Source organism: Monomorium pharaonis, chromosome 1, assembly GCF_013373865.1.
Source record: "Monomorium pharaonis isolate MP-MQ-018 chromosome 1, ASM1337386v2, whole genome shotgun sequence".
Lineage (NCBI taxonomy): Eukaryota > Metazoa > Arthropoda > Insecta > Hymenoptera > Formicidae > Monomorium > Monomorium pharaonis.
In genome coordinates this window covers 12,969,003-13,030,014 of record NC_050467.1, presented here as the reverse complement: position 1 = coordinate 13,030,014, position 61,012 = coordinate 12,969,003, and the positions used below count along the sequence as shown (strand labels likewise).

General features: G+C 35.6%; 1 protein-coding gene and 1 long non-coding RNA gene across 25 annotated transcripts; one reads left to right on the top strand and one right to left on the bottom strand.

Moving 5' to 3' along the window:
- Positions 1–6,917: 6,917 nt before the first annotated feature.
- LOC105834020 lies at positions 6,918–16,780 on the bottom strand. 9 transcript variants are annotated; one of them, XR_004963094.1, is made up of 7 exons: positions 16,639–16,780; positions 15,250–16,549; positions 14,671–14,736; positions 14,480–14,591; positions 11,260–11,496; positions 10,928–11,128; positions 9,694–10,855 (listed from the first exon to the last, which is right to left on the bottom strand). It is a non-coding gene; the product is annotated as an uncharacterized LOC105834020 (long non-coding RNA). The 9 variants fall into 9 exon arrangements; XR_004963080.1 differs by adding an exon at positions 6,918–6,932 and having other exon boundaries at positions 10,529–10,855; positions 14,480–16,549; XR_004963086.1 differs by having other exon boundaries at positions 9,694–10,701; positions 10,770–10,855; positions 14,480–16,549.
- Positions 7,316–27,756, top strand: LOC105834581 (tubulin polymerization-promoting protein homolog). 16 transcript variants are annotated; one of them, XR_004962999.1, is made up of 6 exons: positions 7,767–7,832; positions 9,124–9,214; positions 19,909–20,218; positions 20,320–20,455; positions 20,742–20,905; positions 27,112–27,196. XR_004962999.1 is itself a non-coding variant. In XM_036285768.1 (6 exons), exons 1-6 carry the CDS (start codon positions 7,782–7,784, stop codon positions 27,346–27,348), a joined length of 699 nt encoding a protein of 232 aa, XP_036141661.1. In that variant the 5' UTR covers positions 7,767–7,781; the 3' UTR covers positions 27,349–27,756. The 16 variants fall into 16 exon arrangements, 14 of the variants coding, with proteins under 14 accessions (XP_036141633.1, XP_036141661.1, XP_036141550.1 ...); XR_004963002.1 differs by lacking the exon at positions 27,112–27,196 and adding an exon at positions 26,382–26,552; XM_036285768.1 differs by lacking the exon at positions 20,742–20,905 and adding an exon at positions 27,329–27,756 and having other exon boundaries at positions 27,112–27,202.
- Positions 27,757–61,012: the final 33,256 nt, after the last annotated feature.

Genomic DNA, 61,012 nt, shown 5'->3' with positions numbered 1-61,012 from the left:
GAAGCGGAGTTTCGTGACGCGGTGAGGCGAGCAGTGCGACGGGCGGTAATCGAAGGAGTCTCGAGCTCGGTGGTGCGCGGTACGCGGCGTGAAGCGCGTTGTGCCGCGCGATGATTTCGAATCGCGTGTGGTGATCGAGGAGACGCCGGTCTCGATCTCGAGATCTCTCGAGGGAGACGGAGAACACTCCACCCCCGTTGTGTTTGAGCCGGGTAATCGGACGTTAAGGAAGATCCGTAGCCGAGAACTCTCAACGAAGGCGGAGGACGCTCTACCCTCTGCTACGGATTCGAGACTAGGAGTTTTGGATGCGAGCGGTACCGAGAGCTCTCGGTTAAGGCAGAGAACACTTTACCCTAATTGCCGTGTCGCAGGAAGCTTCTTTTGGTCGTACTCTGGTCGGGATTGGAATACCAGCGTACGGTCGGATCGAGAAGTGTCGCAGCCTCCACCGGAGCGGCTTTTTATACCCGCTCGGGTGGAGGATCGGAGATTCTCGTGGATCCTCGGGTTTCCTCGCGCTCGCCTCCCTCCCGTGGAGGCTGGAAAAGCGCGGGGAAATACGCGGAGCGGAGACGATGATCGTCTCGACGCTTTTTTGAATGCAGCAATTAGGACGGGTCCGTTTTGCGGTCTGGCAGGTGTTCGGCCGGGCCATGCGCGGTCGGTGACGCCGACGGATGGGAGGTTCGTTACAAATTAATTTACGCGATTACTATCAATAATTCGGAACCGAGGCGCCTCAGAGAGAAGCCGGCTAAAGGAAGGATCACTCCCCTTTTGGAAATTTTACGATATCTAATTCGGTTTATTAATAAATGATGTTTTTAATTGACGCATGCGCGCCGCCAGAGCGTGCCGCATGCTTGCAGCGCGTGATACACCGGGCCCGGCACTGAGAGCGCGTGAATCCGTCAACGTTCGGTTACCGTGGCAACGCGGTTTGCGGCACGACGCATCGTTTGTTTGTGACAGACGGCGTAAATTATTTAGCCGGACGTAACAGTATAGGCAATAACAAACCCTGCTAAATACAATTTTCTTTAAAAAACAAAAAAAATTAAAAAATTATACTTTTGTGCAGTCGTCTCGTAACTTTTATCCGCAATACTAAGTTTTAAAGACTCTTTACATACAAAATAACTGTTATGTAGGGTTCCCACTATAGAAAAAAATAATAATGTGTTTTCAAAACAGTTAGAAGCTTTTGGTATAAGAAAAAAATGTCTATGAAAATTTCATGTATGTGTGAGTGCAGATTCGGAAGAAGTCGATAAGTAGAGTAATATGAAAAAATTTTTTTTCGTTCTCGATATAAAATTCAATTCACAGATTGATATTAATATGTGTATTTTAATTCTGGAAAAGAATTTCCAAATTTATAAAAAAAATATATACGAAATCTCATTAATAATGTAACACAAATGATTCTACATTATCGACCGATGGATCAAGTTTGAGAGGCAGTCCAGAATACCCTTAAGTTTGTATACAAGTTCGGTTTTTTTTAATTAGTTAAGTTGTTTTTGCCTCTTTTAATAATTACGTCGAGTTTTTTCGGTATTGTGTATAGGGCATCTAATCCGTTTTTATTTAGTATAAGCCAAACATTTTTACTAAGGCCCTTTATATAGGGGACCGTGACATGCATCCGGGGATCGAAAGATTTCTGTGTCTCCTATTAGAGTTCAAATAATTTTTTAATTCATATTGTGACGTGGCGCGTCCGACCGCGCTCGTCACAAGGGTGCAAGTCCGACCGAGAAGGTCAGTCTGGGGCTCCTCCTCGCCGAGCCGAGGGGGATGCGACTTCGTTTTACTTTTGTTTCTTTTCTTTTCTCGTTTCCGTGTTACCGTATTAGATTAATTAAAGTTAAGGCGCCGAGTGAGGGCTCATTTCTGATTGTACCAAGAACGGAGGAGGAGCAGCCGTCGGGGGAATAGTATCGCGAGCAATCGACAGTGGGCGAGGTGCCCCGCCAGGAGTTTCCCCGCCGAGCCGTGCGTCGGGCCCCGCTGCTTGTTACCGCTCTGAGCCGCAAGGATACCGTCAGCAAGGATACTGCGTGGCGACAAAACGATTCTTGGGAGGAATCATGCCGAGGGCACGCCACCGGGCTGCAGACCGCGGGAGCGACCGTCATCATGTCAACCCGCCACCCAGATCGGTTCGGTCACGGTCTGGCCAGCCGGACCAGCCGAAAACGGCAGAGCCAGAACGATCTCATCGGCGGAAGTCGTCACGCGCGAACCACGAGGCATTTCGAGGGGTGATGCAGCAGTGGATCGAGGCGTGCGGATCGACCGAAAATCGAAGCACGCGTATGCGCGGCGGCTCGAGCCGGCCGGCGCGGGACCGGGGCTCCTCACTGTTCGGCAAGCCGTGTTAGCGTACGCTTCGGAGAGGACGAGCCCCAAGTTACCGCCTCGAGCAGATAGCAACCGACTTCGGGGACCAGGATACCGTTTTTGTAAGGCCATCACTCGGCAGCCATCGATACGTAAGATTCGGATAAAGCGGTCAACCCTCGTGCGGGACCGGATACCGGATACCGGATACCGTTTGTAATTGTGATAGCGGGCATCCGAAATCCGATACCGTTGGTGTTATTGTTTTAGTGTAAAATAACTCGAAGCAAAGAGTAGAGTTTTGTGGCCGCACGAGGGCTCGGACCGACCGGCCCCGAATATTTGACAACGTGAGTACGTCCCTCTCGGACTACGCCGGTGCCGACAGTCATAGTTATATTAGAATCATTGTTATCGCGAATTGTTTCCGCAATTAGTAATTTTGTCTCTGTTCGAGCGGAGAGCCTCGCCGGCCTCCCGTCTCGTATTATCAATTCTATAGTTTCCGCATTTTTGTGTCAATGATTCGTTTCCGTCTCTATCAAAGTTATATCCGTGAATTAATTGTGAAGACTCTTTGAGTAAAGCTAATTGTTGCATTGTTACCGTTCTCACTATCACTACAGAAATACAACATAATTCTTTAATTGTTTAACAAGTTGAGTACCGAATTTTTCTACGACCTGCCTCGATCCGACATCTCCACACTGTCCGTCTCAATAAGAACCACGCCACTCTACCGTCTAGAGTAAAAGAGCTACCGGCACTTGTAACGCTTTTTAGTTGGTTACCGCATTATCGTTAATTATTGTGTGGCGCGAGAAGTCGCGCCTGGCGCCTTAAAATTTAGAGTATTGGGAAGTTTCTGCACGTTACCGCTATCGTGTCGAGAGCAATCTCGCCCGATATTTGGGGGATACCGTATACAAGTTACCGCTATTGTATCGAGAGCAATCTCGGTCGATATTGGGGGATACCGTATGCCAGTTACCGTTATCGCTTTGAGAGCAATCTCAATCGATATTGGGGGATACCGTATGTAAGTTACCGATACCGTATCGAGAGCCTTCTCGAGGAACATTGAAGATACCGTTCTCGTAAACTATCGCACCCAACTAAGAAGGCGTTACCGTCTATACAGAGATTCCCGTTTAATTGGGCGTAGCCTCCTCGGACCTGGCGTTCTCGAGGGAAAGCAACGTCGCACGGTATTAATTTCAATAGAAGTTTGCCTCAACTCGAGACCGCTCACACCATTGTCCAGTGACCCAGCTGATTTGCAACCGTTAACGCCCGGCCATTTCCTGATAGAAGAGGCAATGACTGCAGTACCAGAACAAGTGTTGCACGTCGCCACAAATCGGTTGACGCGTTATAAACTATTAAATCAGCTGAAACAGCATTTCTGGAAACGATGGTCGACGGAATACGTATCTCAACTACAACAGAGGGGCAAATGGAAGCGACTCATCAATGAAGACATAAGTCAAGGAAGCATGGTTATTTTAAAAATTGAGAATACACCTCCTTTGACATGGCCATTAGGGCGAGTGATCGAAGTACATCCCGGAACGGATGGAATTACACGAGTAGTCACAATCAAAACTAGTCGCGGACTATATAAACGCTCAATAACCAAAGTATGTATTTTGCCGATGGAAACACCGGAGTAACCTAAATAAGATATTGTTTTACTTAAAACTTTATTATATCTACATTTCGTTGCTTTAGTTTATAAGAAAATCCAATTACATATTACCTGAACAATTCATAATTCAATGTATTCTGTTACGTTATAATATACATAGTTTTAGTTAAAAGATAGGTATCTTTCAAGGGGAGCAAAATATTGTGTCCACTCTAGATATAAGTCCTAGTCATAGGAGCGTACAGCGCCACCGCGGATTTACCGCTATCTAGAGAGAAAGGGCCTACTGGACCAGTAGTAGTAGTTAGAATATGGTAAGGATAAGAGCTCTGCGTAACTGAGTGATGTACCCCGAAATTAGAAATAATATAATAGTTGATCTCAAACTTTATCAGTATTTTCGTACGCCACTACCTCGAACAAACCTTCTCTCATCCCATACCTGAGCGGAACTATCGAAACCGGAATAAAACACATACTCAAAGTTAAAATACGCGAATAGGCTTGATTTTAAATCAATTTATTCTACCTATTGTTCCGGCAACATAATGACGAAATATACTAAACTCACAATCAAACTACATGTGAGTAATATTGTGCGCATTTAATGTCAATCGTAAGTAATAGTTGCTAATATATACTGTCTCATTATAATCGATCGTTACCTCCGATATAGGATTTGTGCAAAAGAAAAATTGTTAATATCTGCATTTAAAGATGAAAGCATGTGATGGAAGATAATTGTCCTTGCTTATTAACGATGTACAAAAAAGTTCAACTCAGCTCCGATTCTCCTATGTCGCTATAATGGAATATTACATAGGCGCACATCGATCACATAGCGAAGAGTTGCAACATCAATTTCCGTCCAAAATAAGATTAGTATTAAGTTTACTATTGATAAAATTGACATGTCATTCGTGTTTATACCTGATAGTTATGTTCGCGTTAGATTCTTGATACTTCCGTTTTGATATGTTTTTATTACGCTGAGGAAGGACAAGTAAGTCCGAAAGGATTCGTTTATTTATTCTCAATTTTAATTGTGTAAACCGAGAATAAATATATTAATTCATTATATTTTCTAACATTATTTATTGCTCATTTTGACCGTTTTTAATCATCAAGATCTAAAATATTACAATTTTGAGGAATTAATTAACATTGAAAAGAATTAAGGCATTGAAAGCCGTAAACAGTAATATCATAACAACTTTTTCGCAGATTACATACGTTAACGCTTGGTGACAGTAGCTAGAATCCTACGCATCTAATCAGGCATGAAATTATGCCAGAATGTCATGCGTCCAAAAAAACTAATAATGAGAGGAAAAAGTAAAAGAATAAACATACGAGAATTAAAAATAGTTAATGCTCAAGAGTAGCGAAAAACTTACATGCGTGGATGTTTAAATATAATTGTGCGCAACATTTGTGGTCATCTGGGAAAAATGACGGTAAACGTGCACAACGATAACTTCGCAGAAAAGGTGAATAGAATAATGGCACAATAAAAAATATATAAATTCTGTACTTATAATAATAATTAATACAATATTATATAATAATTAGCAACAATATATGTATATTAATATGTATTAATACACAAACTGTACACTTATATTTAATATAAGTGTACAGTTTGTGTATTAATACATATTGATGTACATATATTGTTGCTGTTTAATATAAATTAAAATTTTGACAATAGTTTTCTACATCACTTGTGAGGTACTATTGTTGTGCGTTTTTTTAAAGTGGTTTTCTCAGTAGGCCTAATCCACTGAAATATAATATATAGCTTGGCACGAAAACAAAATTTTATATATTGTAAGACTTACAATATAGTCATTAGAATAATTTTAATGAATTTTGTGGTGCAGGGCACTATTTCTTATACAGAGCTGCTCCTGAGACAAAGCGTCGGCGGCTCGGCCGTCAAGACCGCGCGCGGTAGTGGGGACATAGGAGGTGGCGCGTTCGGGAATCGGCTCGAAAAGGGCAACTAGACTCAAGCATTGATATATAGATTTTGTGTTTGCAATTATAGATATATTAATGGGAGTGGTTCACTTAGACACAGTACAATTGGACACAGTGCAAATGGACACGGTGCAAATGCGCACAAAATAATGTACACGTTTTAAATGGACACGATTCATTTCGACACAGGAATTTTATACACAGAAAAAATAAATTCTAGACAAATTACAATTTGGACACGATAAAAATGTACACCGTGCAACAATTAGATACGTAAAATTTGTACACCGTTCATTTAGACACATAAAAGTTGTACACCGCAAACTTGTACACCGCAAACTTGTACACGGCAAACTTGTACCTACACCGCAAAGTTGTACACTGTGTATATTGTATTGGAAATCTGCAAACACATATAAACTTTACTTTGTTTGCAATGTACAACATGGGTTAGCGAATTCGACAGAGTGGATGCGGGAGGGAGGGCCGAAGGCCCCCCTTGCATCCCCCCGTGTGCGTGTGTGCAAACCATTCTCTGTACCACATGGGTTTGCGACTTTCCACGCAAAGCTTTGCAGTGTACAACTTTGCGGTGTACAACTTTGCGGCGTACAACTTTGCGGTGTACAAGTTTGCAGTGGACAAATTTTACGTGTCAAATTGCACGGCGTACATTTTTATCATGTCTAAATTGTAATTTGTCCAGAATTTATTTTTCCTGTGTACAAAATTACTGTGTCTAAAATTCCTGTATCGAAATGAACCATGTCCATTTGAAACGTGTACATTATTTTGTGTCCATTTGCACTGTGTCCAATTGTACTGTGTCCAAATGAAGGCCACTCATATTAATCACCACACCTGATCATAACTACATTAATTCAAGTTCACACGGTTTTCCCGGCAACAGGCTCTCACCATCTCCCAGGTAAAATACATGTAAGCGTGTTGCCTAAAACCGAAAAAAGAAAGCCTGCGTCAGTCGGGCGACCGAGGCGTCTCGACACACACCGGATAATAAATCCCTTATCCGGACGTGACAATAGATTTGTTTTGTATTCCTGCACTGCTGCAATAGTGCAATAAGTTAGAATGAGAAAAAATATATTTGTCTTATTCTAACTTATTGCACCAGTGCAGCAGTGCAGGAATAAAAAACAAACCTAATATTAATGTTGGTTACACGACATTAGTCCGAAAATCACCAGATGAGGAAAATGTGGGTACCAGCAAAATTCTTTAGGCAATACCATTTCAATTTCCACAGGTTAGTAACACTGTTGAAGTAGTAAATCCGCGAGTGTGCGGAGACATTTTGACATATGCGCGCGTCAAAAATAATAAATATTGTGTAAGTAAATTGTGACATGTAATTGAAATAAATGTTAAAAAATCACAACTGAATATAAAGTACATAGGGATGAACAAGATAAAAAATGTTTTATATGTAAGAGAATAAATTATAATATAACCCAGTGAACACAGTAATATAATAGCAGTGTAACAGTAATGTAACCGAATATAACAGGTTACGTCACTCTGAAATTACACGTAACTTACATGTAAGTTACAATTTTCGACTCAGCAATATAACATGTTATAATTACATGTTATCTAACCGTCACACAACAGTTACAAAGAAAAATAAAATAAAATAAAAATTTCATTTTTTTTAAATTATTATTATTAACAGCACATACTAAATTTAGGATAAATTTTTATTAATTAATTAAATTTAAATTATGTAATTTTTTATTTTATTCTTTCTTGCCGCTGCTAGGTTTGAACCCGGGACCTTAGGATGACGAACCTTGTACTCTACCTGCTACGCCAATTTGACTCATCGATATGGGTACTTGTTATTGTCTACATATACCTATATGTTATAAACTGACGCAACTATATTATTTTTTATAAAAGCAATTAAATTTTGCAAAACATTAAAAATAAATAGCATTAATTTATTTACTTATTAATTTCATTGTTAAATTTATCTTTTTCCATAACCTTAATAATTTGATGGAAATTGCGATCTATTTAGCACTAATCTTTGAAGCGTTCAAATGATTAATTAGATGGTTAACTATATAGATCATAATTCTAAGAAAAATTGAATAGTGTACATTTATTATTCTGTTTTTGTTCAGCACATGATGAATTTAGATTTTGTGCATTTTTTGTGCGCAGTAATTGTAGACAAACCGTTATTTTTGAAAACATTATCTTTATAATAATTTTTTTTATTATCAAATAGATCTGTCATTCAGAATGTTATAATGTTGTCTGATTTCTGAGTCAACTACGACGCGTCGTTCCGTAATAACATTGATACGAACGTGTTATGTTACGATTATACAATTTTTGTTGAATAACTGTAACGCCAAAACGATGTATAACAGCTATATCACTTGCGTATAACAAATATTACGTAACAGGTTATTTCCATGTCATATAGCATCCACATATCACAAGAATAACAATGTTAAATTACATGTAACTTCCATATTATATTGCCGCTATAAAATGTGTTCACTGGGAATATATTAATATTTTAAATTGTACCAAATTATATTTATATTATATTATATTATATTAAAGTAATTTTCAGTTTCTTTAATGTGCCTTGATAGACAAGATTTATAATTGAAATCTCGTTCTTTGCATTGGAATGATTATTAATCAAGAAACGAAATCTTCATAAATAAAAGAGCATGTATCTTATGTGCTTGTTGTAATCATAAATAAACTAATTCTTTTTTTTAATTTATTTTGTTTCAGCCAATCATTTGTAGAATGTTGACAGCCGGAGAAAAATTCCCTGCCGAGTAAAGCTGCAAAATTCTGAGTCTGCTATGTTTCCAAGTGTGCCAAAATTATAAGCAAAAGTTGAAATTACATTATAACATTAGATTTGTCATCAACAGTGCAGCAACGGATTGATACCATGAACTGAGATCAGATTTGTCGAAACTGTTGTTCTACAAAGAACATGTGCTGTTTGTAGCAATGTACTGACATTGTTTACTAGCAGAAATATTGTTGTGCTTATTGTCAATCTATTATCAACGCTTTTGACAGATCTCGTTGTTTATTGTCACTTTGTTATACAGTCTACTGACTGGTATATACTTTTTATGTTACAGCAGACAGAAAATGTGCTACCCACATTGGCATTTGCGAGAATAGGTTTGGGAGTACCAATGGAATGTTTGTCCAAAAATCAAGGATTATTTTGTAAGTAAATTTACACTATTTGGAATAAAATAAATTATTGTAAATGAAAATAGTATTAAGAAAGATAAGAAGAACTTACGAGTCTATGAACAATAATTTAAAAAAGAATAGTAGTTAAATGTTAATTTACTCATGAAGTCTTATTTTCCCATAATTCAGATAATTTACGTAAAATTAATAGAAGATCCAAATCTTTATCATTTTCAATTGTATTCTAGATTTTTATTATTTCATCTTTTTCTTTTAGGCTATTTCGTTTCATTCGTGCCCAAAATTATGGATGCTTCGCGAAACTTCTATTACCGTTTTTGATCTCAGAAAGGCAAACTATAAATGTTTTCGTTCGCGCGTTCAAGTCGTGCACGCGCTTACGTTGAATGCCAGAGCACGAGCCGATTGGCTCGCCAGCACTGTGCAGTGTTATTTCTTCTTGTTGAGAGGCGAAGGAGGATCTCACACAACGAAAAAAAACCACAAGGTTCTCAGATGAACTTGAAATGCAGCAATAAGTTTTATTCTGAACTGAACGCTCGTTTATCGTAACAATCACTCGTGACACTGCGAGATTGCCACTATCGTATTTTGATCGCTCGCGAATGACAATTATCGCTTCTTCCTTCGTCTCTTATGATTCGTATAGACTTCGGCGGAAGAAACTTGCGTCTCGAGCTGGTCGTTTTGTCCTTGGAGAAAACTGCGGTGGAGTGACACTCGCAATCCGAGCTTAGGCACGAAATGTAAAATACCCTAAAGGAGCGGAGCGGAGGGCTCCAAAAGATTGTTGGTTACTTGATTATGGAATCGGCGGAGCGAGACTCGCGAGCCGAATCCAATGAACTGCGGAAACTCGGAGCACGGATATTCGGTGTAGCGCGATTTACCGAACAAGAGAAATCCGCGAGACACGGAGGGATGACTGCTGCGGTTTCCGTTCGAAAACGCTCTGCTGCGGAAAAATGGGTGCGCGGCGGTGTTCGCGATTTAGAAGGATCGTAAGATCCTTCCTGCCCAATTAGGGCTGCGTACGTCACAACATTTTTCGCCGCGTGATGACAATGGGAGGGATCCTTTACTTTGTTTTCCTGGTTTCAGAAAGCAAGCGGTTGCTCGCATTCACGCACGCTACGCGTGGAGCGAATCCCGCGGATCGCGATTGGATGTCGTGATCGATACATGCCGCAGCCTCGCGGCCGCACTCGCGAGGCTCCCTCGCGCATTCCGCAACAGTAAATAATATTTCATTTTAAGAATAATTAATATGGTATGGAAAAGATGGTATGGAAAAAATTTTACGAGATATGGCGTTTAATTTACCTAAAAATTCAGCAATTGTTGTGTGTTTTTTCAGATTTAACTGAAGTTCTCGGTTGTGTCTTTCAGATACGTTATTGGTTCGGTGTATTTGTTCGAAAACCGAAAAATAATCAGGCTTAAAATGTTTATCCACGTATCTTTATAATATTGGAAAAACTGCAAATACGTGCAATCTTGAAAAATAATTCCTAATATTAGATTGAAACCTTCTACTATTAATTTTTCTAGTAAAAAGACTAACGATATCAATAATTTTGTCGCACCCCAACCTACTCCATTTTTATCATTTTTTAATATTCCGTGTTTTTCAGTATTGTGTACTAACGCCTGTAATAGGAAATTAATACGATTAAAATTGATTTACATTTTTGTTAATTAAGTGAAGTTATTTTTTATTACCTGGCTGTAATAAGGAAGTAGCAGCCAATAATTTTAATGTTGGAGAAAACCGTACGTAAGGCTTTTTTTTTGTTCGGCGTTTTCAAAGTCTGACATTGCAATGTCAGGATTTATTTTAAAAATATTTTTTATTTTTTTTAACACGTTGATATAGTTTTGCGTTGTGTGTCCTTCCACAATAATGTACACTATTGGAAATGTCTGAAACATTTAAAAATTATATTATTTATATTATTTAATTTACATTTATATAAATTATACAATTTCTATTGTGATTAAGTAAATCAATTACTTAAATAATAAATTATAAATGGACTAATTATTTTACTTACTTTATTATTATGTCTTATGACAGTTGTCCATAACTGACAATTCGAATTTTTTAGTTGAGGAACTGTAGCGAAAGTTCCATTAACAAAAATTATTAACTTGTCATTTAAATTATTTAATATTAAATTTGATAACGTTTTATCAATAAAAATGAGTGCCTTTGTTGAATTGTTCGTAATAAGATTCTGTGACGAATGAATCTTCTTCCTCTATTTTTAATAATTCTTTCCAATTGTTACCTTTTAAAGAAATATACAACTCGTTTAGATTTTGTGGAATCCGTTGGATATTTTTTTTTATGCCTTTCTATGGATTTTTCTACATTTGCAATATTTGTAAAATTTAACAAATTATCGTATCTAGAAAAAATTTACAATTTACGATTTACTCATATATAATTACTAGTCTTTATCATAATAATTTATTATCTTCTATTTTATCTTTTTTAACTACTTACAAGGGAACGGACAGAACTGTCTCTCACCGATTTTAATGAGCTTTGGATATGTTGTAGAACATGAAAAAATATTAGACCCATATTTTTTTTAGCGGCTTATCTCGATGTTTAGGGGTTGAAACTAACGCATTTTTTCATTTTTGGCGAATATCATTGAAAATATAAGGTTTATGATAAAATGTTTTATACAAAATTTTTATGGCATTTTATATTCTTTACAATAGTATATTTAGATTTTTCAAAAATTTCAAACTTTTTAATTACCTCACCCCGACTCCCTTTTTTTCAACATTTTAAAAATTTTGTAAGGACAAAAATTAAAGAGCATTAAAAGTCGAATCCATCAGAAATATTATCGAAATATTACAGAAATTTTTCAACAAGATTACATTTGAAATGATTACGGACATTGAAACATTGCAGAAATGTTGCCGTATATATATATATATATATATATATATATACACTGGCGCAAAAAAACGAAACAAAATTTTTGACCGATTTTTAGGCAATCTTCAAAGTGATGCAACTTTGCGAAAAATCATCCAAATTACATGTACTTTTTTTTAAATTAAAGGGCAAAGACTGTACTTTGAGAATCCCTACGCGAAAGTTTGATTTGTTAAGTGCGAACTTTTTGTATCGCATGAAAACCAAACATGTGTTTTTTAAATAAAAAAAGTAAAAGTTTGTTATCATTTTGCACAAATGTCTCGTTAAAATCTTGCTAATATTAATTCAGATTCTTAAAGTTCATTCTTTTCTAAGCAATTTAAAAAAAAACATGTCGATACGATGTTTTTTGTTAATTGCACGCGAGTTTGAAATTTGCATTGCATTTTAAGGTATTTTAGCGAATAAATACGGTATTTTTTTAATATCAGAATTTTGAGTATCAATATGATATTGCACATTGATTTTATTCGTGTTGAACTCAATCATACCACTGTCATCAAAGTGACCCGATTCTGCACCATGTGGAGAATGACGATCGGATTTTGTACATCATGTGGCCCTGAAAAGGCTGATTTTTTAATAAAATCAATGTGCAATATCATATTGATACTCAAAATTCATGATATTAAAAAAAACCGTATTTATTCGCTAAAATACCTTAAAATGCAGTGCAAATTTCAAACTCGCGTGCAATCAACAAAAAACATCGTATCAACATGTTTTTTTTTTTAAATTGCTTAGAAAAGAATGAACTTTAAGAATCTGTATTAATATTAGCAAGATTTTAACGAAAAATTTGTGCAAAATGATAACAAACTTTTACTTTTTTTATTTAAAAAACACATGTTTGGTTTTCATGCAATACAAAAGGTTCGCACTTAACAAATCAAACTTTCGCGTAGGGATTCTCAAAGTAGAGTCTTTGCCCTTTAATTTAAAAAAAAAGTACATGTAATTTGGATGATTTTTCGCAAAGTTGCATCACTTTGAAGATTGCCTAAAAATTTGTCAAAAATTTTGTTTCGTTTTTTTTTGCGCCAGTGTATATATATATACATATATCATTTATATATACATTATTTTAATTGAATTTGATGAAAAGTATTATCTTAGATTTATTTGATACGTAAATAAATGTGATATTTTTCACCTACATATCACTTGGATTGATTTTGATGAAAATCATGTACTATTCAGAATTTGTGATTTTTTTCCTTAAAGAAAAACCATACACTCGGCGCCTTTTTTTTTGAAAAGGTAATTTTGTTTAGATAATGTATTTACAGGATGGTTAAGGCCCACGATGCGCGTTTATTCGCACATCATAGGCCTATTTCTATCAACGTAGATTAATTTTAATCTTGGTTTAATGTACTTGTTATCTCATTCTAGTACCAAAAATGAGAAAGGGATAAAGAGTAAGTTAATCCAAGATTAAAATTAATCTATGTTGGTAGAAATAGGCCTTAGCAATTTTTCTCAAAATTTTATGTAGCCAATTCTGATTGTTTCCCGTCCGTTGTACTTTTTTATCGATGCTTTTTATTTTTTTTATAAAATTTGTACGTTTATAGCCAGCCACCCTGTATATATATTTAATAATATATACGTATACATTATGTATATATGTATATAAATAATAAAAAATATATATATATATATTTATGTTTATATATGTAGTCATTTCCGATCATTTTAAAACTAATGTATATCATAGGGAAGTCATAGATTTTTTCTACATAAAATAGTGATAGTAGTCCATCTGAATCCCATAGAACAAAATTCAAAAATATTTTAACAATTTTTTTTACCCGTATGTTTTGAAAAAAAAATTCCGTAATTTTTTTATAACATTATGGAAAACCCATGACATATTTTTTTTATCAAAATCGGTTGTTTTCGAAAAAAAAAAATTTTTTTTTCTTTTCTCTATGAGTAAGTTTTCACCGAGAGTTCAAATCGGGTTAGAGTCGGGCCAATTAGCCAATAGTTATGCTGGTTACAACGGAAGTAACCTAATTTCCGTTGTGACCAGCACAGCCATTAGCTAATTGGCCCGACTCTGACCCGATTTGAACCGTCGGTAGAAACTTACTCCATAACTCTCATAAAAATTATTTTTCAAATATAATACTTAAGGAAATTTAATTTCACATCAATGATGTGACATGACACGTGATTTTGGACACTGACATCAAAAGAATCAAAACAGAGTGACGATACTGTATATTATATTGTGGCGAGAGTCTTAATGAATTTGCAGGGCCATGCAGTTGACGGGTTTAAAAGAACACTGTTGTAGGTACTACCCCAAACCACTGCCACGTGACGTTGCCACGCTAGCCTTTTGTAAGGACGGTATTGAAGAAATGGAGGATGCAAGACACTCGTCGTTCACCAACTTCACGCGCGGGATAATTACTATACAAACAAGAAACGAAAACTAACTTTATGCTAGAATCTTTAATTTATTAATATTAACTCGAATCGAAATTCGCACCTTAAGTTGAGAGTCAGCTCGCACACGATAAAATAATTGCACTCGTCTCGGAATCGCAAGCGGAATCTAATTTACAAAAAAGAACAAAATGAAGATGTATAATAATCTATTAATAATTAATCGGAAGTTTGGTTCACTTAAATGTGGAATCATTCCAAATTCAGTTAACAATCACACGAAGATATTTTAAGTCAGTATGCTGATCACACGAAAATATTCTAAGTTCGAATTACAATCACAAAAATATGCTTCGAAACGCTCACAAAATCTTAACGCTATGAATTGAGAGTAGAAAATCCCTGTGTTTATACTTCCGTTTGGTGACGTTTGGAGGTGAGAAGCTGTGTTAACGATTTAAACATTTATTGTGAAACGCTGTTTTTTTAGTATTTAAATATATTTTTAAAATAAGTTACCTTGTATATATAAATTTTGAAATGTTCTAACAATTTCTCATTCTATAATTTTTGAAGAAGTTATTATTTAAATTAAGACATATATGTACAGGCTCTTATATTAAACAAATATCGAAATAAACGAAACGTGTTTATACATTCAATTATTAAAATGTTTACTTACCAAAAATCCAACTAACTCTATAAGCGTTTATTTTGAAGCAATCATAAATCTGAAAATATAAAAAACTATGAAAAAAATCTATATTTTTTCTAACAGTTTTTATATATGTGAATGCTAATATATTCTATGATTTCTTATTTTATATAATTTTTAAAGAAAAGTTAAAAAGTTTGAAATAATTTTAGCTATTTTTTAAGAAACCTTTATAAATTTAAAATATAAAAAATTTTTGAAGCATTAGGATGTAAGAAATATTCTCTATATCTTTCACATTAAATGCAACTAAAAAGTGGTAATTTGAAAGTATTATATGTACGTAAGTGGGGACTACGATAATCGTTAGGGATAAACGATAATCGCGGAAGCGTTCTGTGATGATTTAGTCTCATTTTCAATCTCATTGTAGTTGGATTTATGGAAATAAGAAAGACTTGTACCTGTTGAAAGTTAATTGTTATCAAACAAGTTTTATTTTCAATAAACAGGTGACAATTTAATAAAAATAAATAATTAATAATTGATATTGAACTGATTATAAATTGATATCGTCGTAGACAATTTTATTTAAAACAGATTAAATTTCTATTAAGTCGCTCTGCTAAATCCCTATAAAACAATCTTATTTTGATCGTTTTATTATACTTGTAAATTTTGATAAAATTTTCATGACATTTCTAAACTGTAATGTCATTGAACACACACACACACCCCCACACACACATATATATACATACATGATAAATTACGTAAATACAAATAAATTCTTGTATTTTATAATAGCAAACATATAAACAGCTAATTGCGAATAACATGTTTCTTAGCGGAAGGCTAAACAGTTGTTAAAACTGTGGACCACAAAAACGGACAATCGTTAAAAAAGAAGCTGGCTTTATATGTTTAAGTATTTACTAAGATCTTTCTAAAAAAAGTTTTTTGTAAATGATAAAGTAAAGCTGTTAGATTTTAAACGTTTTGAATGGTTTCAAAATAAATTGATATTTTTCAAAGTTGGTAGCATGAATGCGTCGATTTTTAAGCAAGAAATAATAAGACATTGTTAATCTTAGCATATAAAGATCTTGTTATGTTTTTGGGAGACTCGTTGATGTATTTACGATATCGCGCAACAGGGATAAAATAGTTTGTCCGTTTATGCGAAACCAAAGATGATGCAATGGCAGCGGCGACAACAGTGCGACTCTTGAGAGATGAGTATTTTTCTTCGTTTTGGCAGAAAAAGTAACCATTTAACGACGAAACACGGTTTCAAAGCTGCGAGAGGGTAACTGCTGCGTACGTCCTGGAACGAGAAGATCGATAGAATACATGCGCGCCTGACCACGTCGCGAGTTGGCGCGCACGAGTTTTCTACGCAATCCATGTGCATACGTCTGCTCTTGGATTTGATGATTTGGCACTTGTGCGTTTTTCCGAGGTGCGACCGCAGGAATTATTGGAATCGCGATACATTTGTACAATCGTTAATGAAACAATACGAAACACGCTAGTTTAAATCTTTTCCTCGAGCTTGGTGCTGTCGTTGTGATCTTGTCCCCGCTGCTGTCGCCGCCGTGACGGAATTAATATCTACGCGCACACTGACCTAGAAACTCTATACTTAACGGAACGTCATCATTGTTTCTCCCCGATAGCTAACAGGTCCGGTGAGTCGATTTTCTCGTCCGGGATGCCGAGAAACAACATACAATTAGATGTGTGCAACGAAATTAATTCAAATATTAGATATAACAATGATGTTAGAGGAATACGATGGAGGACTTGGACATGTCTTGAATTTTAACACCTGATCGTTGATGCGGTATTACTCAATCAGCTCTAGCATGCGTGGCGATGACACTAATTATGTTAACATACAACATTCGTAATTTCTATTTATAACCGTAAAATAACTTTATGCTTGCGGCGTTATCGCGCATTATGTTTTATTATCGTGGCATACATTTATGCACACATCTCGCACATTTTCTATTTCCACACATATTCGGACTCCTCTCCAAAGCGTCTCCATTCAATATTACGGCTATGTAAAGAATTTACTCTTTTAATCCTTTTACTTTTAAAACTATATTTAAAAACTATATTACATAAGTATTTATAGAAATTGAACTTATATTCTCTTTTGCAGCTTAGTGTCAGGATTGTTCTGGTAAACATGTTTTTCATTTTATCAATCAAACATTTTTCTTAAACATTTTTTTATTTAAATTTATGAAGATTTCTGAAAAAAAAAAACTTTAATTTTTCTTTCTTTCAAATTAAATAAGATTTTTTTAAAAATTATAGAATTTTTTTCAGTAATTATTGAATGAGAAATTTTTACAAGTATATATATTAGAATTCACATATATAAAGATTTCTAAAAAGAGAGAGAGAGAGAGAGAGAGAGAGAGAGAGAGAGAGATATTGATATTTTTATATTTTTTATTATGGAAAAAGATATGAAAAAGTATTTTCTGTTGGGATCGAATGAGCAATAATATAGCATTATTAATGGATGCTGTAGCGAAATTCTATTTCTCATAATTAAAAAATCATATTAAATAGAATAAAAAATGCAGCATAATGGCATCTTTCAAGTATATGTGTATATTTCAACGAAATGATAATAAAATAATGTTTTAAAGGGTTTTCAAAATTAAGTTTTGAAATAAAAGTAAATAAAGTGTTTTATACTAATATTAAATACTATTTTAATACCTAAAATATATGTGTCTAGCAGTTTAAATTGCTCTAAATATCCTTATTTGAATATTTTATACATTATATTTAGTTTTTAAAAAATATTTATATCCTTTTTCAAGTTATTTTTGGAAATTATTTTTGGAAAATATTTCAACTTGTTAAAAACATTTCTTAAATTTTCTAAAAATATAAAAATTTAGAGAAAAATTTTTTTTTAAAACGGGTAAGTTAAAAATTTTTTTAACTAAATTGAAGTTAATGTTATTGACTTAAAAATTTATTTTATTATGTTAAAAATTGAAGGAAAAAATAATTTATATTAAAACTTAATTTAAAAAATCATTAGGTATGTATTTTAATTAAAATGCTGTAATTTACACAAATTATTGTAATATTGTAGAATACTATAATAACAAGACAATTACAATGTAGAGCGTGAAATAAATTTAATATTTTTTTTGTAAATTAAGTTCACATGAATTAATAAAGAGGTATTATTTTCTATACGCAAATATATTTTTTATATGAATAAATTTTTACTTTATTTTCGACTAAATTGTTAGATTAAATATTCAATATTTATCATGCATTATTATTTATGTAAACAATAATAAATATATATCACAAAATATTTAAATTTTATCAGAAACAGTGAAAATTATACAACGTTTTTTAATGGTTAATATTACATACTTTTTATTTTATTAATACTAAAATCAAATATTATATAATAATTAACAAATTAAAATTGCCAGTTAGAGCCTACGCTATTGATCATGAGTGGAAATTTATTTCATTAGATTCTACAAATCAGTAAGCAAACTTTTCTATCCTAAATTTAGAGACAAAATAGAAACAGTTTTATTATATAATTTAAACTTAAGCTATTGATTGAGCTCACTAAAAACTTGATCGGTTCAACAGTTATTGAAATCTGGTAATCTCATATACTCGCAAATGTTCGCAAGTCGTCACATCGTCTCGCGTAAAGAACACAGTGCTGCGCGTTTGGCACGAAACGGACTGTGGCGCAAGACATTACCGTATCTCTTGACATAATGTAATAAGATGCTTGTGTCGTTTCTTTTATTACGTGATGACTTTCCGATACAGATGAGACATTTAATTCTGAATGGTTGCAAATAAATATCAGATTGATAACTACCAGCCATCGATAAGGTAAACAAATTTAACCTAGAATACGCGGCAAAATCTTATCTAGGTTTTTTACTTTTTTAATCTTATTTAGCTTTTGCAATGAATAGCAAGGACTACATATTACTGGTAAGGATTATATATCACTGGTTTTATCGAATGCTAAAAATTACCACTCGATAAAACAAATATCGTAATTCCTATTATAACGAAATATCACTAATTGCTATAGTAATATATTGATAACGAGCCGGAAGAGAACTTTTGTATAATGAATGGAAAAGCAACAGTTGAATTACTTATTGATTATATTGTTTAACGATAGATGAGATGAATAATATATATACAAAGGGAAATTAGAAAAAAGTGAACAAACACAATATTATTACAAAACTTTTTACGAAGTTGAGCGATTATATTAAAAAATATTATTCTTAATATAAATTATATTTAGAATAATGTACATATTTTACTAATGTGTATTATATGTCAGGAATAAATAAATTCACTCTTTCTGATTTTCTCTTTCATATATCCTTCGTAATTGTCTTGAAAAATTAGCTGTAAAGGTTATTCTATTCTTTCACTATCTATTCCTTTACTGGGTGAAAGATCGCAAGTAATAGAATAATTTCAATTTTTATTTATTTTTTACAAGTATCAAGTATTATTTCATTTTTTTACAAATATTATTGTATAATTATTGTATAATAAAAATAGAAAATATAAATACTGCTTTTGAATTGAGACTAAATAATTGTCGCGTCTGATGAATTATATGGAAAATTTTCATTTTTGTAGTTACAATGCAAGCGGAGAAGAACGATACTGCTAAAAATGAGACTCCTAATGACGAGACGACTTCGATTGCGAACGAGATAACAAATGTGAAGCTGGAAGATAGTTCAACAAGTTCAACTCCAAGTAGTCCTGGCACTGAATCAAATAGCATTTTAACAAACTTTAAATCGTTTTCCAAATTCGGCGATCCAAAGAGCGATGGCAAACTGATTACGTTAAGTCAAAGTGACAAATGGATGAAGCAAGCAAAGGTAATCGATGGAAAGAAAATTACCACCACGGACACTGGAATTCACTTCAAAAAGCACAAGTACGTCATTTAAAAAATTGCCTAAATCTCTTCTCTCAATAAACTTAACTATCTAGGAAATTTGTTTTCACATTTGTTTTTTTTTTTTTTATCAATAATAGATCCATGAAACTTAGCCTTGAACAGTATAAAATGTTTCTTGAAGACTTGGCCAAAAGTAAAAAAACTGAATTAGCGGAAATAAAAAAGAAGATGGCTAATTGTGGACCACCTGGGGTTACCGGAGGCGTTGGCGGCGTACGTATCAAAGAATCCCGCAAAATTTATATAAGAAATGACTTTCGGGTTTGAAAATTTTTTGAAATCTTGTTACATTAATAGCTCTTGATGTGTAGATCAAAAGTGCCAATAGATTCAAAGTCATACGTTTATATATGCATCTATTATGAATATACATCTACTGACAAAATTTTCAGCGTAGAATGCTTTAAGTCTATAAGAATGACACTTTTGATCTACGAATGAAGAACTATCCGTATAATAAGTTTTTAAAAAATTTAACCGAAAATTCCATTTCCCATAGAAGTTCTATGAGATTCTTTATTTAAAAGAAAAATATTCAAGTATCATTTTTGGGCTCTGAATGAAATCCGAAGACATTAAAAAATCCTCATTTGTCCGAGAAATAACGGGAGCATTGCTATAATAAGTAGCTAGGAAACAATTCGACGTTCCAAGATATCCAGAGTATGTTACAAAGTATCCTGTTTATGTTATTGAAACATTAGATATTTAAAATATGTTCCAAGGGCACTTTGAATGTCTCATAATCCCAAATAACAAACAATTGTTACAATAAGGTTAACATACTATTAATTTGATTGAAAGTTCATGAAAATATTTGTTAAATTTTGATCAAGTTGACATTGTGACAATCATAATTAATGAGACAAAAACACTTATGTGGATATTTGCAATTTAATTTATTTTTACTTCGTATTCTTCATATTATTACTTCGTGTATTTTTCATGAAGCGATTGTGCCTTGAATTACTGCTTAAAAGGTTAGATAGACAACAATTTAAGATTTGAATAATTTAGAAACAATTTTTAAGATTTAAACAGCTTTTAAATAGAAAGATAAGTCGAGAGACTGCTATTATCGTTATCATATAGTTACAGCAACCGATTATAACATTTATAAGTTATAGTAACCCTCGCTTGACGAAGACCTATTTTGTCACGTCCGTTGACGGAATGGGATCCTCCAAAGATAAACAGAGGACTCCAAAGATAAACGTCTATAAATTGGACAACTTTTATGCATTCAACGTCAAGATTTGCAATACAAGGGTTTTAAGGATCGCTGACTTCGAATCTGATGTCAAAAATGCATAATTTAAAATGGCAAATCCAAAATAGCGGACCATAAGTATCCATATTAACGTAAAATCGTCAAATGTAAAAATTATACATGAAAACATTTATCTAAGGGATCGTTAATTACCAATTCACTGGTCAAATGTCAAAATTAAAAAATTAATTAAAAAATTAAAAATAATAAAAAAGAATTATAAAACACTATAAAAATAAAAAACATAAAAACCCTCCGAAAAAGAAAACAACCAAAAGTCCGCTGTGTCCCCGTCGCAATTCTGGATACGACAGAATGTTGGTCATTTCAAATGCGCGTTTTTTAATTTTAAAATTTAGCCAGAATTTGTAATTAGCGACCCCAGAAACACTTAGAAAAAATGTTTTTGCGTAAAATTTTTACATTTTGTGATTCTACGTTTATATGAATACTTTAGGTCCGCAATTTTACATTTTTGATCAAATTCATAATTAGAAACCCCAAAAACCCCAGAAGAATGTTTTCGTGTAAAATTTGTACATTTTGATTCTATGTTTACATATAGATATTTTAAGTCCGCTATTTTAGATCCGCCATTTTAAATTTTGCATTTTTGGTATCAGATTTAAAATTAACGATCCTTACAACTCTCGTATGCAAATTGACGTTAATTGCATAAAAAGTGTTCAATTTATAGGCGTTTATGTTTTGTTGGGGTCCTCTGAAGACCCCAGTCTGCCAAGCGAAGGTTAAACATGGAAATTATAATATTCTATCTTACAATTAGATATTGTCTGAGGGAGCGTCCCAGATGTGCATAGTAATAAACGGACACAATAGGCTGAGTGAAACGGACGCAGTAACAAACGGACACAGTGCGAAACTGACACAGTAACAAACGGACACAATAATAAATTTACCACATGGGTTGCGACTTTTCAGAGCATCCCTACCGACGGGGTGGGTGCGGAAGGGCGAGGCGAAGCCTCTCTTGCACCCCCGTGTGTGTGTGTGTGTGTGGTGTGGTGTGGTGTGGTGTGTGTGTGTGTGTGTGTGTGTGTGTGTGTGTGTGTGTGTGTGTGTGTGTGTGCGTGCGTGTGTGCATGTGCGTGTGCGTGTGCGTGTGTGCAAAGCATTCTCTGCACCACATGGATTTGCGACTGTATCTGTTTGTTACTGTGTCCGTTTGTTACTGTGTCCGTTTCACTCAGCTGTGTCCGTTTATTACCATACTGTGCGCATCTGAGATCACAGTGTTCACTCTTGTCTGATGATAATAGTATAGTGTCTGAATTAAAGAAAACTTTGAATGCACTACTTCATGACGCTAAAAGGTACAAAAAATAGAAAAAAACACGAAAATTTTCAAAGAAAACATAACAAATGCCGTCATTTTTTATTTTTTGTATTAAGCTAATTTTTCGCTACATTTGTTGAAATGGCATCTACATACACGTGTAAGTCTATAAAATATGCAGATTGGATTCACCATATTGAATTTAATAGAATCATCGTTTGCTATAACTTATTATACCACCAAGCGTGCTATTCTGTAACCACTTACCGACAATGATCGATGTCGTTAGGCGTCGTTGCGCATATTTTTTCATATATCAAAATACGTGCGCAAAGACATTTAACGACATCGATAGTTGTCGGTAGTGGTTACGAAATAGCATCCCAGATCCAAATAGCTGAGATAATCCGACGGTGGATTTATATAAAAAAATAATATTGAACGAAGGCAAAGGGCACAGCAGGATAAGCATGTGTGTGCGGAAGTGGTTCAATGACACACAGTACATTAAACACAGTGCATTAGCGCACAGTTCTTTTACGCACAATTCTCTTGCGCACAATTTGTTTACACAAAGTTCTTTTGCACACAGTTTTTTGTGCACAGTTCGTTTGAGCACAGTTTTTTTGGCGCACAGTTCGTTTGCGCACAGTTCTTTTCGGCACAATTCTTTTGCGCTCAGTTTGTTTCCGCACAGTTTTTTGAGCACAGTTCATTTGCGCACAGTTCTTTTGGACACAGTTCGTTTGCGCATAGTTTTTTGGGCACAGTTCTGTTACGCACAGTCAAGCAAATCGCATTTAGATATTCATAAATTATGAATGTTGATATATCTAAAAAGCGGCAACGGTATGTAAGGCAAAGACATAGAGTAATTTTATGTAATTATTAATTATTAACGGGAAGCAACCGATTTTTACTTTTTGCATAATGTATACGGTTCGTAAATAATTCATCATTTACATTGTATTGAAAATCTACAAACATATGTGAACTTTACTTTGTTTGCAATGTACATGAATTAGCAACTTGGACGGGATAGGTGCGGGAGGAGGGCCGAAAGCCTTCCCTTGCAGCCACCGCATGCACGTGCGCGCGTGCGCGAAGCATTCTCTACACCACATAGGTTTGCGAACTTTTCACGCAAAACGAGATGCTCGTAAAAATACGTATATAGACATTTGACAGATTTTTCAACCTCACTTCATGCACTTTTTGCATGGCGTGCTACCGCGAAGCATGTTCGTAATCGCTACATTTTATAAGTAGAGGCTTCACATCCTGATAGTCGTAAACTTTAACTGTTAATATATTCCTTCGCGGAACAGAGCAACGCTTTTTTCTGTCAGATTTGTTTGTTTTGTGCAAAAACGCATCAATTGAGCCTAAATTCAACGAAATCGTTGAGAAGTGAGCTCTTCTTTAGTATTGCCAAGTTATAAATTATTTATGGACAGCATACATCATGTAAAAAGTAGAAATATACTCAGTTCCCGTTAATAATTAATAATTACATAATATTACTCTACATCTTTGCCTTGCACCTCGTTGCCTCTTCTTATTTTAGATGTCAATAGTAATAATTTATGAATATCTAGATGTGATACGCTTGACTGTGCACGAAAAAAACTGTGTGCAAAAGAACCGTGCACAAAAAACTGTGCGCAAACGAACTGTGCACAAACGAACTGTGCGCAAAAGAACTGTGCGCAAATGCACTGTGTTCAACGTAACAAATGTTTAGTTAACAATGTTAATAACAAATTTCACATGCATGTGTGCGTGTGTGTGTTAAAAACTTTACAAAAATATGTGTTGTGTCCAAAAATAACTGTGCGCAAATGCAACGTGTCCAATTGAACGGTGTGCAACTTTATGTGTCCAATAGCACGGTGTGCAATTGCAACGTGTTCAATTGTACTGTGCCCAAATAAAGGCTTCTCTGTGTGTGTGTGCTGCCGCCGCATGGATTTGATTGATATTTTTACAAAAAGTTGGCATTGATGTGAGATTGAATTTCTTCAAGTATTAAATTTGAAAAATAATTTTTACTGAAATTATGGGGAAAATAATTAAAAAAAATTTTTTTTCAAAAACAGCTAAATCGATTTTGATTAAAAAAAATATGTTATGGGTTTCAATCCCACAATGTTATAAAAAAGTTACGGAATTTTTTCAAAAAATATGGGTCAAAAAATTGTCAAAATTTTTTGAAATTTTTTCTAAAGCAATTTTTTTTGTTTCCGAAGCCCATAATAAATCTAATTTGCAGATTGATAATAATACTTTAACTTTAGAAAAAATTTCCAAATAAAAAAAGAGTATGTATAAAAACTTATCAATAATATGCACGAATGACTCAACATTATCAATGTCGATCAAGTTTGACGGTCATTCCAGCATCCCCTTATTGATTTCATGATATTGCAGACAACAAAAAATATTTATGAAATATTTATAAGAAAGATCGAAACATTTTAAATATGTATACACATGAATATTTTGTACACTCTTTTATGTCAAAAAAATGAAAATATTAAATAGATTATAATAATATATATGTAATGTATTGTTGGATCTAGTGGATTCGTACACAGATTCATGAAGTCACGACATTTACATACACGAAAAGTCTCCCTCACGAAATAAGTGACTTCTATAAAAACGTACCATTGTACTGTCTTATATAGGCTGCGTTTCGATATTCACTGGCAGTACTGATGCTGTGACGTCATGAAGTAGAACTGCAAGATGGTTCCAATAGGGAACGTCCGAAATGGCCACGTTCGAAACGGCCACGTTCGGAATGGCCACGGAAAATATTGCACGTGGTTCAATTTGCCCACGTTCGAAACGACCACGTCCGAAATGGCCACGTTCGGAACGGCCACGTTCGGAATGGCCACGTATATTTTACATAATTTCCAGTACAATGCACATGGGTTAGCGACTTAGACGGGGTGGGTGCGAGAGGGGGGCCAAAGGCCTTCGGCCCCTCTCCCACACCCCCCCCCGCGCGCGCGCGCGCGTGTGTGTGTGTGTGTGTGTGTGTGTATGCGCGCGCGCGCGTGCGCGCGCAAAGCATTCTCTGCACCACATGGGTTTGCAACTTTCCACGCAAACAAGAAATAAATCTTTCCAAACATGGCCGTTTCGAACGTGACCAATTTGAACGTGGCCATTCCGAACGTGGCCATTACGAACTTGGTAATTTTAAACGTGGCCGTTTCGAACGTGGCCATTTCGAACGTGGCCATTCCGAACTTGGCCATTTCGGACATGGTCGTTTCGAACGTGGGCAAATTGAACCACGTGCAATATTTCCCGTGGCCATTCCGAACGTGGCCGTTTCGAACGTAGCCGTTCCGAACGTGGCCGTTTCAAACGTGGCCATTTCGAACGTGGCCATTTCGAATGTGGGCAAATTATATCCACTCATTTCAATATTACTGCTGTTACTTTTATACTGTAATAACGAAATGATATTAACAGTGTTATAATCAGTTGTAATACCATATACACAATAGAACGAAAAATTCTGGTACTATCAGAATTTTTAAAATATTTGGTAGAATCCTCAGAAGACGAGTCATCAAACGACAACGAAGATTTATTATTATTAGGTTTTTATAAGCCAAATGTAATATCGTATGTTCGTTGTAAAAATTATGTCAAAAACGTCGTTGCCAAAGACACAGATAAAGAATTTCAAATGCATTTTCGGTAAGTAAATAAAAAAAAAATGTGGAAAAAATTTAATTTTTGTACTTCTGCGCAAAATACATGAGTTGTAATTGTTAAATATGTTGCCATGTTCTAGTGCTGTCATGTTTCTACTGCGGCTGCCTCATCTCGCGAGCCGCAGTAATGAAAATAGGAAGTAACGACAAAATCTATGACGTCATATGAATACGAAAACAGTTTGAAAGCTTACTTTCATGTATATTGAAATGGATTCGCAGTACTGGCAGTACTGCCAGTGAATATCGAAACGCAGCTATAATACTAAAAACGTCTGTTAAGCGCGTTTGTCATCAAAATGACCCGAATATCCCCACAGAATTGTAGATGTTTTCAAAGGACATTTTATACATTATAATTATTCCAAAATTTTTATAAAATTTTTATTTTTTTAACAATTTTTAAACAAATTTTTTAAAATATTTATGAATATTTAAAATAAATGTTTTGTGCTATCTGGAATTTGCATGTACGATGTATACGATGTATGTAATTTACTGTGATGCGAGTTAACGGCACATTTTTAATGCAGTTTGGTCATAATCTCATCTCATATTACAGGCTGGGAAAGCAGCATCAACCGTTGACAGACTCACCGATGTTAGCAAATATACTGGCTCTCACAAGCAACGTTTTGACGAGACAGGAAAAGGTAAAGGCATAGCAGGTCGCAGGGATGTAGCAGACACATCCGGATATGTCCAGGGTTATCAAAACAAAGATACATATAAGGGCCAGTAGTATTTATCTGAATACTCTAATAATAAATATCTTTAAGGTCATGCTGTCTGGTGTTAAGATCGTCTAAACGCAGTATGCACATTCGAATCGTCACTGCTCGCTGTTAACGGTTGAATTTCTCTTATGTTATCGACAATTTCACTGAGATTTTAAATATCAATTTCGCAAGTTTTGTTACCTTCGAAATATATTAAGATAATAATATTGTAATTAATATATTAAGACAACAATATTGTAACATGCAGTAATTGATAACAATTACTTTAGGCAAAATATTTTTAGGTTGGTGCAAAAGTTCTTGTCGATATAAATAGATGTCTGTATACATGTGTTACTATGGTTTTATAAATAGAAATGGTTATGATTCTTGTAAGTTGTCCCTACTTTAATGTTTATGCATGACAAGCCATAAATGTCAATATTATTCTATAATTAGTACGATTAAAAATGGAATCAAACAAAGAGTATATTCGTCATTGCCTATTGTTTTGTATATGTCAAAAAAAGTGCTAATGAATTATCTGTGAGACGTATGATGAAAATGTTATAGCCATTAGAACGTGTACGAATTGATTTAAACGATTCAAAAACGGCGACTTTGATAGCAACGATAAAAAGCGTTTCCTACAGTTATGGACGATGACGAATTGCAAACATTACTGAATAAAGACTGTGTCCAATTGTCTCGTAAACTTGCATAATAACTAGGAGTTGAACATTCAACAATTATTCGCTGTTTAAACACAATGGGCAAAATTCAGAAGTATGCAAAGTGAGTGCTACATGAGTTATCCGAACACGCAATTGGCAATCGATACAACGCGCGTAAACTTTTCGTTGTTTGCTAAGGAAAAAAAGAAGAGTTTCTTGTAGCTTATTGTAATTGGCGATGAAAAATAGATATTTTTCAGTAATCCAAGAAAGCAAAAACATTGAGTAGACCTTGACCAATCAACACCATCGACGCCACGCTGCAATATCCACGGTCCTAAAGTTCTGCTGTGTATCTACTGTGCTGAACTAACACTTTATGACGATCTATACACTTCATGTTTATGGATACATACTCAGATAGCAAATCGTGGAGAAACGGCAGTTTCATGTTCACTCCATAACGTGGAGAACAACATAATTGATCAATTTTTAATCAAATATGACCTTAAGAAAAGTAAAACACCATACTAATTCTTAGTTATTGATCAATAAATAGGATCTAAAATCTAAATTATCAATGATCAATTATTGACTCTATAAGCGGACATATCTCGAACAATTATTGCTTTAAAACACAAGTTACTTTTTTCTCAAATATTGTACTCGTTAAATGGTCATTTCTAGATCATTTCTAAATCAATTATAAACCTTTTTATTTAAAAGCTGTTTCATCACACAAGTGTCGACACAAGTCATGTAAATAAAAAGCATTCCTTGAAATGCATTCAATTCAAGTGTCTCCACGTGATAAGAAATAACAGCATAAAAAAGTGTATGTTCGTGTAAAGAGAATAGTACACATAAAATTACATTATTATTTGTAGTGTGAAAAAAATTCAAATAAACGTCTTATTAATAAATTTTATAAAAAGTGTATAATTACTTTTTTGCAAAACACCTTAAAAATTTAATTTAATTATAGAAGCATATATGTATATTATGTTTCTCCATTTAAATATCCTGTAATTAATACAGAATTGACATTTTAATATTGGATTACATTAAGCCATTATGGAATTACAATTGATTTTAAGATTTCAGGTTAAAAATCTCTTAATTCAATTTGATTAATGTGAAATTGGGCAATAATTGACAAAATTTTATATTCAGCTTGTGATTAATTTAAAATTGCTTCATTTTGTGGATGTACTTAAACCAATAATTTACCAATATTCTCAACAGCGTTTATCAGTTTTGCAAGAATTTTGAAGATATTTTACTGGGTATGTGTAATAGATCAATAGATATTGTTCAATTGTTTAAGGTATTGTTATAAAAACATGAAACTTGATAATTAAAAAATTGATATAGGAGAATTTTCATCAAAAAAATATATCCAAAGAAATAGAAAAAATTGGAATTTGTGGTCATTTTATTGAAAATTTCTACACAAAAATTGATATTTATGTAAAACATTAAAACTTTTCGCAAATTTTTTACTTTTAGTAAATATTTTTTATTGAGGTTTACGGAATGGAAATAACAATTAGTTAGTTATGTGTGTAAAATCACACACTTTATTCATTAAGTTAGTATATAGAAATGTAAACCAGACTTAAACACTAACGCGGACTATCTATATCATGAGACGGATTTGCGGAACTGAACCTCTCCCGCACACACCGCGCAATCTTCCGCCCACCTGCGCACGCATGACGCGCCACAAGCGATGTGGCCACTAAGGGCATACACACCATTTATATATTATATCACTAGCTACGTTATAAAGATAGTTATGTCGATAAATGTTTAAATTATTTACCCAACACTGCCCCTATTTGGACATTTTACAAAAATCTTACATTTGCATACTACTCAGATTTATATATTCTCGCAGTTTTAGAAATTTTTCTTTGGGGAGTGCTTTAATAAGTATATCAGCATATTACTTCTTGCTAGAAGTATACTCAATAGAAACATCATTATTTTCATACTTTTCGCGTATAAAATGGTATCTGATATCGATATGTTTAGACCTTTTATGGAATTCCGGATTTTTAATAAATTTAATTGTACTTTGATTGTCAACACGCATTTCAATTGGACCAGTGCATTGTTGTCCGATTACCATTCAATAATCTTTTAAGCTATACCGCTTCTTTTACGGCTATACACGCTGCTACATATTCTGATTTAGTTGTACTCAGGATGACCATTCTTTGACGTTGAGCCAACCAAGTGATAGGTCCGCCGGGTAACATAAAAATATATTCCGTAATAGATCGATGAGTTACAATATCTCCGGCACAATCTGAATCGCTATAACCTTTGAATTTACTATCCGTATTCTGTTTTCTATATAAAATCTCGTAATATACAGTACCTGATATGCATCTTATAATGCGTTTTACAGCTTGACAATGAAAATTATCGTAGTCATTTAGAAATCTATTTACAAAGTTCACCGCAAACGCAATGTCAGGTCTGTTCACCGTGGCAAAAAACAGAACGAATCGAATTGTTTCACGAAACGGAAATTTTACCTCTTTATCGTGCTTTGCTGCTTCCAGCTGCACGTTTGGATCTGCTGGTATAGACAAGGGTTTTGCATCTTCTAACTGGAAACATTTTACAACTCTTTCCGTGTATAATTTTTGATAAATGAAGATTTTACCAGTAGATCTATTTCGTAAAATTTCCATTCCGCAGAAACATTCAACTTCAGACACTTTAATAGTGAATACTTTATTCATTTCTTCCAAAGCATTTAGTGCCCCTCTGTTTCTGCCAACGATCAATCAACCCATCATTTACAAATAAGGCTAAAATTAATAGATCGTCATTGTGAGCATTGTTATAGAAAATACATTTATCCGCATCGGATTCTTTAAGATTATATATTGGCTAACAAAATCTGAGAATATTCTATTCCAGCATCTTGGCGCTTGCTTTAGGCCATACAGAGATTTTTCTAATTTGCAGATAAACTTTGATCTATTAACCTTTGTTTTTAACCCTGCAAGAATAGGGGGTGGTTCAATGACACACAGTACAATTGGACACGTTGCAATTGCACATCGTGTTATTGGACATATAAACCCATACAGCACAGAAAGATTGCAGCAACATTGCAGCAACGTTTTTTTGCAAGTATTGCAATATTGCTGTGACATTACAGCAATTGTAAAATGTCCGCCCACAGCAATATTGCAACATAACATTGCAGCAATATTACAATGTAATATATATGCAATGTGTTGTGTATATTTATATTAACATAAGCTCGTATTTAGAACGCACTAACAAAAATGTTTGCGCGTTGTTATCGAATAGAAGAATCTGTATCATAAAAAACAGATTTTTCTATTAATAACAACGTGGTTGTTTGTTAGCGCGTTCTGAATACGGGCCATAATCTTTTTTTGGTAAACGAAAAATTATAAGCAATTTTCTGTAGAAACCATAAGAAAACATTTTCTCTATCATAATATAGTAACGAAATTATCAAATGCCAACTTTTCAACTACACATTCGACTTACTCTCTTCAGTAGTAAAACAATATGTTAATTATGAAATGAATCAAATGGTGTGTGTGTGTGTGTGTGTGTGTGTGTGTGTGTGTGTGTGTGTGTGTGTGTGTGTGTGTGTGTGTGTGTGTGTGCATGAGTGAGCGAATGAAGATTAGGATAATCAAATGCAATTCGATTAACTGTTTAATAATGAACACGTTTAATTATTCTTTTTTAATCAATAATTCAAAATAATTTATAATTTTCAATAAGATAATAGAGATAATAGAGATTTTAATAAGATAATAATATAAAGAAAGAAGTTTTATTATGTATTTTTAATAGATAATAAAACTTCTTTCTTTATATTAAAATCTATTATATATACAAACACAAAAAACAATAGAAATAAATTATTATACTAATAATTTAGATTATTAAACTTTATTACACTAACTTAATACACTATATATTTATAAAACACAAACAAATTTATTATCTTACTACATATTTATAAAACAAAAAAATATTTTATCTTTGGTTTTGGTTGGTAAAAGATAAGAGCTAATAGTAATAATATAATAAACTAAATACAACATAAAATAATAACTAATTTTAATATATATGTATATAATATACTAAAAGTATTAAAAAGTATAAAAAAGTGTATATGAATATAAGATATTGTTACGTCCAGCTAAATAATCCGCGCTGTCCGTACGAGCATGCGATGCGTCGTACCGCGAATCGCGTTGCCATGGCAGCCGAGCGCTGATGGAATTCACGCGCTCTCGCTGCCGGGCTCAGTATATCACGCGCTGCGAGCGTGCGGCCCTCCCCGGTGGTACGCATGCGTTAATCAAAAACGATAATTACCAATGAACCATTATAGATATCGTAAAAACTCTAAACGGGAAGCGATCCTCCCCTTAGCCAACTTCCTTTTGAGGCGCCTCGGCCCCGGATTGTTGGTGGTAACAGCGTAGATTAATTAATTAGTTTAATTCGCTAATGACTTATTAGAGAGGGGGCAGGCCTCTGCTCCCGCGTGCGCCGGTGCATCTGCAATCGCGCAGGAATGCTTGGCGCAAGGCAGCGGGGCCCGAGCACCCTTAATTAATTAATAAATGGCTTTGATAGATTTCGGGCACGAGGAAAAGCACGCAGTACCTCCGTGATTGCGAAACTTCATATCCCGAAATCCGTTATAAAAAACGCGAATCAGGAATACGGCTGATTAAAAAGAGCGGGCGATAGTTACACGCCGCGCGAGTGGAGAATATGAGAGCGGAGATAAAATCTCATTTGACAAAATTAGAATCAAACACAATAGTTAATTAATTACCGAATTAATTGACAAGCGTTAAATGATTTATGACCCGCGGTTCATAGCCCTTCACCCCCGATCATCCTCACTTTTACATATATAAGGCGGGATTTTCGGGCGAAATTCGGATTTTGCTTCCTCGATTCCTTGAGAGTACATCGTGAGTCGCTGAGATAAATTTACGTTTTTGGACTTAGTTTATTTTCGAGTGAAAATAATTTCGCGCTTTGGACTTAGATTATTTCGGAGTGATTTCACGTTTTGAACTTAGCCGTTTGAGTGAAAATCAACTCACGCTTTGGACTTAGATTATTTCGGAGTGATTTCACGTTTTAAACTTACAAAGGAACCTCGCGAACTCGAAAATTCAGATTTTAATGAAACTTAGCATAAATGTAGAGGGGGTGAATACATGAATTTAGAAATTTTTAGTTGGTGCCCAAAAACGGTTTGAAGGGGTAAAACCACCCTTTAAAGTTGAGACAATTTTTGCGGTTTTTCGATATATCTCGTAAATTAAACAAACTATAAAAAAATGTTTCATACGAAAGTTTTATAGTATAAATACCTTTATTTAACTATGCTATTTATTAAAAAAAAAAATTTTTTTTATAAAAAAAATTTTTCTTTTCCGAAAATGAATAGCGTAGTTAAATGGAGGTATTTATGGTGTAAAACTTTTGTATAAAACATTTTTTAATATTCATCAACGCAATACCAATTATAGAAGTGGCATTCCTTTGCTCGGGACGGACAAGGGGGCCCGTAATAATCGCCGTAAAGGCCTTGTCCCCGTGTACTTGTACCCCCGCGACAAGGGAGCTAATAATTACTAGAAATACATAATTAAAATTAAAATTTTCTTTTCTAATTTCTTCTCATCCTCGCTATCCCTCTCCTAAACCCCGTTGGACGTAACAATATATTTGTGCATGTTTTTATTTATTTGAGTCTTCTTCAATTTTTTGTCTTTGTGTTTGTACGATGGCTTGGGCTAGCCATTTAGATACATAGTCTGCAATTTCGCTTTCTGTTATTTCTTTATAAAATATACGAACTGCTTCTGAAATGTATAGATATATTATTCAACACGTGTCAATATTAAAGTTAAAATATATATAATATTTCAATTAAAATATATATCTAAATAAATCATAAAGAATACAATATAGAGCACTAATTATTAAAATGTTAATTGTAAGAGATTTTAAAAGAACGATATGTGTTATTATTTGATATATGTAAATGTTTCGACGAAATCTTTTATTTGAAGTAATAAAGAACAATTAAATTAAATTAAAAAATACTTACGCATAATCACTTTTGACAAGCTTAAATCTTTAAAACATCGTTTACTTCTCTTTCCAGTCCAATTAAAATGTGCAGCAACATCATCCGTAATTGTTTTTTTCAATGTATTTCGTATTGTTAGCATTATTTCCATCAACAATTTGTAAGATATTAAGCTGAAGTTGCCAATTTGAAAAATAATATTTAATGTAAATTATGTATTCTTTAATAACTTCTAATTGCGTCAACTATTTAACTATGTTTATTATAACAGCATGTATCAGAAATACAGTACTATTCAATAATGCCTGGAAATGTTTTATCATTGGTTAGCCTATCTACATATGAAACAATACCATCTACATATGAAAACACAACAGAAATATTACAATTCAGAAAAATAGAAATCCAGGCATTACTGAATAGTACTGTACATTAAAGATTTCATGTAATGAAAGGAAATACATTAAAAATAATATAAAATAGTCATTTAAATAATACTTTTAGCAAAGAAAATTTTACTATAAAAATTTAAATTAAAATTTAAAATTTAAAAACGTTTCAGCAAAATACACGATTAAAACCTTTTCTAGAAAATAGAAATGTTAATATACCCATCCAACATGCACAGGTTGCATCAAATAATTCAAGGTAATTTTTACCATTACTTTTTATTTTTTTATTTTTATAATTTGTTACCATTACGAATTATTCATTGGGAAAAAGATAACTCGTTTGTTTTTCGTTATATAACGAATAAAGTCATGCTTTTTTTCAATAAGTAACGAATTACCACTATTCTAATCCTAGCCTTATTATTAAAAGCATTCATCATGATAACAGCAGTGACGAATATACTGATAAAGATGTTGGGGACAGTTCTGAAGAAAGTAATTATTTTGAAAATAATTATTCTAACAATATATTAGCAATCTTCTCATTTTATTTAATTCTTTAACGCTTTCATTGCCAGTGGAAAGTATACTTCCTACTTGTTTCTCTTTCAAAACCCTAATTCGGCAACTAAGAGGTTAATGCTTCCTAATTATATATTACATTAAAGATGGAAATATTAATCATGATGACAGAATAATGACGAAAAGGATAATCAAGATAATAACCAAAATGAAGAATATCAAAATGATGAAGATAACGATATAAATTATAACCAAAATGAACCATTATATTATGGTGCCAGACAGCATATAATATTTTTGTGAAATATTTAGGAAATATTTATTAGTACTTATGCATTTTTAATTTTATACATTACGCATATTTTATATTATTATTTAAATGTATGTATATTTTAAACGTTTTGTACTTAAATAAACTTATAATTAATAATAATTTTAATTTTTAATGTAATATTTTAATTTTTTAAACTTTTTTGAAAAACATATTTGTGATTAAAATAGATTTTTATAACTATAAAGCATCTGAATGTCAAAGTAATATTTTAAAAGCAGGACCCGATTGCGCACCGACCCGTTTGCACACGAACCCAATTACACACGATACGATTTTGCATCGCAGAATAATGCAAAAACTAGATAGCACAAAAAATTTATCATAAAGTTTCATAAATATTTTACAAATTTATTTTTAAAAAATATTTTTTAAAAGTTAGATAATCATTTTTCATAAACCATTTAAAAATGATACAAAAATTAATATTAACAATATATAAAATATATTTTTAAAATGTACTGAAAAATGTTTATGGTATTGTTACGTCCAGCTTTAAGAGATTTAATTTGTTTCGAATACGCAGGTAAGGTAAGAAAGGACGTAACAAAACTTACACAATTCCCGTAGGCACGCAAATTAAGAAGGGGTAGGTGCCTCGGGTCGAACGCATTTTTTACAATGCAGAATATGAGTCAGCGTGCCCTTTCACGCCCGCTGTAACCTTGTTTCTGGGTCATGCGCTCGTGGTCCAAGTTTTGAGTCAGTGAATTGAATCACTTTAACTCGGAATTGGACCTGGTGCAATCTTTGATCAGGGAGTGGAGATCTGGGGGTGGTCTTTGAAATTAATTAACCAATGTAATTTTTTAAAACTATATGCAAAGATTTTATTCTAACATAAGTACACTAATAAGCGCTGAAGTCGTGGTTCTTTATAAAGATATTATTAACAGTGCTAGTATGATCGTGGATAGGTTTGTATGGACATAATAATTTTAGTGCTGGTTAACATAATGGCAAAATAAGAATTTTAATACTGACAAATGAAAAAGATGACAGAATAATAATTTGAATAAATCGGGCAACATACTTTAAAATAATAATATATAAATCGGCTAGCATGATTACAAGAAATAATTTTGAAAATCGGCTATCATAATTACAAAATAATAATTACGGAATGATATTTTTGAAAAGCGGCTATCCTAATTACAAAATAATCTAAAAAAATCAGTTATCATAATTACAAAATAATAATTTAAAAGATCGGCTAAGGTAATTACAAATAATTCTAAAAATCAGCTATCATGATTACAAAATAATAATTTAAAAGGTCGACTGACATAATAACAAATAATCTAAAAATCGGCTAACATCTAGCATCTATCATATAATTATTATTTACTTTTACTAAATCGGAGGGAGATGTGAGTTTTAGGGTAGTTCTTTTATGGTGGCGTATGAAGGGGAGAAGAAGTTGTAAAAAAATCAGCTGGAATAGCGAAAGGATCATAATAATAATGCGTAAATACTAGGATTGGATCCTTAAGAGCGAGTGCGGGTAAAATATTCAAAAGTACTTCCGGATCAATCGCTTCCGGATTAATTGTGAGTTCGCGGAAATGGTGGAGAAGGGGATCAATTTTTAGAGGGAATTGTTCTATAACTTTGAGTAATGAGGTTTGGGTGCCATCGTAGTAATAATATCGTGGATGGGGAGGTAGAAGGGGGAATTTGGCTAAAAATTCAAGGGATGGTGCGGGTGAAGGTGGCGGAGGAACCTCTTTTGGTTCGGGCGAACTGATAGGAGAATAGTGAGGTGAGAGAGGAGGTGAAGAAAGTTGTTTAGTGTTAGGATCCGAGACCGTGGATTGTTCGAAATCCTGAACGCTAGGGGCGAAATTTTGGACGCTATCTTCGGAAGGTTGAACGTCAGCCTCGGAATGCGCGCACCGGAACAGCCGGTCGGACTCTCGAGCGACAGCCTCGGAATTCGCGCACTGGAACAGGTCGGACTATCGAATGACCGTCTCGGAATCCGCGCACCGGAATGGCCGGTCGGACTCTCGGTGGGCAGGGTCGAAGTCCGCGATTTCCGTCGAGGGTGAAAAGCCCTTTGAGCGCGAAGTGGGTTTGGTAGCGTCCGGATAATCGCGAGCTCGCCTGATCGCCCGTCTCCGTGATCTTTTCAAGTTTGACCGATTACAGTGGAAGAAACTATCGTCCACTATAATTTTAAATTTTATTTTACACAACGGAAATCGGAACCCGGTGAAAATTTATGTCTAGGGACTTACTAGTTGTCGGAGTAGATAGGGGTTGTCAGACTCGAAGCCGCAGCTGGAGGATGAGTCCTGGAGGATGGAGCCTGCCAAGGATGAGTCGAAGTGGATGGAACTTGACGACTAGTCAGTCCTCCGGTCGCAGAAGTGATGGAGTTTTCTTACTTCACTTGAGTTCAGTGTTCACTTAATCTCGTCTGTGCACTAACACTCGGACTCGGCGAGATGCGGACTTACGCGGACTCTGTCTCACGATATAAAGCAAAAAGGGAAAAAAGCTGCTCGCGGTCTTTGAGATCGCGATTTTATACTAAATTTCTCGAAGGGAAGGGTTGAGGTGTAGGCGGTGTCATTCTTGGATTGGTAGGCCCTTCCAAAACCACCTATGGAGCTTGTCTATTGAAAACTCGCGAAATTATTATTTCGTAGAGATGATCAACTATACTATTGGTCCATCTCTTCTCGTCTCCGCTTAATTTAGTTTGGGTTTTAAGTATAGGAGAGGGGTTTTTATAATTTTCGCTCCTTTTATCTTTAGGTCACTCATACAAACAAGCAAAAAAAAGGGACTTTATGTCTTCCTGTAGATTATTTAGTGAGAAACGTACTTTTATTGATTGAGCGCGGACAGCGTTTTTGATTTGAATAATAAATTTTTATAGTTTCCGGAGATTCCTTGTTTGAAGACTTTAATTTCATTGAGTTTCAATATTTCCCTTTTCCTTTGCTAGCGTCGGGTACCAATCCAGGGCGTTGTTAGAGTATGGTTCGGTAATAAAGTTATTATTTATTTTTCTATTCTAGACTCGACATTGCGCCAGACTTCCCAAAAGAATTAAATCATATCCAACAGTCGCTCCGAAATAGTTTACAGATGGAAAACTATGCATTTATTTGATGGCTATTTCCTTCGGTTTATGTATTTATTATTCCTCAAAAATAAAATTTTAAATTGTCGCTATATCTCACGAACTTGTGCGTGACGATAGAGCGATCCTCTACAAACTCTTGGTCTTTCTTGGTCTCGTCGACCGTTAGAATACGATTCCTCTTACTTAATTATTTTCCTTACAAGGACAACGAGAAAAAAAACGTTAAATCCACCAGACGTATATGAACTCGAAATATTTTATATATTTTTTGATAAAAATAGCATAAATATTTATTTTAAATACTTTCATAAATAATTCTCATAATTTTTTTTATACCTGGCAAACTCAGACAATTGTACAAAATATTTATCGTAATTAATAAATATCATAATTAATAAATATTTTTCCTTCTTATAAATATTTTGCAGTCGCAAACCTATATGGTGCAGAGAATGCTTTGTACACACACACACACACACACACGCACGCACGCACGCACGCACGCACGCACGCTCGCACGCACGCACGCACGCACGCACGCACACACGCACATACACACAGGGTGGGGACTTTGCCCCTCTCCCACACCCATCCCGTCCAAATCGTTAACCCATGTATCTGCAATGCGGAATCGTATCGTGTGTAATCGGGTCCGTGTGCAAATAGGTCAAAGCGCAATCAGGTCTGTGTGCAATCGGGTCCATGTGAAAACGGGTTGGTGTGCAATCGGATCCGTGTGCAATCGGGTCGGTGTGCAATCGGGTCCGTGTGCAATCGGGTCCGTGTGCAATTGGTTCGGTGTCCAATTCAAACGTTATGTATCCGATCGCTGTTGTGTCTAATAGGGTCTATGTCCGATCGGGACGGTGTGCAATCGGGACCGTGTCCAATCGAGTCCGTATTCAATCGGAACTGTGTCCAAACGGGACTGCGTCCGATTGGGAAATACTGCTGTGTCCAATCGCTTATGTGCGCAATCGAGACAGTCCCCTTTTTTGGATCAACCATGTAGGGTCCAGCACTCGTTTTGACTATGACCCGTTTTCTTGCTATAGCTACATTGTAACTATACTACATTTACCCAAGGTCGCCCTTCGGGCCGTGATAATTCGAACTGGTTGGCGTATCTGCTACTTCGGCAGTCTCGTCCGTCATGTCCGATCTTTCCGCACTTTCCGCAACAGATGATCGGAACACAGTTATTTCGTTAGTCATTTGGCACATTCCGCTTACTGCTGTTGATGCGCATATTTGCCCCCTTGACTTTTTCTTCCGCGTTCGCGTCTGCGATAGCCTCTTGTAGCGTATTATATTGTTGAGCTTGAACCAACAACTTTATTTTTTCGTGTAGCCCTGTTTGATAATTGTAGAGAGCTTGTTCCTTGATGCTCTCGAGTATCGCTCTTTGCTGCTCCATAATGTGATGTTTTCCTTCTTTCATGGACTCGTATAGTTCCATGGCAAAATTGTTTACTCGCCGTCTTAGGCGATCTCGTTCGCCTTCTGTTTTAAGGAGTTTAATTCGAGCTGCAGGTGGACGGTGCTACGATTGCCTAGATACTTGTTTTCTAGTTTTCTCTTTGGTTTATCGTAACTCTATATCACAGGTGTGGAAATCCATCATTGCTTTCCCTTTGAATTTGATGTATAATATTGCGTCGAGCAGTGTATATTTGTCCAACGGGTGTATATTTTTCGGGAGCTCGCATTCAAAAATTCACGTACTCGATCTCTCAAAGTTCCATTAATCTCGGGAATCATATTTCGGCTTTCTTTTAAGCTCAAATACTGCGTATTAGTTCCGCGCTGGTGCTGCATGTCTCTGTGCGATCGCCCATACGAAAAATCTAGCGCGTTGCTATTAGGGCGTCTTGTATTTTTGGTCGTTATTACCCTCGACGGCGGATTTACTTCGTGCCGGTTGTCGAGTTGGTAATGGAGTTCGCGAATCTCAAACAATAAGTTATGGAGCATCATGTTTTCCATGGGGTATATCGGTCGTCTACTTATTTACGGCGCTGCCGGTGTATTTTCACTTTGTTCGCTTGAATTTCGAAGCTCTTGCACTTCTTCTTTAGGTTCTTCCCGAATTACGCGACGCATGTGGAGGAAAGCACGTAGTTACGTCTATCCGCGTTGGTGAACATACGTCCATATTGTCGGTCGTGACGTTGTCTATTAAATTAAAGTCTCGTCCCTATATCAAAAACACGCGCTCGGTCATAATATTTGAAGAGTTCGCTTGACTATCCAAAACTCGAATCGCGTTATCAAATATTTTCGTTAACGCGTCTTGTACTACGTTAAGCGCCGTATCGATGCTAGTTTGCTCGGCGGACATTTACGTTCAATTATTATATGCGTACGCTGTTTGCGTCGCCGCTTAATTCGCTATATCGTGATATTGTGTATCACGTTACGCTGGCACATTCGCGTTTTTATTTCGATAGCTACTCTAGCTTTTTCCTATAGTAATCGCAATTACTGGAGATCAATCGATATTTCGCTTCAATTGCTTAACAATTTGTTTTGTCTTACGCTTAATTCGCGTTACAATTTTATATGTGTCAGACTTACATTAATACGGCGATAAGCTGCATGGTGCGGCAATCAGCTTTGTCGCGGTAAGTATCGGCGTCGTCTCAGGTTTCGTTGTTACCGCTGACGCGTTGTGTACGCTCCAACGCCGAGTGAGCGAAATATTTAAAAAATGGATAAAAATCGATAATTTTATGAATTCTACAATTAATTTTTTGAAAATTGATATACAGAGATTTTTTAGGTCGCTGATTACGAATTCACCATCCGATTTTGACGATACTTTTTCAAAATGATGGCTCACGATTTTGAGTATTTTTTATCGGTTTTTGATAGAAATGGCTATGTAGAAGAACGCTGATTACGAATCCACCATCAGATTTTGATTATTTTTTGTGGAAATGGCGTAATCGCTGATTTTGATTAAATTTAAAAAAAATTGTAAGTTAATAATAATAGATCCAATATGGAAAACATAGTTATCTGTGTACATATAAAATGTTTTTCATATATACCTATATATATTTCCTGATTTTTAAATAAAAATAAATATTACTTTTAAACAGTCAAATCAAATGGTAATTAGATTTGGTTCAATTGCAACTTTAATTAAATGTTAAATTAATGCAATTATAAACCCTTTCATAGTGACAAGGTACCAGTCCAAGAAAAGGTATTTATTTTTTTGTATTTTAAAAATGTTTTTTTTTTTATATTTTTATATTTCATATTTTTTGTATTTTTGAATTTTTTTACATAATTTTTAATTTGATTTTCCTATCTATTAAGTGTCTAGGAAATCATTTTATTTTCTGTAATAAATGCAACTTTTTATTTTATTTCCATCTCAGTAACAATATAATCTTCTTCAAGAGTTTCAAAATAATCTTTAATATCTAAATTTTCTGAAATATTATCATCATGTGAATCTTTTGAAATGCTGTTAACATTATTATAGTTATCATTAATATCATTTAGATCGATCCACTTGATTAAATTTTTTGGTTCAATTAATAATTCTTGTATTATTATATATTTTTGTAATCTATTAGCACTAATAATAGGATCCGGTAAAATATAAAGATAATTCATTATGTCTTTATTATTGCTTTTACGCGAAGTTCTACTCTAATAGCGTCTAGCAGTTTTATATATTTTATTCTTGAGCCTTTTCTGAAAAATAGCGAATAGGTAAAATCAACTTCCGCATAATATCACTTCCATGTAGTAGCACTTTATGTACAGAAGGTGGCATTCTGTACCCACATAAATTAATAAACAATTCTGCAATTTCTCTGACATATATTTCAAATTTTTCTAAATCTATTGTAAAACTACTTGTCATTACATGTAGGATATTTCCAAATCTCTGTACAAGTTCCTGATTGATAACAAGTACATTGGAAATAATCGCAGGATTCGAAAAAAATCGTCTAGCAGTATTGCCGTCATTGCTGGAACCAATCCTTATTTCACAACATCAATCATTATAGATAATTGCGATTTTAAAACTTCTTGAACTTGTTTCTTTTTATTTTTTTGTAAATTTTATTACATCCTTTAGCACAACCCTTTTTAAAATATAAATTATATAAAATGTGTAATAAACATTCCATAAATCGTATCCAGCAATGAAGAGTGGATAAACCAAACTTATAATTCTTAGTTCTTTTATATACTGCAAATCATTTATATATTTTGGACTTACTCTACAAATATTACAGGATGTCATCGATTTTTGATCCGTCAACACGTTACAAACTTTTTCATCAATCATAGTACAATATAAAGAATGAATAATTTTGAAATATTTATCTGATTTATTTTTTACTGAGGACTGCAGATTGTCAATTTTATTCATATAAAAATGATAAATTTTTCCAAAGTGTTGGATGACATTTCTTTGGCAAATTTAAATTAAAGTGGTCTGCAAAATATTGTTACAAAATACGCTTCTGCCTGTTTAATCGGTCAGCTGTTCTGACCGATCGATATATTGATTTTTCCGGGAGGAGCGTTGTCTACTGTCGTCGGCTTGACAACGCCGATAAAACGAGAGTTGAATCTCGGTCTCGCGCTCGTGTATTGCCTGTTTCAGAATAAATCCGCTTATTAAGAGTGAGAGAGTGTTTCATTCATTTCCGCGAACGTGCGTGTAACATTTTGGGAGCTTGTCCGGGATCCGTTCGTCGGATCCTGTGAAGCGCGCGCGAGTTTTAAGTGAAAAGAGCGCGGAGTGAAAGTGCGAAGAAACGAAAGATGTCTATTCCTCGTTCCCCCGTCGTGACCCGTTCTCACAGTCCAGCCCCTGCGGATGCCCAGACGAACTTGCGGGACTCGGAGCAGCAGACGGGGACGATCCTCAAAGCGCTTTTGGAGGAAATGCGGCTGTTACGAGAGGGCCAAGCGCGGAGGGAGGAGGAGCAGACGCGTCAGCAGCGGGAGTTCGTTGAGACGCTGCAGCGGCTACAGTTTCCCTGAGACACACAGCTAAGTCTTCCCAATAATGTTTCTTTGTTCAGAGCGGACATGTGCGCGTGCGGGGATGTACGTGCGAGCGGCTTAAAATTAAAACCCGACACCTTTGATGGGTCGGCTCCGTTGCGCGAGTTTCTTACTCAGTTTTCGCTTGTCGCGGTCGCAAATCGTTGGACCTAAGCAGAAAAGGCGGTTGTTCTGTCTTCTTGCTTGCGAGGAAAGGCTCGCTCCGTTTTGGACTCTTATGTCGACGGGACTCGATTTCTTTCGCGGAGCTCAAATCCAAATTAGAGTTGCGATTCGGGGAAAGTGAGCTCGCGCAAAATTTCTACTTACAATTTACAAATCGAAAGCAGAATACGGGCGAGGATTTTGCGACGTTGGGCGCGGATCTAGAGCGGCTTTCGCGGAAAGCTTATCCTGAATGCTCGTACAAGGTGCGGGATAAAATAACTTGCTCGCAATTTGTCGCCGCGCTTTCGGAAGGATTTATTAAGAGAACTCTTCAGGTGGAGGGGATAGCTTTGCTTAGGGTGGCGATTAAACGCGCGAAAACTTTAAAATCAATAAATCAGAGTAGTTTTTCGGAAAGGGCGTCAGGAAATTTCCGTTTCGTTTGTAAAGAGGCTTCAGGGCAAAAGAGAGAGGAAAGCGCGTAGGAAGAAATTCGTTGATTGGAAAGTCAGTGCCCAAATTCTTTAGAAATTAAGACAGTTAAAGTTAAGTAAAATTGTTTTTGTTTTCTGCCTTTGTTTCTGTTTAATTTTTCAGAGACTCTCGTCGTGGAGGGAAAGGCGGGCCGGGCGAAGGATTCTCTTGGAAACTGTTCCGTGGGATCTTCGAGGATGACCCTCTCTGTCCACACAAGAGAATCTTTTAGTTATTAAGAAGACTGCCTCGCCTACGGTTTTTGAACCGTGATTTTCCCGTGGAACGAAGGGCAAATGCCGAAACAGGGACTTGAGGAGTTCTTTTAGGACGACGGGTCCACGGTAGTTACCCCCTTCTTGTCCGAAGAAATGAAGAGGAGGCACCGCCGAAGAGGGAAGTCCTTTCCGAGGCTGGATGTTGGAACTTGAAACGGCAGGCTCGGTAACTCGGACAGCAGTTCGAGGTAAAGCAGGGTCGTGATTCCTGAAACATCGCGGCTGGAGAGGATCCCGAGGAGAATCTTTGCGGAAGAAAGTCGGATGTTGGGGCCTGGAACGACGGGTTCGGTAACTCAGGCAGCAGCCTGAGGTAGAGCAAGGTCGTGACTTCTGGAACATCGCGGGCTTGAAGATTTTACCATAAAGCTGGATGTTGGAACCAGAAACGATGGATTCGGTAACTCAGGCAGCAGCCTGAGGTAGAATAAGATCGTGGCTTCTGGAGCATCGCAGCTAGAAGTTTTCTTCGATACCTAGTTGTCGGGACGACAACTTTTGAAGGAGGGGAGCAGTGTTACGCCCCTGCCTGTTTGATCGGTCAGCTGTTCTAATTATATTGATTTTTCCAGGAGGAACGTTGTCAACTGTCGTCGGCTTGACAACGCCGATAAAACGAGGGTTAAATCTCGGTCTCGCACTCGAGTAGACGTGTATTGCCTGTTTCAGAATAAATCCGCTTGTTTATTAAGAGTGAGAGAGTGTTTCATTCATTTCCGCAAACATGTGTGTAACAATATTATAGATGATTTATCATTTTTCCGTAAAACACGATTTCTATCGTGACTGTCAATATTATTGGTACATAACATGTTATAAATATCTATCAGACATATTTATTGTATCATCGCTGTCGTTATTTGTTGTCCACTTTTGTTTAAAATTTTGTTGGTCAAAAGCACCATCCACTCCTTATTCTATGTAAAATCAATTGCTCTGTGCCTATGTCGTGAAAATCTTGGTTTGGTAATGATTTTATAATTTGAGATGTGTAATTTAGCAAAAATTGCAATTTGACTTTAGCACTATTTTTAGTCATAGTTACATTTTGAGAGTAACATTTCTTTTTGGCAGCCTGAATTTTCACATAATGATAATGTTTATTTCCGAATAAACATTTATTATAAATTCGAAGAAATTCTTTTTCTTTTTTGGTTAGACCTAAGTCCATGTACATTGCCAAAACTTTACTTTCAAATGTTTCTTTATTATGTTCATCATTTGGTAATAAATATTGTCCCTACGATGACTCGACGTAACATTCTGCTTCCCCTCTTCTGGATTGTCGTTCTGACAATCCGAAAAGCAGCTTGCGGCACCTCTTCTAGAAAAAGACGTTCTCTGGTTCCAAGACGATTTCTTGCCCTCCTCGTGCTGCAGCGAGTTACCAAGCCACGTCCACCAAAGTCCTCTCCTTCCAGGGAGGTTTTCCACGGGCTCCCTTTTTTGTGAAGCTGGCCAGGCTCCCACAAAGAATTTTCGAGTCCGAATCCTCCAGTCGTCCCCGAGCTCCTCTTCCGCCGAGTCTTGTGCGCTTCTTTCTTCTTCTTCAGATAAGGGGGAGGTAACTACTGTGGACCCTTGCCCTGTAAGGACACCCCTGTCCCCCTCTCGACATTTGCATAGTCTCACAGGAAACCACGGTCGAAAACCGTGAGCGAGACGGTCTTCTTTAATGTTTTTTTCCCTTCCTTCTGCTTCCTACGTCAATTTTCAGACAGAGTTTTTTCAAATTAACCGCAACAAATTTTGAAAAATATCACAAAACAGACAACAGCAACTTAAAAAAAAAGTATTCCCCCTTTCTAAAAAAAGTTGATCCCTTTCTACCGAGAAAAACTAAGAAGTACTTTCTATATTCCCGAGACATTCATCCCGAAAATGTCCCACCTCTCCACAGGATCAGCATTCCTTTCCCTTCGTAATCCTTTTCCCGTTCTCCTCCCTACGCTCTTCTCTTTCCATTTTATTTTTCTTTTCGCTCGTACGACAAGCCTCATTTACGGGAGCGGTGCACTTGCACACGGTTCAAATGCACACGGTGCATTTGGACATGGTGCTATTGGACACGATATCTTGCGCACGATTCAAATGGCCACTATGCATTTGCACACGATGCATTTGGATACAAAAGAAATTTTATTAAAAATGTACACCACTTATATGCACACGTAAAGTTTGACCACCGGATATTTGTACACGAAAAAATTCCCACCGTTCACTTGGACACGTAAAAGTTGCACACCATTCATTTGCATATCGCTCACTTGCACACCATTCACTTGCACACCGTTCACTTGCCCACCACTTATTTGCACATCAAGAAATGCGCACCGATCATTTGCACATAAAAAGATGCACACCGATCATTTGCACACGAAAAGATGCGCACCGATCATTTGCACACGGAAAGATGCGCACTGATCATTTGCACACGGAAAGATGCACATTGATCATTTGCACACGGAAAGATGCGTACCGATCATTTGCACACGGAAAGATGTACATCGATTATTTGCACACCGTTCATTTGGACATGGTGCTTTTAGACACCGTTTATTTGCACACCGCTCAGTTGCACACCGTTCAATTGCACACCGCTCAGTTGCACACCGTTCAATTGCACACCGTTCAATCAAATGCATATTAAATATTCATACATTATGGCTGCGTTTGCAATGTGTACATGGGTTGGCGACTTGGATGAGGTTGGTGCGAGAGGGGAGCCGAAGGCCCCACTTGCACCCCCCCTCCGTGTATGTGTGTGTGTGTGTGTGTGTGTGTGTATGTGTGTGTGTGTGTGTGTGTGTGTGTGTGTGTGTGTGTGTGTGTGTGTGTGTGTGTGTGTGTAAAGCATTCACTGCATCACATGGGTTTGCGACTTAAATGGTGTGCAATTGAACGGTGCGCAAATGATCGATGTGCATCTTTCCGTGTGCAAATGATCAGTGTACATCTTTCCGTGTGCAAATGATCAGTGCGCATGTTTCCGTGTGCAAATGATTGGTGCGCATCTTTTTGTGTGCAAATGATCGGTGCGCATTTCTTGGTGTACAAATGAGTGGTGGGCAAGTGAACGGTGTGCAAGTGAATGTTGTGCAAGTGAGCGGTGTGCAAATGAATGGTGTGCAACTTTTACGTGTCCAAGTGAACGGTGGCCATTTTTTCGTGTGCAAATATCCAATGGTCAAATTTTACGTGTGCATATAACTGGTACATTTTTAATAAAATTTCTTTTGTGTTCAAATGCACAGGGTACAAATGCACTGTGTGCAGATGCACCGTGGCCATTTGAACCGTGCGCAAGATATTGTGTCCAAAAGTATCGTGTCCAAATGCACCGTCCCAGACAACACGCATGTCTAAAAGACATCTTTAAGACTTAAAAGCGACATCTTTGAGACTTTACCAAAAGACGTCTTTATGACGTCTTAAAATCGTCTTATTTTAGACGTCTCTCTTAAGACGTCTAAAATACGTCTTTTTTAAAGACATCTTATTTGAGACGCCATTTAGACGTCTTTACGACGTCTTAGAAAAACGTCTTTAAAACGTCGAATGACGCACATAACCAAATCTGCCATGTGATGCGATCAAGTTGATCGACGTGCTTATCCCGTATCAATTTTTTAAACTCTCGCACGTATCGCGTGTGTGTTGGAACGTTTTGTCCCGGTTTGCTGTGTAACGCAGCCGCGTGTGGATACGTTAATACAACACAATTTTTTATCTCTCGTACGTATCGCGTGTGTAGACTGTTATTGGAAATAATTAACCTTTCTGACAACGTTTCTGACAACAGTTTGACAATTAATAAATCGGATGATAATAGTGTTGCGCTTAAGTTGCTGTAAAATGTGACTGAATCCAGTATCTCTGTAAAATTCTGTAACTTCCAATCACGAAAACATGAAATGAAATTGAAATATATAATATAAAATTTTTTATTCATAAAAAAATTTTTTTTAATAATAAAATAAAAATAATAAAATATAAGTATAAAGTATTTTATTTAAAATAAATAAAAATAAAAAATAATAAACCTAGCTTTTGGAATCCCTGGCGGAAAAATTTTTTACAAAATTCTAAAGAACTACAAAAATTTACAAAAGTGTTTCAAATTTAGCATTTTTCTGTAGAAACTACAAAAAATGCTCAAATTGGAATACTTTTGTAATTTTTGTAGTTTTTTAGAACTTCGTAAAAATTTTTTCGCCAGAGATGTCTAAAATAATTTTTATATAAAACAAAACGTCATAAATTTGACAAAAATAGAACGTCTATAAAACGTCATAAATAAAAAAAATTAGACGTCTTTCAGACGTCTTAAAAACGGCTTAAATCAGGTCATAAGACGTCTTAAAAACGGCTTAAATCGGGTTATAAGACGTCTTAAAGACGTCTAAAAGATGTCTTTCTGATAGTTTTATAAGACGTTTTATAGAAATATAAGACGTCTTTTAGACGTCTTTAAGACGTCATAATGTTCTCTGGGATGTCTATTTGAATTGTGTCCAAGTGAATGCCACTCTCATTCACGCCCTTATGCTTCTTCGGCTTTCGCGCAAAACTATTTTCATTTATAAATTTTAATGTTCTGGTCCATTCAATCGCTATTCTAAGCGAAGGTATCTCCTCTACTTGGAGAGTTCACTTAACGAAATCGTCCGACAGAGCAGCCACAAATTAAGCGCAAGCAACTTTATCGCGCATCTCATGAGGACAATTCTGATAGACTTTTCGGGAAAGGCGTTCGAGATCCGCGCCCAACGCGGCATAATCCTCTCCCGGAAGAAGTTTCGATTGGTGAATTGCAGATAAAAATTTTGCGCTAATTCGCTCTTACCGAAGCGCAACTCCAAATCAGATTTTAACTCCGAAAATGTCAATTTATCTTTTTCCGCGCTCAACCCATCCAGAACCGAACGCGCCTTCCCCCGTAAATATGACGCAACCGCGGAGGCTTCGGTGAAGTAGAAATTGCCCCCAGTGAAGTAGCCCCCACTACCAACGGGCCAACGCGCGCGCGCAAGAAAAAGCGGCCCGCCGAACAACACTGATACGCCATGTTTGCTTGTGTAGCCTCCGCGCGGCGTAATTGATGGAAAAGGAAATTCTCCGCCGTTCGATATCACTGTCCGCTATAAATCCTAAAAATATTATTCGGCTTTTGCAAGAAGCGTTTGATCAACCGCAGTTTTGAATCTGCTGTAAGCGACGATGAGAGGACTTTTAGTTTTCAATTAGAAACTTTAATAAAAGATTCAATGAATGATGCCTATTTTGTAGAAACACATGAAACCTTAATTTTTGAAGATGAAAATGATATTCAAGGTCCTATTTTAATCAAATATGATGATATTTCTGATTTTGAGGATGAAACATCTTCTGATTTACAGTTATTGTTAGACTCTTCCAATGTTGATGAAGTCGATGATGAATATAAACGAAAAGTCATTGAATATTGGAAATCAGGAAAGAAAAGAAAAGTGAATTTTGAAAACGTTCAAAGTAAATTTAAGCGATTAAAATCAAAGCGTCAGTTATATCATTGGGAAGCTCAACTTGAAAAGGGTGGAACTGGGAATGAAAAATTGAAGAAAATTTCTGAATATGTTATATCCCAATTTCAAGAAGCAGTTGAAAAGTCAATAACGATTAACGATGTTGATATTCGTAGATGGGCTTTAAAAGCTCGAGATGACTTTTCACTTTCTCCTGATTCATTCACAGCATCATCGAAGTGGCTCCACACTTTTGAAACAAAGTACAAGATTGTGTCAAGAAAAGTTAATAAGTTTATAACGCAAAAATATGTACTTGATCAAGTTAAATTTAAAGAACAAGCTACTGAATTCGTTGATGATATAAGCAGATTTATTTCAGAAGTAAGGGAATGTTATATATTTAATACTGATCAGTCTGGATTTAATTTAGAGATACTGGGCGCACTCTGTCATTTAAAGGAGAACGAAAAATCGAAGTACTAACGCAATCTTTAAATTCAATGACTTACAATTACACGATTTAACCTATTATTTCTGCTAATGGTACTTTATTATCTCCGTTGTTAATTGTACTCCAAGAAAAAGATGGTATATTCGGCCCGAGAATAAAAAATAATTTATTCATTCCTGAAAATGTCCATGTATTTGCCTCTCAGGTAAATTAACGACAAACCTAGTCCAAAAATGGTTTAAAGAGGTTTTCTTGCCATCAACTAACAATAAAAATATTTTATTGTTAGATTCTTGGAGTGGACAGAATTCAGAAATGCTTAATACTTTATCAACGTCTGGAAAATCCGTTTTAATTAAAACCATTCTTTTTAGTACAATGAGGATGATTCAACCCCTAGATGTCTTTTTCTTTCGACCTTGGAAGAATTTTAGGTATTTTTCAGATAATGTCATTTTACACAACTATGACATTTTGCACTATCAAAATAATGTCATTAAACTGCAATCGCTAATACCCAATCGGTTTGCTTTTCTTCGATTTCAAAACCTCATTAAATACTCATGATATAAAAGTGGGTATATAAAAGAAAAACCGTTGGAATTTGATAACCCCGTTGATTTCTGTTTTAAAAATTGTGAGACATCTTGCGGGTTCTGCAATGTATGTGCAGTAATAAGATGTGCTTGGTGCAAAAAATCTTTGTGCATAATACATTTTTTAAACAAATATCATGTATGCAAAAGTTTCAAAAAATAATTCAATCGTCAAATCAGCATTTTATAAAATAATGTAATAATAAAAAAAAATAAAATAAAAACACAAAAAAATAAAATTAGAACGACAAAAAAATAATAAAATTGAAATAACAAAAAAAATCTTTCATTACCTAAGCGTTCTAACAATGAATCGTGTTCTGACACACTTACAGAAAATGGTGAGAGGCAAGGGGACTCACCCTAATCAAGCACCCCGAAGAGATGTAAATCCGACCGTGCGACCTCCACGCGGTACATCTCGAGCAACGCTAACGCCGGCGGTTATAACAATAAATATTTTTAACATGTTTAATTCACTTCACATAACTAACAATAAATGTCAAAAGTTGATTTTATAGTATTTTGAAAGTCGTATGTCGAGTTACTGTCTATTCAAGCAATTTTTCGAGTTTTCATCCGCTATATTGGATTCGCCATATTGAATTTTGAAAATCTGATTTCAGATTCGGATTCAGCGACTTTAAATACCAATATATTAAAAGGATCGAACAGTTCAGAAATATAGTTTCACAAGGTATTTCATGCGCAATATCAAACGAGCGCGGTGTAGCGCCTTGCGGTACAACAAATGATTTTTGCCGTACCTTGCGGTGCGACAAAAGATCTTTATGGATTCGTTGCTGCCCAAGGAGTAGGAACTTGCGGAAAAAGGCGGCTTTTGTTGGCAGGGTCCACAAATCACTGACTCACTGATTTTACGTTAATTTAATAAAAGGGTTTATTCTGTTTGTGATATACAATATACAAATGGCGGTCGGCGAAGGTGCCGCGTTGTGTTACACTGAGTTGATTAGATACGGCGCGTGACTCGAAGATAGCGCGTCGTGTCTTTGCTCGCTCGAGGTTTTGCCGCGGCTAAGTCCCGAACTCTTTTGTTTATACTCGTACGGGCCGTACGTATCGACTTGATTATCTGTCACTGATCCCGCGGGCCGCTGTTCGGCAGCGGCTTAAATAGTGTCGCGGATTTGATATAATAGTGGAGCAACGGGCCTTCCGTATGACCATATATGGTCATTCCTGCGCGCGTCCGGCGCGCGGGAAATATTCGCGAACTTAGCAACAATTACCAGAACGCAAGTATGCCTTTCCGGTGGCATGATTGTTGCTAAACTGGCTTCGCTAAATTCCTTAAGGTGGCTGGTGCGTTGACTAGTGCGATGACCAGCCGGCAGCGCACGAGGCATATGTCACCTGACACCTTGTGATAGCCAGCCTTCCTCGGCGAGCTATATATTTTTTCTTACTTTAATTTTAATATTTTCTATTCTATATTTTATCACATTAATTTATTGGTTGCGAGTGTTTCACTCACAACAGCGGCAATATAAAGATTGTTTACCCCTCAAATATTTATATAAAAAAAAAAAAAAAAATACGTGTTCCTTAATTAGCTTTCCTTTTGAAGTTTTAATAGATTCAACTTCGATTAAATCAAAACTAATTTTTTGCAGCCAAAAATTGGTCACTTTAAGGATAGTTGGTCCCCTAATTTTCACTCCCTCTCCAATATACCTAGACCGATTTTCGTCTTTTATCAAAAGATACTTTCATAACAACATAAAATTATTAAAATTGCTTCACTAATCTCTAAGATATCGCAATTTTTCATTTTATCCCCCATTTTGGGGGAATATGTTTTTCCGCCGCTAAAAAAAATATGTGTCTCTTAATTTTTTATGTATTATAACATATCCAAATTTCAGAAAAATCGGAGAGTGACACTTCCGTAGATTTATTATTAGCTGGGTGTCGATGAGTCGCTTCTCCATCCGACGGAAGGCTGCCTCACGCTCCACGAAACGGACCTCCATTTCGGCGCAGAAATTCTGTTGCTCCTACCGCTCCCGTCTCCACTCCTCACGCAATTGCTGTAACACCAGGAGGATAGCCTCCATCGCGCTCGTTTCTGCTAGACTCGCCGCCTACTGCTGGGAGCGAGTCTTTCTCGGCGAGTGAGTCGTCGACATTAGGATTCCTCTCGACATCTGAAAACTTCCGTCGGCTCGCTTGCTCGTCCGATCTCGGACGAGCCCCCAAAATGTTACGTCGAGTCACTGTAGGAACACTCGGACACACTCACACACTCGCGCCGAAGGAAAACCAAATCGTTTAATGAATTTCGAAAACTTTATTGCAGAACAAGCCCAAACTGAGTAAGCGTGACATGTCCTCCTCGGCAGAAGTCCGACGCTAAACTGTCATCTAATCTTATTTACAAATATTTCTCGGCAACCAGCCGTTCAATTCAATTATTTATTACAAATCTCTTATGGCAACCGGCCGATCGATAATATCGATCGGTCTGTCAGCTGACTGGCGCTTCAGGGATGTATCGGGCGATGCGCGGCGCGCAACAATATGTACATTTTTTGTTAGGCCTAACACTTGCACGCAACAGTTTTGGCTGCACTTGTCATGAAGTTCATGTATCTTTTGGTTTTGTTACTACATTCCTCATATTATTTGCGTGGACGACCCTGATTTCCCGGATGATGCTTTGCCAGATGATAAATTATTATTAGAAGATTTGAGATGCATTTTTTTTAAATTGTTATTTTAATTTTGCCTTCCATAAACCGTGCATATTTTTTTAGAAAGATTGTTCATATTCGATTTGCATTAGATCAATATTTTACATATTTGGAAATAAAATTATTAATAATATGTTTTTTAATGTTTAAAAGTGTCGTGCCACTCCGTGCGTGTAGAAGTCCGTCCTTCGTTCGGATCCTTGCACTGGCCTTTTGTTATTGCTTATAATTATGTTAAATAAATCGATCGTTGTTCTCAACCTTTGCCACTCGGTTTATTTGGTTGCGCGTTCCCAGGGGCTAGAGGTTTTAATAACACACTTACATTTTGGATAGTATACACAATTTATTTCACAGATAAACTTCACGAGATTTCTTAATTTCACAATAATGTTACGCGATGGAATCACGTGACAGATTGATTATGACTAAGCTTGTCTTGGTGTTGGGCTTTTTTTTTAATCCCAGTTTTCTGGGTTAAGATGCGTCCTTACCAATCAGCATTTTTGTTACTTGGCAAGGCTGCTGTGTCCGAATTCCGATTATCCGGCTCTAATTGGGCCGTTGTGTTCATTTTCCATTGTCGCGCTCGGCGTTGCGCGATCTTTTTATTTTGCTACATATTATATTTCGCCGAATGCTTAATCGCGGCCTACATAAGTCGGTCACTAGATCGGATGGGGAAATCTGGCCTATAACATCCCTCCCCCCTTGAAAAAAGAAATGAGAAAACGAATTCCTTTACAACTATTTTACAATTTTATCTTTTTTCGCGTTAGAATTTACAATGTTCATGTTCTGATTTTCTAATATAATATTGCATCGTTCCTTTGTTCCTGATTTTCGTTTATCGTTTCGTTTTGTCTACGCGTTTTATTTTTCTTTGCTATCCACACTACTATTGCTACTTCTATTACTACAATTATTATAATGGTCCCCTGTTTAGTCCAGGCAATGGAGACATAAAAATGGCTTTACCTTGTGTTTGCGATTCACGCAATATAAAATCGCTGGGACCCTGCGGATGGGAGCAGGGTGAGAGGACGTTGTGACAATAATGCTCACGAATGATTAAATAGATATTTAATGATTATATTACATTGATCAGAACGAATCTAATCGATCACTGAAAGTGAGGTTATTCAAATGAAATTGTCTATGCACGTAGTCTAAACTGAGCTTACGAGATTTCACTGTGAGAATAATCTGTTTATTCACTCGCTCGGGTCGATTATACTAATCTATAAATACTATAAATACTAATGCCCCTGAGCCGTGTGAACCACGTGGCGCCGGCCTGCGCTACACGTGGTGAGTCTGAGCAGACGTTGGTGATGCACTTGAGTTGCCTGATGTGACTGCTAATGAGCTGACTAATTATTTTTGAGAGCACAGAATGAGAATATCCACGAACTGAGAAACACTAAAAGCTGCCTGATGTACGATCACTCGTATGTACACACGGTAGCCATAGCACACACTGAAAAAAGTCCGTCTTCCCGAGCCGGTCGGGCCTGCGCGTGCGCGATGCGCCGATCCTAGTTAATCTTTGTTCGTGGCGCCCGGCGGATGCTGCCATCTAGCCGATCGCGAAATTAATACATTCAATGATTCTTGAACACCTTGCAAAAGGTCATGGAAACTTTATACTTGGCATAGTTCTTAAGTTTAGCATACTAATTAATACTCCGAGTTTTTGACCTTGAAACGTTGCCGCTCGCGCCGCCATATTGAAAAAATGGAGCAAAAAATCACTTTTTCACGAATATCTTGTCTCCGGTGTGAGATACGTAAAAAATAGTTATTATTACAAATGTAAAGTATAAAATTCTCTACATTTTATGTCCTAACATTTTTTTTCTCAGATTAATAGTTTCCGAGATACAATGCGATAAAGTGGAGTATTTTTTCCAATTTGTCAGAGAAAATTTCAATTTTCTCTGAAAATTTAAGTTAGTCATTAAATATTTTTTATTTTTTACTTTTTTCCGCACCACCGTGGAGGTAAAGTAAAAGGCGTGTTTTTTTTATGTGATTTCCCCAATAGACCTAATTTACAATGCACTGTCTCAAGGAATAAAAGATCAGTGTTTTAATCTTTTCAATCTTTTAAATGAACCCGGTTGATCGAGATCGATTGGTTCAGCCTGAGAATTCTCTTCTTCTTCTTCTTTGATCATATCTTTATCGTCTCCCATTTTGTTGGTGAAAAATTGATTGATTTCAAGAGTTTCCTCATCATCATTATCATCGTCTTCATCATCAAAGTCTGAGAGTACTTCTAAGACACGATACTCCATTACAAAAAGCATATATAATAGAGCACTTTAAACCTGTCTTCCTACATCCGCATGCTTGTCCACATCCTTTTTTGCATTTGTATGAAATGAATTTCAATAGTACTTGAGGAATTAGATCTTTTGTAGTTGTTATTAGAGTAAGGCCAATTTTACTGCGTTTCCATCCCCATTTTTCTGCATTTTTTCACTGTTTTCACGGTTTTCAAAAATATACATTTTATCAACACAGCGATCAATTTATCTCCATCATATGATTCTGTTTTTGTTGTAGGGGAAAATATAGATCTCCTGGTTCTTTTGACAGCGCTGGCAAGACATCATAAAAATGTATATTTTTGAAAACCCGGCAAAGGAAAAATAGTGGAAAAAATATACTCTCCTCGAAGCTTACAATATGAAGATATAGCTGCGGACAATATCTTATTTCTGCATGCACTCAGTGGTTGCGATACCACATTTGCAATTTTCAATCAAGAAAAAATAAAAATTTTAAAGCTGATCGAAAAGTACGAATCATTATATTAAACAAAATTATTCAAGTGTTCAAGAATGAAAATGCAGATCGTAAAGACATCATCTCGGGTGGCGAAAAATTCTTGACCGCACTTTACAGTAATTTTGATGATAACATCGCTTTAGATACTCTCTGCTATCAATGTTTCGTCTAATCTATTACAAAAAGTAAATTTAATTTAATGTCCCTACCGCCTACAAGTTATGCCGCACAATACCATTTGCTTCAGACCTATTATCAAGTTCAATTATGGTACGACAGATCAAAAAATGCAGAAAAATGGGGATGGAAACGCAGTAAAATTGGCCTTACTCCAATAACAACTACGAAAGATCTAGTTCCTCAAGTACTATTGAAATTTATTTCATGCAAATGCAAAAAAGGATGTGAACAAGCATGCGGATGTAGGAAGATAGGTTTAAAGTGCTCTATTATATATGCTTTTTGTAATGGAGTATCGTGTCAAAACGTCCTAGAAGTACTCTCAGACTTTGATGATGAAGACGATGATAATGATGATGAGGAAACTCTTGAAATTAATCAATTTTTCACCAACAAAATGGGAGATGATAAAGATATGATCAAAGAAGAAGAAGAAGAGAATTCTCAGGCTGAACCAATCGATCCCGATCAACCGGGTCCATTTAAAAAATTGAAAAGATTAAAACGCTGATCTTCTATTCCTTGGGACAGTGCATTGTGGATTAGGCCCATTGGGGAAACCACATTAAAAAAAACACGTCTTTTACTTTACCTCCACGGTGATGCGGAGTAAAAAATAAAAAATATTTAATGACTAACTTAAATTTTCAGAGAAAATTGAAATTTTCTGACAAATTGGTAAAAATACTCCACTTTATCGCATTGTATCTCGGAAACTATTAATCTGAGAAAAAAAATGTTACAACATAAAATGTAGAGAATTTTATACTTTACATTTTTTATAATAACTATTTTTCACGTATCTCACACCGGAGACGAGATATTCGTGAAAAAGTGATTTTTTGCTCCATTTTTTCAATATGGCGGCGCGAGCGGCAACGTTTCAAGGTCAAAAACTCGGAGTATTAATTAGTATGCTAAACTTAAGAACTATGCCAAGTATAAAGTTTCCTTGACCTTTTGCAAGGTAAAACTACCTATTGCCTGGACTAGTTCCTGTAGAATATAAAAAATATTTGTTTTTGAATTTATTGTTATCTTCTTCTAGGGTTTCTTCTATTTCCTTTAAGCTTAAACTTAGTGTGGTTTCTAAAGAATTTTGTATTGTATGTTTTATAGTTTTTTCTACCCTCTTTTGGCTAGTTTCTTTTTTGTATTCTACGTTAAATTATAATTCGGTAGGTATGTTTGTATATAGCTTGTTTCGATACATTTTTGTGTTGTGAGTGTGACGTGTGGTTAGTTTACAATAGCTATTTAATTTTATTTTTCCCGTGCCGTTTAATACAATTTTTTCCTCAGGTGAATGATCGCATTTATATTTATTACTTGCGCAGTTGGTGCAGAGTACAACCATGTGTTTGGTTCTGTTAACGTTATCCATGCTGTGACGTTAAAATATATGTGTTGCTGTATACAATGGTTAAAGTGTCTTAGTGTTTGTATGTATGTTTGTACCTCGCATGGTGCTTGTGTTTCGGTGTAATACGTCGGAAACTTCTTTTTATATGTGTATGTGTCTCTTTCCCTCACGCAGGTATTTAAATCTATATCTTCTCTTATCTTATACTGACGATTCTCCTTATCTATCGCTAACAATGGCTGGTCTATTTTTATTCCTACAAATGTATCTTTATATACATGTGTAGGTAACGGTTTTGCTTTATTCAACTTATACATAGGATACGCTATGAGCAGGAATTGTAAGATCGTGTATATGTATAGGTCGTCGTGGTACAACGTCAAGTACGTCTAAATATTGGGCCAGTTTTTTAAAATTTTGAAAGAAAAATACTGTCCCTTTATTAGTTGTGCCGTTGTCTCTTTAAGTGTTGTCGGTATCTCGTCTACGGGTAGCAAGCGTATTATCATGTTGTGTTGAACATACATTAAATGGTTCATAATGTTCTGTATCAAATCTATGAAGACTAGAATCAGGAGACCGATCTCTGTGGTTTTGAGTGAGGCGAAAATCTGTCAAAAATGTAGTACCAAATGGTGACGCTGACGATGCTGATACACCGGAATATATTCCAACTCTAGATATAATTGTCTAGTCTAAATTTATCGTAGTCAGTCGTGCTAGTGGTGCTAGGCTGTACGCAGTTGTATGTTTGGTATAGGAAAACTGAGATAAGTACTCTAAATGTAAAATTGCTAACATTTTTATTATAAATTTGCATTTATTGTCAAATGCTTGTCGTTATACTCCATATTGTTTTCGGTAAATCATTGTCGCCAGCGCCACCATTTGGTACTACATTTTTGACAGATTTTTGCCTCACTCAAAACTACAGAGATCGGTCTCCTGGTTCTAGTCTTCATAATCAAATCTCTCATTATCTCCATGAGAATTGAAAAAGTATTCGTTTATGTCCACTTTTTGTATAAATTCTTCTAGTTGCGATTCTAATCTTTGAGTGGGGTTCAAGACTCCGTTGAAAAGATGAGATGGAAATCCAGATGGTTATCCACACGCATGTGGATTTCCATGGATTTTAGATGGTTCCATAAATCCATACAAAACCATGTAAAATTCATGGGTATCCACATACACGTGGATAACCATTTGGATTTCTATCTCATCTTTTCAATAGCGGAGTAAGTGGTAGTTCTGTACGTTAGTATATCTTCAAGTATGTTGATGTGGGCTATAGTGGCGTTTAAAATTTTTACTTGGTGTTTCATGGTATGCTTTAGGGTTTTTTCATTATTGTGCAATAACTGCAACTGTTCGTTTATTATTTTTGCATCTTCGGCATCTATTATGCCAAAAAGCGTTTTGCTGACCGTTCCGATGTATATTCATACACGTGTACCCTACATTACCGCTCGTGCATTATTACTCGATTTTCTCCAAATATCCTTGTAGATGCTGATGTCTAAGTTCGAGAGCCTTGACATCCGTCTTTATCATTAACTTCCGCCGTTTGCACTTGGTTTATTTGCCGTTTTTTTTTCGCAGTATATTCCCAATTTATGAATAAAGTTCTCCCACTCGAAGGTGCGAGTGTTGGATGTCAACCTGGCCGGTGCATTTCCACATGCACATAATCCTGAAAGTAAGGAATATTTTTCTGTGAATCCTTACCTCGCTGCTGGCAGATTAGTGCCTTCATTTTTTATTTGACGATTAGTTGCTTGCTACCGCTCGCTCGCTGCATGCCTAATTGATACAGTGCAGTTTTTTTTGTATACTGCAGAAAAAAAATTTTTTTTTTGTTTTCTTTGTTATTATGGTTGTTGGAGTTACTTATACTTTTATTCGATAAATAATTTTAATCTATTTGCATGCACTCTTTGGCTTCTTCTTTCTCGCTTAATTGTATAATTTACATCGCTATGTTTCTCTAATATGACGTATGGGATCCTGTCCACTGGGAGTCTAATTTTTCCGATCTTACGCGTCGTACCGTTTCGTTATACAACAGTACTCTGTTTCCTTCGCGAAAAGTCTTCTTTTTTACGGTTTTGTCTGATTTTTTTGTATTACTAGGTAATTGCCTGATTTTTTTGTATGTATGGCATTTTTTCGTGCGATTTGGCTCGTGGCATGTAATCTTTCACTTACAATTAGTTCCTGCGCGTAGTCTTCGTACGAATACGTAAGCTTTGGTGATTTCGTCAGTGTCGTAGGTAGAGTTGTTCGGTGCCCGTATACTAATTTGAATGAAATAAATCCCGTTGCGGTGTGCGGGATTGTGTTATACGCGAACATAGCGTAAGGGAATCATTCATCCCAGTCTGTCTGTTCTTCATTACTGTAATGTCGCAGATATTCCGCGAGAGTCCGATGTAAGCGCTCTAAAACTCCATTACTTTCAGGGTGATACGCCGTTGTCTGTATTTTCTCTATTTTTAATAACTTATAGGTAGTCTTGAACATTTCGCTCGTGAAGTTGGTTCCCTGGTTTGTTAAAATTTTTTCGGATATACCATACTTCACTATTATTTTTGTTACGGAAGCTTTTGCTACTGTACTCGCTTCTTGGTTTTTTACTGGTATGGCTTTGCTAAATTTAGTAAGGTGGTCCTGGAAGGTTAAAATATATTTGTTTCCATTGGTGGTTACCAACAAGGGTCCCATCATGTCTAATGCACATTTTTTGAAAGGCCTTTTCGGAGTATCCGTAATAATTAGATTTTTGTCTTAGTTTATTTTTTTCATTCGCATAATTCGACAAAATTCGCATATACTAATATATTCTTCTACGTCTCTAGTTATTTCTCGCCAGTTACACATTAATCTAATTCTATTGAGATGGTATTGTTAGCGTACGGTGCGATAACGCACATCCCGATAGCGCACATAACAATTTAGTAAATTCCCGATTGGCACATATCTCGATATCGCTCAGAAAAAAGGCATATAAATCCAATAGCGCACAAAGTAAAAAGCGCATTAT

Coding starts and splice junctions, on each gene's coding strand:
- LOC105834581 (XM_036285657.1), top strand. CDS start 7,782: ATGACGAACCTTGTACTCTACCTGCTACGCCAATTTGACTCATCGATA. Junction 7,833..9,123: donor AATTTGACTCATCGATATGG/GTACTTGTTATT, acceptor TTTATGTTACAG/CAGACAGAAAATGTGCTACC. Junction 20,219..20,319: donor ATTCACTTCAAAAAGCACAA/GTACGTCATTTA, acceptor TATCAATAATAG/ATCCATGAAACTTAGCCTTG.